Consider the following 71,184-nt stretch of genomic DNA (forward strand, 5'->3'; position numbering starts at 1 on the left):
TGAAGCATTTTCAAACTCCAAGAAGATATAATGCAAAGAAAATTTTATTTGTAGAAATACATTTTGACCATACAGACTCCATAATAGCACAGGGTTGGGCAGTTGAGTGGGGGTGGTCAGTAATTATAAAATAAGTCTCCAATTTCACATCAGAACTTTTTCCAGAACCCACACTTAATCGCCATTAGTTGTCTTTTAAATATCTCATAGAATCTTGGCAGTCGGTAAACAAGTCCTTAATCTAATAAAATAAATAACAACCCTAGCCACCCCTCTGGAATTTAGAGGGTTTGTTTACGAAAACCTGTAGTCAGGTTATAAATACAATCCTTGAAATTTTTTTATAAGTCTTATCTTCACATACAAAAAATAAATAAGTTAAATAGAAAAAAATAAATAAATATATTAACCAATAAATACACCCAATAGTAGAAAAGATATTATTAAAATCTTATAAAACTATTGGCTAAATTAAGGGTGGGAACACATGAGGATAGCCACAATAAGGAAGCAAATAATAAATAAATAAATAACACATGCGGTGACCCAGCACTAAATTATATAGCAGTGAGTTGGTAGTTTGCGATCCTGCTTCCAAGGACTGGAACTCTTGGCCAGCACTACTGCCAGTAGGGTCATCATTCTCTTCCCCTATTCCATCTCCTCCATCCATTGCAGGAGAATGTCCAGCTCTCCCAAAGCTTTCACCACTGCTGCTTGAGGTGTAAGCTGAAAGACACATGCTTCTGTGGTGAGCCTCTCATAAAAAGACAACATATGCTCCTAGGTTCATCCTCTCCTTTCATTGGTAGGTCTGCAGGGGATTGTAAGCACAATATTCTTTTCAAGATGGAGAGCCCAAAAGCAGTTATGGAATCTCAAGATCCCCAAGAGTCAGGGAGCTCATGGAGTCCATTACATAGAAAAAAGTGAAGCCTGGGGGGAGAATTCATACTACAACTCAAGCCTTTTGAATCACAGAGATAGAGTAATTAGGCTGTTGTTGTTGTTGTTAAAGGTGTGTGTGTGTGAGCGTGTGTGTGTGTGTGTAGGGGTTACTACTGTGCAACTTTAATTGAACAAATATTTATTGTGTTAAGCATTGGGCTGCCTAGGGATTCAGAGATGAGAGGCACAATCCCTACCTACCTCCCTCAGTCTAGTGAGGGAGACAGAAGCAGACAACTAAAATGTAGTGTGGTGGACAGAGGATGGAGTCCCCATGGGATGACAGGAGAGGCACCTCGCTTTGAGAGATGCAGTGATGCCAAGGATGAGTCTTAAAGGATGAATAGGGATTAGTCAGTGAGCAGAGGACTCCAGGCCTTCCTGGCAGATGTGCTGAGGCACTGAAATGAGAAACAGCATGGCACAGACATGTGTGAGACTGTGACTGAGTGCTTTTGAGGGCATGTGTAAGTAGGTGAATTTTGAAAAACAATTGCCTCTTGTTTGTACAGCTGGAAGATCCAGATGTCTCAAGTGCCTTGATGGAATTAGGGCCATTCCCTCTTGAACCCCAGAGTGTGTTCCAGGGACAGCAACACTTCTGGAGACTGGATGCATGTCCTCTGGGTTAAAGGAGAGGGGTGGTCCACATGACCTCAGAGGGCTATTGGGGACTACAGGGTTTCTACCAGTATGAATATCCATCCCACCCATCTGTGATCTCAGTTCTAAAAAACGCACCCATCCCAACCAAGGCCCAAATTCCTATACCTCTTCGAAGTGACTCAGAATCTGGCTGTATTTCTCCGTTGCTTCCTCTCCACAAGAGCATGTCATATGTGCATGCTGAAAGGAATGCCACAGAATAATAGATTTTTTATTAAAGATTCTGATTTTCTGCCCTTGCCACTGTCATAAAGTAAGGAGAACTCTTTCATCTGCATTCTTGTACATACTCCATTCCTATAGAAAGTCTTTTCAGACCTCATCATTTTAGATTATAAAACTAATGATCAACCAGATGAGGAGGCCAGCTTCGTAGGCTCAAATATGGGGCTCTTTGTTGGATCCCCAGGTCTTATTCAGACCTTATCTTGATATCGAGTCCAATGGCTTACTGCGAAGCTACCTGGACACAGGATACACTAATATGTGGTAGGATCCTTCACCTACAGAAAAGTGTAATTTCATGCATAATAGATAATTATCATAAACACCAAATAACATTTTGTAGTTATTTAGATTTTTTTTTTTTTTTTTTGCATGGAGCGTATACCCAAAACTCAGTAAAACTGAATTCTTATTAGCTAGTCACGCACTACAAGACAGATTATGAGAACTTTTGGACTCAGCTTTTTTATCCATTAAATGGAGGCAAGAAAGAGCTTGGTTGCTAAGTCACTGAAGTTATGGATGAAGCAGCAATGGATGCTTTTACCCTTTACTCACACAGAGCCGGAGGTCCTTCTTGATGGTAAGAAAAGAGTTGGCAAGACTGCTGGTCTTCCGGAGGATATGGTGGTCAGGAGTCTGATAGTTTTTGAATACCCTGTCCAGGTAGAGTCTCAGTACGTGGCGAAGGAGGCAGCACTGATCTGCAGGCTGCAAAGAAGACTAGTATGTTAGTGGGGGGAAGGTGTCCCGGGACAAGACCCAGGGTGATGGAGATGCCTCCAAACAGTATTTCCTCCCAGAACTTTTGGGACCAAACACATACCTTTGTGTCTTGCAAAGACTCAGTCTTCCTCAAGATTCTGATATCAATGACTTCATCTTTGGCTTGCTAAATGGAAGAAGGCAAGGCAACAAAGGACAGGTCAGTGATTGCTGCCAGGTCTTAGACATCAAGACCTCTCCTCTTTTCCCTGCCACATGGCCCAATGGACAGTATCCCTTTCCAAAACACTCTTAAATTATGAACTACAACTACTTCTTGGGGACACATCCTCCCCGATCAGGAGTCCCCAGCCTATCTCTTTTTGTGATCACACTGCCGGGCTGCCAGAGGACTGAGAAAGACAAGGAGAGAAGGAGAGAGACAGCCACAGGGGCAGGGAGGGGTTGCCTCCCTCACTCACCACACTGTCCCGTATCTCAGAAAATCCATTTCGCATTTCCTGAAGGTTTGTGGTGATCACACAGCTTCCCAAATGGAGTGTCTTCAGCCCAGCAGAAGGTGTCCAGAAGAGATAAAATGCAGCAGAGAGAAGGCAGATGGGAAGACCAGAGGCTTTCATCTTGTGCCAGAATCTGAAGACCAAAGGAGCTAGGAATTCAAAGGAAAAGTAATGACTTACTGATTTTCTCAACATCGTGTCTTAAGAAGCCAATCCAGTCACCAGGGACATGCCTTCCGCAGGTGTCCCCTGGTGAAACTTCATAGCTCTGTCTGGCTTTGGACAGTCTGGCCCATTCATCTAACTTACTAAGAAAAGCTGCTGAGTCTCCTGCGAGAAAAGACGGGTGTTTGTTCAGGGTCTGAGTGTGAGTTGGTGCTACAGGTCCTGACTCCTTTATTCTGTCCCCAACCCAGCTCCATCGTCATTGCCCAGCAGGTAAGCCCTGGAGCAGCAGGCACTTGCTGTGAGTAGACAGAGGATTACATTTCAGGGAAAATGTTAAAACTTGTTTTGGCGAATTGACGTATACAGTCTTCCCTTCCAGAATGCCAGTGTAGCTCGCTCTTCTGGTCCCCTTAGGCCTGCAGGGGAACTGCAGGAAAACAAAATCTCACAGGAGCTGCTGATGAGCCACCAAAAACACTTGGATAAAATTGTCTGTGGATTTTATGGCTACCCCCAGGGCAGAAGAGCTTAGCTGTTTGGTATTTGTCTGGAATTGGGTTGGTTATTTGGGGATAATAGATTTATTTCAGTCCCAAAGGCAAATAGAAAATCAATGATTTCATAATAATTCTCCTGCCAGGGAAAGTCAAGATCTGATGGGCAGTTAGCCCAGTTACACCTAACACTTCTCCCTCCTGAGGTGTCTGAGCTCCACAGCACCCTCTACAGGGAGACTATGGTCAGACATCTGAGAAGAATGACCAGGGTGCTCTCTCCTGGCTCTGCCCAGGCTCCCCCAAAGAGGAGAAGAAAGGCAGGAAGGGAACTCATTTCTTCTCGAGATAGGCTGCTCCAAATGGTGAAAAGTAACAAGGCAGGAAACAACAAATGCTGGAGATGATGTGGAGAAAGGGGAGTCCTCTTGCACTGTTGGGGGGAATGGGAACTGGTGCAGCCACTCTGGAGAACTGTGTGGAGGTTCCTCAGAGAGTTAAAAATAGATCAGCAGTTGCCCTGCTGGGGATTTACCCCAAAGATACAGATGCAGTGAAAAGCCGAGACACCTGCACCCCAATGTTCACAGCAGCAAAGTCCACAATAGTCAAACTGTGGGAGAAGCCTCAGTGCCCATCAACAGACGACTGGATCAAGAAGCTGTGGTCTATATATACAATGGGATATTCCTCAGCCATAAGAAAGGACAAAAACCCACTATTTGCTTCAACATGGATGGAACTGGAGGGTATTACGCTGAGTGAAGTTAGTCAATCGGAGAAGGACAATCATTATATGGTTTCACTCATAAGTGGAATATAAGAAATAGTGAAAGGGATTATAGGGGAAAGGAGAGAAAGTGAGTGGGAAAAATTAGAGAGAGCAACAAAACATGAGAGACTCCTAACTCTGGGAAACGAACAAGGAATAGTGGAAGGGGAAGTGGGCAGGGGCATAGAGTAAGTGGGTGATGGGCACTGAGGGGGCACCTGATGGGATGAGCACTGGGTGTTATACTATATGTCGGCAAATCAGACTCCAATTAAAAAAAAAAATATATATATATATATATATATATATATATATATATATATATATATATATAAAGAGATAGGCTGCTCCAGAGGAGGGCATTTTATAGTGTCTGCTGAGTTTTAAAATAAATTATAATGGGCTGGGCTGGGCTGGGATTAGGGTGAGGGAAGGGAAGCACTCATCCCAAGCACAAAATTGATGGGGGCACCCGAAGTCGCAAAAATCAAGATAAATAATATTTTAATGCAACATCAGAATTAATTTTTAAAAAATACATAATGAACAACATATCAGCATTGTAAATAAAGATGGAATCTGACAGGGCCATGCTGAGGCATACTGGCTATATGTTCCCATTGAAGTAGGTTGTCCCAGTTTGCTCAGGACTGGGGAGGGTCCTGGGACACAAGATTTTCTGTTCTAAAGCTGGAGAAGTCACAGGTAAACCTGAATGCTTTAGTCACCCTACATCTACGTGACCCTGGACAGGTAAATGCGCCTCTTTGAGTTTTGTTTCTTTAGCCCCCAAAATGGTGCTAATAACATTACCCCAGAAACTTGGTTTTAAATTTAAAGAAAATGATGCGTGATTTATACATCTAAAATATACTGAGTGACCAATTCATTTTTAAGAGAATGATGTTAGTTGCCCTGAGTGTAGGGGATGTATAGTAAATATAGTTTAAATCCAAAATTCGATTAGCATTTTTTTGAGCACCATCTTAAATATTGTGCTAGGTACTGGTGTGAGAAGATAAACATGACAATTCTCCACCTTAGGACATTTTGTTCTTCTGAAAAGTGCTCTGTTAGATGTAGCCCTGAACACACCTGGGTAAGTGATTGGGAGAACTAGCCCGATACCCAGAACTGTGTGAATAGTGTTGAGAAAGGGAGTTCTCTTACCGAGTTCAGGAAAGGCTGCTGCTTCTGGTCTCCTGCTGCTTCTGGTCTCAAATCAGAAGCTTCCAGTGGTTTATATATGTCACATAAAGGAAGTGAGCTCCTGCAGGTGAGTTCTGAAACTCCCCTGGAATTTCTCTGGTGGCATTGCACTTCCTCCCATCCTCAGGCAGACTAATTGCAGGCTGTGTTACCTCAACACCTTCCTCCTAAAGAAGGCTTCTTAGGAGACTCCTGGTTAGAGTTTTTAGGTAATGATGGTGCCTCTTTCTTCCCTGCTCCCTTCCAGAAGGAAAATGGTAATCAAAGCAGGAAAGATTACTGAATTACAGAAGAGAATTCTAAGAGGTGCTTTTGTCCCTTCCTTTTAACTTTTGTTTTTTAAGATTTTATTTTTAAGTAATCTGGACACCCATTGTGGTGCTGGAACTCACAGCCCCGAGATTAAGAGTTGAACGAACTACCAACTGAGCCTGCCAGGCTCCCCACCCCCTCCTTTAAATCCAGTTCTCCTTAATCAGGTTTCTCCCCAGCCCAGATACTGGGCTAGCTCCTTCTGTTTCTTCTTTGCATTTGTTATTTCCATAATTTCTCTCCAACAATGACCACCCTTCATTCCCTTCACTCATTATTAAAGAATGGACCCCAATTCTTTATTTTTGAACTATTTAGGGTCACATCAATCCAGCCCTTCTCTGACTTCTACTTGCAGATTTTTCTTTGGCAGGTGAAAGAGTCTAATGTTGCCATCTGTTTCATAAACCTTAGCCTTTTCTCCCTAATGACACTGAAAGATTTTCTCAGACAGGGATTAATCCATCAAGCAGAACAACGCTTCCAGGTAAGATTAAATCAAAGCACCTAGGATTAACTATACACGATGATTTGAAAACTATCAAGTTGGTAGAGATTATAAGATACCCTTATTCAGCTCGTTTCTTAATAACTAAGACTCTGGGGTCCTATATTTGAGCCATGGTTTATAGGATGACTTTCCCCATTATTTCATTTTTCTGGATTTCAGTTACATATCTGTAAAATAAGAGCAATAGAATAGGTAATGTATAAGATCTTTTCCAATTATTCTTCTCTTTTTTAAAATTTTATTCATGAGAGACACAGAGAGAGAGGCAGAGACACAGACACAGAGGGAGAAGCAGGCTCCATGCAGGAAGCCCGATGCGGGACTCGATCCTGGGACTCGATCCTGGGACTCGATCCTGAGACTCGATCCTGAGACTCGATCCTGAGACTCCAGGATCATACCCTGGGGCCGAAGGCAAGTGCTAAACCTGCTGACCCACCCAGGGATCCCTTCTAATTCTGATATTCAATTTCACTATGATTCTTTGCTGTTCTACCTTTTGGGTCAGAACATTCTTTTTAATGTCTTTTAATGTCTTCCTAAAGTTCCTTGAAAATGAAGGCTATAACTTTTCATTGTAACGCTTGAAAAGTGTTGAAAATATGTGTGAATATCTAATCTAAATACCTCTTGAGCTCATGCTTGTTTTTCATCATTGTTGCTAAGTAAATCATCTCCCATGATCATCCACAACCTTGATTAAAATAATGAGAAACATGGTTTGACACGAATACTTGAAGTCAAAACCTTCAGAAAATATAAGCTGTTCTCATGGTAATCATTTCCTTTCCTTTAAGCAAGAAGAACCCAATTGTTTTATTTGAAGTTACCTGTATAATCAACTTAACTTATTCATGTGCAATTCTGATTCTACTTTAATAATTGAGTCTCTCCTTTCCCTACATTGAAGTACTTTTTTCTCTTAAAATTCACCGAATAGGTCCCATTCCACTCTGTACACCAATTTGACTCTCCTCCTCTATAAAACTGTCTCTGCCTCACCCTAACCTCTCTCTCTCTCTCTCTCTCTCTCCACCCCCATTCCCCAGGAAAAATTGGTCCCTTTCACCTATGGGCCTTCACTCTGTCTTGCATATACTTCTTTTGTACTTATCACAGTTAACTGCAGGGTTTTTGTTGTTGTTGTTGTTCCATATCTAGATCTCTCACTAGCCTGACAGCTCTATGTTCATCTTTGAGGTCCCGACACTCAATGGCTCCTGGTAGATGCTCAGTTAATACCTGATAACTATTGAATGAACATACTGATTTAAAATCATGTCTTCTTCGTGTTATATCCCAAAGCCACAGGATCTCAGGCTTGGCTGAACCTAAAAATACAGACATACAAAGCAATCCATCATTACCAGACGGCCTGAAATCAAGAGAGAGACAGGAGGACAGGGAGATAAGGGTAAAAGATAAGCTGGTTTGAGGTCAGAAGTAATAGTGGTCACGTTAAGGAGTTTGGATTTAGCCGACAGCAAGGAGTTACGAAGGCTTCCAGCAAGGAGCAACATGATTGGATAAGCAAACTAGAAAATCCACTTGAAGCAGTAAAGATAGGGAAGAGTGGGGTCCAACAAAGGGCTTTCAGGACAGAAAGGACTAGGGTAGCGAAGCTCGCAGTGTAGTTGAGGACTAGCAAATGGCCTAGCTGACTGAAGCTGGATTTTGTGTAGAGGGGCAATAGGAGATCTGGTTGGAAATACGGCTTTATCATCAAGGACATCATGCCAAGGAACGTGAACTTGGACTGGGAATCTAAAAAGATACTTTCTAGCTCTAGCTTTACCTGTAGCCCGCTGTGTGGTCTTGGGGAAATCACTTCCTTTCTCTGGATCTCCATTTCCTCATCTGTACATTATGGGGAAATTAATTAAGTGATCTAAGTCCTTTTCATTTCTGCCTTTTGTTTCAGTGATTCTTTGTCCTCGCCGCCGCCAGCCACCACCTCCACACACACCCCTAGTGCCGCCACTGAAGCAATAAGGAGCAGTGAAAGGTCTTAGAGAGGGGGAAGAGGTGTGGAAGTAGCTGTACTAACCATGAGATCCTCAAGGGCAGCAGCGTGCTTGGTATATTTTAGTGATCAAATAACATGCTTGGCAGATGATGCAGCTGTGGTGAAGAAGTGGGGGGTACATTTCATGAGCCCGTCAAGATAACTCTAGGAAATAGGGTTTTAAGTCAGCATATAGTCGGTGCCAGTGTAATTATAAAGGTGAGCTGGGCAGAGAAGAGAAAAGAAGAACCCCTCCTTATGAAATAAATTCAGCTTCCTAACCAAGGCATTTTTGGGCAGGAAATAATTTTCTAGAAACCAAGAGTAAAACCCAGCCACTCCTTTTTTCCCAAGGCAAGTCCTGCGTTTGCAGCTCAGGGTTTTTCCTATCTACAACAACGTCACAGTTGCTAGTACGTGGGCTTCCTGCCCAGTTGCATCACCTTGGAGGGAAACACTTGGATGTTCAGGTTCTGCTGAAGGAAGAGCCTTGCTTCCCTGGGTAGGCAGGTAGACACCATTCTCACTCCCAGGCCTGCAGTGTGGGAGCTTTGCCCAGCCTGCGGCCTCTGGTACCTCCCCTGGGCCCCCCCCCACCCCGCGGGGTGGGGATGGGCGGAGCAGCAGACACCATCTGAAGCGTACATTTTCAGTTCCCTGTCCTCAGAGCCTACAAAATGGATGACGTCATTTCCTCTTCCTGCGTTTTTCCATCATGCTCTGTTTAATCAACTTGACTTGCTGCCACCCTTTCTCTTGAGATTTCCTCTGACATAGCTGGGTCCCCAGAGTTGGCCAACACCTCCGAGCCTCTACCTGCAAAGTGGGAACCCCTGGGAAACCCCACCCTGGACATAAAATCTGGGAACAAAAATCCAGACATGGCCTTGTATTAAGTTTCCTCATCTAGAGGAATAGGGATGAACTTAATTCTTTGCCTTTTAATTCCACAAACAAGCATGGAGACTTCCATGTGTGGGCATGAGCTGGATGGTCCTAGGGCACCCAAGGGAAAAGATTGGTCTCTTGAGACCTCTATGTGGGACTCTGAGCCTTGTAGAGGAACGGAGCCTTTACTGTGGGAGATCTTAACCTGGGAGAAGGTAGATGGGAAAAAAACACATCTTTTCTTTCCCTTAACCTCTGAGCAAAATTTAGCATTTTCTTTGATTATGGGGGTATGAAATGAATACAAAACACAATAGTATTAGCAGTATCTGTGACTTTGTCACTGAAAAAAATCATAAATATTTTTGCATAACATTACTGTTGTTTCAGACACTTCAAAATATCATTTATACTCATCACTACTTGGCAATGTCAATAGCTTGCAGGCCTGCCTGCTGCTGAGAGTCTTGTTAATGTATGAATAAAGAAGCACATTTATTATATATTACCTATGATCATTCTATATTTTGATAGTTGTATTTTAATACAATTGATTTCTTTTGTAAACCTATGTATTCTATGCATTTAGAAACATGATTCTGAGTAGGGTCCATAGGCTTTGCTATATACCAAATAGGTCCAGAGCACAAGATCCCTGGCTCTAATGGCAGCTGCAAAGACCCACAATTATGACACAAAGTGGGAGAAGAAGCAGGTTATTTATGGAGGTGATGGGAGAGATTGTTTGTTATCAGCATATTTCTAGAAAATTCAGAGTCTGCGCTCAGCAGAGGCACCCAGGGTTGGGGGTGGGCATGGAGATTACTTCTTTTTTTTTAAGCTTTTATTTATTTATTCATGAGAAACACAGAGGCAGAGACACAGACAGAGGGAGAAGCAGGCTCCATGCAGGGAGCACGACGTGGGACTCGATCCCGGATCTCCAGGATCATGCCCTGGAGCCAAAGGTGGCGCTAAACCACTGAGCCACCTGGGCTGCCCTGGAGATTACTTCTTATCTGAGTTGGTTTCTTAGACAGAGTCTGGTTTGAGAAAGGCTTTGAAGAACTAATGACTTTATGAGGTTTGGGGATGGAGAGCCTATGGCAGGAGCAGAAGGACCCTTGCTCCTTCCAGTGCTGTGGCTAGAACAAAGTTTCTGAAGTAGAGGGCACTCCTAGAAGTATGTGAGGGAGGGCTCCCCTCTGGGTGTTGGGTGGGGAAGGGGTGGCAGGTATTGAAGAAGGTTGAAAAGGGCCAATGCCATGAACGGTGAACATCAGTTTGAGGCCGTGGCACTCTGAAACCTTCCATTTCTAAGAACCAATGACCAGTGTCCTTTGGTGACGCTTGGGTCAACATTGCGCACGTCGCAGGAGCTCAGCCGACTTGCTTACTGATTCATTTCCCCAACTAGATTCAAAGCCCTTTTTCAGGCACTGGTTGCTCACAGAGACTAAGATCTCTGACATCCAGCAACTGTCCCATCGGACGTGGTTTCTGGCTCCCCGGGCATAAACCCAGTGCCTCGGCGCAGTCCTCCGGGGTTAACCGCCAGTGGCCGTGGTCTGCTCTCTGCCTCAGTTACACTGTACTTTTGGTGGGCTAGGTGTGGACGTGTTAGAGAGAAGACTGAGAAGGTGAGGAAAAGGTGAAGTCAGGAGTTCTTGGGTTCTTTCTTCCTGCTCACAGGGCTCCCGGCCCAAAACACCTGAGAACTCCCTGCCCCAGAGGGAAGGTGCTGCTGTTGGCCTTGTCAGAGCAGAGGACGTGCCGTAGCCTGCAGTCGGGACCATGCTGCTCCCAGGTGTGGAGGCACCTCGGTTAGCAAGATACCCAAAGGGCTGGCTGGCCCAGGAGAGGGATGGGAGGCGCTGACCTTCAGGCTTCAGGATGTGGAGTTAAAGACCTTAAGACAACAATCAGGGGCAAAATCAAAACCAAAGCCAGAGGGGTCAAGCAGAGGGGAAAACTGACTCCTTGCTCCAGGCTAGAAACAGGGTTACCAAGCAGATGCATTCAAAAAGCAAAGCCAAGGTTTCCTCCGAGAGAGCCACCTCGACAGCTGGGATTGGCTTTGCATCATGCACACACTAATTTATTCAAGGCCTATTTATATCCTGAGTGCGGCCACTCACGGTGTAGCTGCCCCCATACCAGCAAGTCTGGAAAAAAAGAGATGGACACTAGTGGATCTTGGACTTGTCCAAACCTGGAAAACCGCTGTGGGTCCCAGGGCCCACAGATGGGGATGGGGTAGGGGTGGAGACGAAGGAGCAAGAGGAAGATTGTTTTCTGTCCCAGGGGTGGAGCTAGGGTTCTTGGGAAGTTCAGCCTGGGTTGGGGCAGAGACAGGACAGCAGCAGAGCGTGACCGGAGGCTCTTCTGTTGCTTGTAGCACTTACTGAATGCCAGGCACTGAATACTTCATAAAATATGAGCTCATTTTACCCTCAGGCAACCGATGAGGTAGGTAGGACTATTCTTTTCATTTTCCAAATAAGGAAACTGAGGCACAGAATCTTCTTCATGTCTAGGAAAGTAACCGGATGGAGGCATCCAGACTAGAGGCATGCTGGGGCAAACGTCCCTCTCGTACAAGCTGGATTCTGAACCCTCTCGGGGCCCAGTACCTGACCAAGTCTTGTGCCTGCATGGAGGAGGCTTCTTATAGGACACTCTGACCTGCCGAGAGTGGCTCCATGGCCGAGGTCTGAGACTGGGCCAAGCAAGTGGCTCTCAGAAACAAAACTGAAAGGAGAGACTATTTCTAGAATGCTCTAGAGCTCATTCATAACAACTTTTTAAGATTTTATCCTCCCCCAAATCCGTGGGCCAAATTCGATATGCTGGTCCGTGAAGCCACCTCCAGGAAGGAGTTTGTTTCCCCCTCCCCGATCAAGCATTCGTTCTCTGCTGTCTGGGAGGTAGCCTGTGATTTGTCTGTGCGAGGGGTTGTGCCGGGCATGATTGAGGCAAGGTCGGGACAGACCCAGGGAGGGGTCCTGCACTGGGATGGGTCGGTGGCTGAGGAAGGACAAGTGCAAGAGGGTGTCTGAGCAGCAGAGAGATTCAGGAAGACAGGTGGAGCCTGGCTGGGGGCGCAGAAACTGCGAGTTCCCTTTGGGGGTGCTGAGCCGACAGCCTCCTGCAGTGCAGACCGAGGCCAGTGCCTTTTGTCTTGTCTCACTTGCTAGTTTAAAAAACGCAACAGTGTTTTATGGGAAATAAGATCAGAAAAGTTGAGAATCGTTAGTAGCAAGCGTCATTTCAAATGATCCATACTATGGATGATGTTCCGAGTCCTCACAGCGATTCCATGAGGCAGCTCTCTCCTGCATTTGTACCAAGGAGGAAACTGAGGCTCACATGGCCCAAGGTCCTATGGCAAGGGCAGGAGCTGGACTTCACACCAAAGCCTGTCCTCTTATCCTCTTGGCCGATCTTTTGGGCAAGATCACAGTTCTGAGACAGTTGCCTTAAGCAGGCATGGCTGTCAGCGATTTGCTCTGAGATGCAAGGAGAAGAGAGTGTCCTCCAGGGGTCGGAGGACTCATGTGACACATCAGGAGCTGGCCTCTGCTTCTTCGCCTTGTGTTGGCCCCTTGATGAGCGTGTAGCTTTACAAGATTGTTGCTAGTAAGTCCAGGCTCTTTGTCCTACATCTGGGTTTGATGATCTGCATTGCTCACATCCAGCGTAGTAATCCAGGCCCTGGATGATACAGTCTTGGCCAAAATAAAGTGCACCCCCCGCCCCCCGCCCTGCAGCAAGGGGAGAGAGCACAGGAGCCAGAAGATGCCTGGATCTACCGTCTACATCTGCATCTCCTGTCTCTCAGCCCCGCGATTTGAGGCAAGTCTCCCACCGCCCTGGGCCCCAGCTGCTTTCCCTGCTCACTTGCGGATGAGACCCCGATCTCCTGGGCTCCTCTGGGACCCGAGCGGAGCATACGTGTAAGGTGCCTGCCATGGTCCTGCACAGGCCGTGCAGTCCCTCCCTTTTGCACCTAAGCGGTGGAAGGCGAGCCCTAGTGCAAGGTGCAAGGGTGCCTGCGCGCCCGTAGAGGCCCCAGAAGGGATGCTCCGGGGGAGAATTCTAGACTTGGATGCTCAGCAGGCATTTATTAAGCACCAGCTCCATGACGGCGGGAAACCAAACAATGACACAATGCCAGAAACAAAATCGTCACCCTGTACCGGGCCACCCCCCCCCGCCGCCCCAATGGGCTGCAAAAGAGGCAGGGTACGTTCTAGTCTGGAAGGAAAGAAGGGACAGATGCACATGGGAAGAGGACAAAGCGAGACACGCAGACAAAAGATAAGAAGGAAAGAGAGGGTGAGATCTCCTCCTTCCACATTTCTCACCCCCCCCCACCCCCCCCCACCCCTGCCGGGGCCATCTCCTCCTCCTCCTGCTACTGCTTCTGCAACCAGGCAGGTGGAGCTCAGGAGGCCAGGAGATCTCCTTCCCTGCCGGCCCCCCTCCACCTCCACCTCCAGAGGGGGTGTAGGCTGTGCAGGTGTCCATGCAAAACGCATGGGCAGCATTCCAGCCAGACTGAGGGCCCGGGTGCTGGGGCTGGACGCCCCGAGTGTGAATCCCACTTCCACAGCCAGCTGCATGGGCCTAGTTGTGCGTGGAGCCTCGCCAAGCTTCAGATCGCTTCCTCTGTGGGATTCGGGGGGTCGATAACCTTTGCCTTACAGGAGCGTCGTGAGGACTAAGGAGAAAGGAGATGTAAAATCTCCCCCTGGGGGCCTGGCACAGAGTGAGCATGCAGGACGCTGCTGCTGGCCTGATAGTTCTTTCTGGAAACCAGGTTCCCGGCTCTGCTGCTTGTGAGCTGTGTGACTTCGGGTCAGTCACTTAACCTCTCTGGGTCCTGATTTCCTGCGTGGGTTTAAACATCTGTATTGCTAGGATTCAATGCAGTGGCTTTTTTTTTTTAATTTTATTTCATTCAATTAATCTTGCTAGAGGATTGTTGTGAGGATTAAATTATACATCTAGGTATATATTCGTATTATAATACATTATGAGTATTTCAGAGACTGTAGCTACCGTATAAAGCACTATTTAAATGCTTGCTATTATAATCGTTTAGGTTCATCCAGATGATTTATTCAAGAACAGTGAGTTTAACACCTAGTAGGTGGCAGGCAGTGGAGAAACCAAACTATCCTCGCCCTCGTGGAGCTTACATCTGACTCGGGAAATGTAATGTGGGATGCTAGGGAGGCCTGAAAGGGGTATAAGCTGTGTTAAAGGTGGAGATGAGGGTTTCTACTTACATAAGATGCCTTTTAATAAAGGCCTCCAGGAAGAGGGGGTGCAGGCTGTGCAGGTGTCTGGGGTCACCTGGGCCCCAGGGCAGGCATAACAGATCAGAATGCTGTAATGAAGCCGGTCCTGCCCTCATCCAGCTGGCTCAGGATGGCTGTTCCTCCAAGGTCACCTCGCAAAGGCAAAGGCCTCGGCAGACAGTCCCGCTTTCTCTGAATGGCCCATTAACCCCCTCAGGACACAAGGCTGGATTTTTTTTTAACCCTACCTCTGTGTTGGCATGTGTGTGCCCACGGAGTACAAAGGCCCTACGAGGAGAACATGTCTGGTGTGTTGGGGGAACACAGAGTAGGCCCGTGTGGCTGGGTCGGCGTGAGGCCCAGCAAGTGGTCGGGACACGGTTGGAGGGCACGGAGCTGGGGAGGCAGTGTCTGCAGGTCGTAGGGCGCTCTGGACCAGCTTAATGACTCTGGCTTTTAAATGAGCACCCACGGGAGATTGTATAGGGGTCGTTATGCACATTCCAGGCAGCTAAGGACCTAAAGAAATTTAGTGACCTGCCCCAGGCAGCTCACAGCAAGAGGAGCCTTGAGAGCACATCCCGGCCCCTTGGTCGGCACTCTATATCACACCGTGGAGCCCCCACCCTGCTGGGGCTCCTAGAGGGCCCTGCAGCACCCTTGAGGCTCACAGCAACACCCTGAGATGGTGCCACCTTGAGATGGTGCCACCTTGAGATGGTGCCTTCCTTTTACAGAAGAGGACACTGAGACAGACATGAGGAGTTAGTGCAAAGTCCCATGGGACTGGAGCCAGGTCTGTCCGACTGGAGATCTGCCCTGTCCACTAAAGCATGTTCTGTGGGATCTCTTCCTCAGGTAGGAGTGAAGAAAGTGTGCTTCAGCCAGCCAGTGACTGTATAAATGTTGACCCAGGGCAGCACATAGAACGTGCTTGTCTCAGCATCCGGCACGTGGCAGATGCTCCATAAGTGCCAGTTGTTATTGCCACTAACCATGTGAGGAGGGGCCTTCTAGAAGATGGTGCCCATTTGGCCTCTTTCCAGTGGAGCCTGGGCCCAGACCTCTTTACTCAACCTAGCCCATGCCGCGGGCCCTACTTGCTCAGCTCTGTCACCAGGACCATCATCCCACTGTCAGAAACATCCTCCCTCTAGCGCAACATATATACTCATGGAGGATGAATTTAGGGTCAGAGAAGATGTATCCAGGTTGGGGGCAGAAAGAAAATAATAACAGACAGAAACAGAGAAAGAAAGAAGTGGAGTGATGTCAAGGAGCCAGTGGTCAGAAGCCCTGCGTCCATCATCCATCTTCTTGATCATTAGCTGGAGGACAGGGTGCTGGGTGGAGGCTTTGGGGACCCGGTGTGCAGCGCTTCTCCGCACTGACTCGCTTTGGGACTCAGTGATTCTTATCCCTCACTAGCCTCGGTTTCCCTACCTATGTGCATTCCTTAAGGCCCCTTTCACTTCTACTTGTCACCAAGGTTCCTGGACTGACGCTTGCTGAATGAGAAGACACTTCCACTGGCTGGTAGAGAACGGAGTTTATTCAGGGAAGTCGGTCCGTACAATATGTACTACAGGGCACCGCTCCGCTCGCAGCATAAACACGTGCACAATAAATTAGGGGAAGCCCACCCGTGCCCGCCACGATGGCCCTCAGGACCTGTCGACAGATCGGTTTATTATAAATACGACAGGGGACTGTCTGGCTACCTTCGGGTGGGGTCGGGCAGCCTGGGCCCAGCGGTGGGCCTTGCAGCCCCATCCGGGACCTGTTCACACCGGGATCTCTCCCCGCAGTATCCCAGCCCCAGGGGAGAGGATTCTAACCCCGAGAGAGGTCTCTTCAAAAGACCCTCCTCTGCATGAAAAACGGGGCCTTCTCCATCTCCCTCCCTCCGGGGTGGTTCCTCCCTGGGGTGTTAGGCCCCTGTCCGTCAGGCAGCCAGAGTTCCTTGATGATTCTTGTCAATCCAGGCTAGCAAGACGTCAAGCTCTCCCAGGGACTTAATGGCAGCAGACCGGACCTCCAGCTGAAACCAGGCAAATCATCGTAAGAGCCCACCTTTCTAGACTATGTAAATCATTTTCAAATCTTGCCCCGTATTCCAGTCCTCGTGAGCTTTTCCTTTAATCCATCAAGTATATTGGCAGAGCATCCCAAGTTATCTAACAGGCCACCCAAATTGCCTTCCCCATATGAGCAGTTAAATCAAGTTAGCGACTTAGAAACAAAATTAAAAATTCTTCATTCTTTGCCTCTGGTTTTCTTTTCCATGGGTTTTTTGTTTTTTGGTTTTTTATTTTTTTTTTTTTCCGTATGAAAAGAAAAAAAAAAGAACCACACACTGGTCTTACTGGCCAAGCCCTTTGCTTGTTTTCCTTTTCCCATCAGCTGGCTTTACTTGTGCTTTCCGAGAAAGCCTCAACTCCAGTGGGTTGAGGAGCATGCTGGGTAGGAGCACATTGTCCCCATGTGACATGGGCAAGCACTGAGGCCCTAAAGACAAATGTCCTCCCCCACAGTGTCACACAGACAGTTGGAAGCGGAGCTGGAACTAGAACCCAGGTCTCCTGACTTATTCCACCCCCTTGCGGCGGAATAAAGGGAGAAGGTGAGATCCAGGTGTATATCCTGGGGAGCCAGACAGCAGGGAGTCGAGTCCCACCTCCGCTACGTTGCAGTAGTTAAATTGTTTAACCTGTTTGTGCCTCAGGCTCCTGATTTATCAAATGCAGATAATGGTTCGTAGCATCGTAATGAGGAACACGCGTGTTGGTATTTGCAGTGTGTTTGGAAACACAGCGGGTTCATGGCAAGAGCGATACAAGGCTTAGCCATTGTTCTAGTATTAGCCTCCCGACTAGTCAAAGTGCTGGCATCGCTTGGGAACGTGGTTGAAATGCAGAATCACAGGCCTCCCTCCACACCTACCAAGCCACAAGCTGCATTTTCTGTTGGCAGAGTCTCCAAAGGACGCATGGGAGAAGCAGGCTCCTACTCTACCTCTATGAGATGTGCACTCTACAGCCACACATACATGAGCAGCCCTGTTCTGCGTCACCCCGCAGGATGCCGGTGGCAGCTACGGACCACAGTGACACCTGGCAGGCAGCATGTTTGGTGTCCAACAGCTTACAGTTCACCGAGGATCCTTGCTCCCTCTGTAGCACGCCCACCCAAAAGAGTGTGTGCTTTCCCCCCACAACTTAACAGATTAGCTCTGATCCGTGAGGGCAGGAGAAAACCGTGGAGGCGTGATGGAGAAGGGGAGCCCAGGAGGCTAGCAAAGGGGCTAAAACCAACACACTCTTTGCGGACACATAGAACTGGGGAGATGGGCAATAGATACTATGGAGTGAGTGGGCGACTCAGTGAGCAGACAGAAGGGTTGGCCCCGTCTCAGTCATCCACGCCCCATCTCCATCTTGCACATCTCCCCCTGCCTTCTCTTACCTGATCGTAGTTGTCGTGGATGATTCTGGTGGCGTTGGTGGCTGCCTCCCTGCAGTGACACTGCCTCTGCGCCTGCTGTGATCAAGTGGAAGAAGCACTCGTCAGAGGGCCTTTCCACCCAGCCCACTTCTTCCGCCCAAAGAGAGGCACCCTTGTTCCCAACGTGGGTCAGGTGGACAAACTCAGGTTGGAGCTGCAAGGGGCAAGTCACAAGTCACCTTGTGTGTGACCAGGGCTTTTGCTATGTCTGGGTTTATGGCTCACCCGACTGGAAGGGCCAGGAAAGGAGAGACCAAGCGTCTGTCTCGTCACCAATCAGTGAAGGCCGCACCCCACAAAGGTAGGCACGAAATATTTATTGGACTAGTTAATTAATTGATTGATTAAATGAATCTTAATGTAAGTATGGCAGGGATCATGGCTTCTTCTAACAATTTTAGAATCCGAGGCACAGAAAGGAGAGATAATTTGCCACAAGGTCACATGCGTACCCATTGGCAGGGATGGGGCTAGAACCTAGGCTTTCTCCTGGTCCAAGTTTGTGTTGGTTTGTTTGAGTTTGGTTTTATTCCTGCTGTTTGCTTTTAATAGAGCACAATGAATTTATAAGCAACCCGCAGGGATAGACCATGGGATGCAACAACCCAGCTCAGAAGTTAATGGGTTTGGAAACCCCGAAGGACCACAAACAAAGAAACTAAAGAGATGCATATGATTAGCCTGGACTCCTGGGCATGCCTGTCTCCCAGGCCAGCCCTGACATCCCTGAAGGAACACTTTGATATAAGGCCGCTCCAGGAGGATTCTCCATGAGGAAGTGGGGTCTGATGAGGTATCAGCCAGGAGGAAGCCCTGAGGAATAGGTTCTGGACAGTCTGGCCCTCATGGATGACAGGGCAGGGGATTTCCTGGGAGGCCAGGAACCACTTCAGAAAGCCTGAGTGGAACCAGCATGTCCTGGGCTCGCCCTGGGGCTGTCAGGGAACACAGAGTCCTGATGTGACCACTCACGCATCGTTGCAGAGCCTTGTGCATGTAGAGGAAAGAGTTGGCAATGCTGCTGATTTTCCTCAAGATTTGGGGGTTCAGCTCCTGATGGTCCTTGAATACTCTGTCCACGTAGAATGCCAGGAGGTTCTTGGTCATGCAGCATACGTCTGAGGGCTACAGATACAAATTAGAGAAAACCCCCGGGGGCCCTCTTTTACTGTCTTAGAGACCAAAGCAAGTCTTTGTAGGGGCATCAAGGAACAAAATAGCTAAATCAATTTTTTTTATAAAAATTCATATTGGTCTCAGAGTATCCATGTCCTCTCAGCACATCAAAGATGCTTATGACGACGGCACTGGAGAGAGATGGCAGCTCCTCCTTCTTTATGGCCAGGAAATAAAATAGCAAGCGATGGAGCCCAGGCACAGTCTCGAACTCTCTCTACTGCATCCCAGCACATCATCACTAACTTCAGCTCAAACCCTTCCAGGAATTCAGTGTCTTCTCTTTGAAAGGACCCATGTCTGAGCAGCCTTCTGGAAAAGGACTTCCTTATGCTCTGCCGCCGTCCACCCCCGGCACTCTCTCACCCCTCAACATGCACATTAAGACATGCGTGTGAGTATCCGTCTCTGTGTGCACGGGGCACGCACTGGCCACGATTCCTTCCGTGGCAATGACATCGTGTTGGTCCTGACCGCCCTGCTCCCCTCACCATCCCAGTCTGTCCTTTTGAACCTGGCGGGGATCATTTGAACGGAGCTAAGATTGGCAAGAGTGGAAACTGTTCACAGCTGCAGCAGTGGGCGAGTGTGCAGCTGGCAGTGTGCACATCTCTCCAGGGGGAGGGGGGAGCCTTAAATTCCCAGTACACAGCTCAGAGCAGTTGGCCAGGCTGAGTTTCCTTCTAGCAAATTACAGCCTGCCCCAAGCGCCAGGGAGCTGCTCTGCAGATTTAGGGTTCCGTCTGAGAAGGGAGGGGTGTGAAGCGGGATGGTGCATCCATCTCCGTCAGCATTAAAGCAGCAGAGGCTCCTTGGCCCCTCAAGCAGCCTCTCCTAGATGGCAAACTACTTGTAATGCAGAACCCTCCTCCTCCTCTCCTGCCGGTTCCCTTGACCAAGGCAGCAAAAAGTTGCACACCTTTGTTTTATCAGGGAGGGAGGGAGGGAATATGATAAAGACTTGCACCCTCATTGATGCTTAGGCCACATCAGCCATTTCTAGACCTAGAGAGGAGAAAGCATCTGGGGACAGAGAGGGCTTAGGGGTTCAACCACTGGCTCAACCACAGACTAGACATTTTCTCGCCCAAGCTGTCAATTTGCTTATTTGAAAACGGTGGTTTCAGGAGTACCTGGGTGGCTCAGGGGTACCTGGGTGGCTCAGTCAGCTAAGCATCTGATTAAGCGTCTGCCTTGGGTTGAGGTCATGATCCCAGGGTCCTCCCTCTCCCTCTGCCGCTCCCTACCTTGTGCCCTCTCTCTCTCTCTCTCTCAAATAAATTATTATTATTTTTTTAAATAAAATGATGATTCTGGAATAGGTGGCCTTCCAGGTCCCTTCCAGCTGCACTCTCCTATGAGTCTGTCATGTGGTTGGCTGGACTAGTACTTAGTAAGTAGCAACATCTACTTACAACAAATAGATCAAGCCCAACACTGCCTAGAGGAATTATCTTGCTCAGAGAAGCCAAAAGAAAAGAGAAAATAAAAAAGTAACTCGTTGCAACTCTCCTTTGCGCTCTGGCAGATAAATAACTGAAAAAAAAAAAAAGGATTTTTCTAGAATGCTTACAAGCACTAGGAGGAGCTCATTTTTAAGGGCACTTTTCAGTGGCCCCTTTTGTAAATTCTTACCTCGTAAGTCAACTATTTTGTAACACACTCAACATCTCTGGAGGGTTGGACTCATCTCTTTAGCGGCTTTCCTGCCTCGCATTTTTTATTGTAAAGAACATCACGAGACAATCTTTCAGAAAGATCCTGTGGTCATGGAGTCTTTGGCTCAAAAATCTACAGTGATTCCTTATTGCCATATCACAAGGTCAAGGCTCCGCCTGACTTTGAAGGTTCTTGGTAAGATGACTCCAGTGTATTTCTCCGCTTCATCCTCTTCCGCTCACCTGACTCACTTGCACACCCCTCACACCACAAGCCTGGCTGCCTCGCTGTCTCCTGACACACCGTCATTGATCTCACATGTAATTTCCCTGATCTCCAAACTCCTTCCTCCTTGAACCACTGACCCACAGCCAACTCAGCTTTTAAGTCACTGCTCATTTTCTCAGCTCCCCCGTGAAAACCTTCCAGAATCACCCTAAGCCACAGAGAACCTTCCTCGGTTTGAGCGTGTGGCACCCCCAATCCCTCTCTAGGTAGGTGGTGCTTCTTCGATTCCTCCTAGGGGTCTCCAAGTCCCTGAGACACCAGTGTGCCCTTGCACATCAGCTGGCAAATGAGAAACCAGGAATATTCAGAGAGCACGCGGGAGATGGGGAAGGAAAAGAAGACAGGGTGGGGATTTCTTTCTCAGACCAGGGCTGCTTCACCATAAAAATAATAACACAAAAAGAGCAGATGCGGGCCGATACCTTAATGCTATGCAGGGTCTCCGATATGGACAGGATGGTGACATTTTGGAAGGTGTCCTTAGCTTGCTATGGAGGGAAACACAAGGACAGACAGACACAGGCAATGAGTACTCCATGTCCCCCCTGAAGACACAGAGGATGATGAAGAGGAGCTTACTCTTCAAGTTAAGACGGAAGGTGAGACACGTCCCCTTGCCCACACCGTCACCCTCAACCCATACTCACGATGGTTTTTTTGATTTCTTGGAAAGTCTCTTCTACTGGGTGGATGTCCATGGAAATCAGACACCTCCTCAGACCTCGGGCACGCACTGACCACAGAAAGACCATAGCAGCCACGAGCCAGAGGGAAACTCGCTGTGCCTTCATGTCCTGCAGGAAGGGGTGGGAGTCAGCTGCCCAGCTTAGAGGGGAAAGCAGCGGAGACCCCAGACCAAGATCCCCTTTGGACCGCGCAAGGCAAGCCAGACAGCCACCAATAAAACAAGACCGAGCCTTGTGGAGTTCATGGTCATGTGTCTCCTCCTCTGGTTTTCTTGAATCAATTGAATGAGACCTCTCCCTCCCCCTGGTGCCCCCACCTTCGCCCCAGAAAGCACAATACAGTGCTCTCTCAAGTCCCAGGGAGTCTATTTGTGTGGATATCACTCCATTATGACTCAACATGGCTCATTTTTGTCAACAGTGGTGAAAAGCATTGTTTTTAATAAATTAAATAGGAAAAACAGTGTTGGTAATACGCCCTAGGAATTAGGCAACAGATCTAAAAAACCCTAAAAGCACATTTGGTTTTTTATGTTTGCTCCTGAAATAGGAGACACTCTTTTATTATAAACCCCTGATGTGTATCTGCTTAAAATCGTTTGTCTGAAGCCAACTCTGAAGATGTTACCTTCTGGAGAAATAGGCGAGGGAGGCGCAGGTCACCCCCAGACAACTCATTAGCCATGGCGATGTGAGAGAGGGGCAAGTTGGTGGCTTCCCCTCTGTCACCCACTGAGCGAGGGGCCATTGGGAACATGTTTGCAGCTCACTAGTCCTAGACAGGACCAGACTCTTCTGATCCCATCACCGCCCCCCGCCCCCGCCGTCCTCTCTGCCTCTTTCGTGTACCCACTCTCTGGTGTCATGTAGACACGTTGGGGAAAGTACACATGATATGGTTGTACAGCTTGTTGGGTCTCTTCCCCTGACTCTCCCCAGCACTAGCCCGGGCCTTAGCCTTAAAGAGGAGTCTTAGGACAGCGCGTGTGATGAGACCAGCCCTCTGCCCAGCGTGGTCTGCGGTGCCCACCCAGAGCCCTCACTTCCATCATGGGTGTGCTGGGTGCCTGTGGCATTCCCTCGGGCGCTCAACTGGATATCCCAGCAGATCTCCTCACGCCACACAGATAGCAGCACCTTTCTGATCAGGTCCCACTGAGCGAGTGGTGCTCCTTACATTTAAAGAGCTATTTACACTTAAAAAATAAATAAATAAATAAATAAATAAATAAATAAATAAATAAATAAATAAAATAAAAATAAAGAGCAATGTAGGGGCTTTACTGGATGGCTCAGTGGTGAAGTATCTATCTGCCTTTCAGCTCAGGGTCCTGGGCTCGGGCTCTCTGCTCAGCGGGGAGTCTGCTTCTCCCTCTCCCTCTGCCCCTCCCCTTGCTTGTGCTCTCTCTGTCTCTGTCTCAAAAAAATAAATAAAATCCTTTTTAAAAAAAGTGCTATTTAATACTGCAAAGCCTAAAAAAAAAAAAAAAAAAAAAAAGATATTAAGTGCCCAGCACAGCTCCTAGAACAAAAAGATCTTTCCTCTTCCCTTCCTTTCTGCCCTCCTTTTCCCCCCACTCTCCATCTTTTCTTATTGAGAACAAAGTCCTAGAAGGTTCATCCTCAATAGGGAGTACCCTTCCCTGTCCTACAAAATACCCAGGCCATACACAATGATGACAGGTCACCTCTCTGCAGCAGTGAGAGACCAGGGCCAGGATGACGTGCCCGAAAGCCTCCAGCAAAGGCCCTGCAGGAGTCTTACCTCTTACCCGGTACTTCCAGGCTGCTCCCGTGTCTTCTCTCTCTGTGCTCCTTGCCACTTGGAAAGGGCTGGTCACTTTTATGCAGGTGGATAAGAGGAAATGCTGTCAAGGTTTACTGGGTGGGTCCACCTTTGGGAGATTATTTTTCTCCTTGTTTCCTTAGCATCTCATTTCCTTAATTGTTCTCTTTTCTTGCTTCTTTAAGATACAGCTGATTAATCATGATTAAGAAATGCCTCTTTCTTCTGGGTTTTGACATGTAGCTTCTAGGAAGAATAAACTCCCCATCTCCATGCAAATGAGAATTTCTTGCAATTCTGTGTCCATATAGAAAAATCCAAGTTAGGTCACTTTCCTGAGAGCTATGGCATACCACCAAGTGTACCCTGCAGGCAAACTCAGGAAAGTACTCTCCTGATGGCCACACCCTGACAGCATCAACCCCATTAGACGCCACAGGTGTCCCTGGTCCCGGCACACTCCATCTGCCCAATGCCTCATACAGCTGTTGAACACCTTTTAGTGCAAGGCACTAGTTAAATGCTCTACATGAAATATTTTGTTTGACTTTATGAGAAGCATCTTTCCCCCCTCCAGAAATGTATCTATTTGGACATCATCTCTTTCCTCTTTCTCATATCCCTTGGGAGGCCCTTTCATCTCAATTAAAGCAGGGAGTGAAAATGAGAAGAAGAAAGTGAGAAAATGAGGAACTAGAGGGGCTTAGCAGCCAGTGGCAGACTCAGAACAGAGCCTAGAGTCAAGTCCTTGCCTTGCTCTTGGAACAGAAGACCCTCCATCTAAATTACCTTTTTTTTTTTTTAAATACAAACTCTACATTATGACTTCTCTAAGCATCAGGGTTTGGGGTGATGGTGAGGGAGATATAGGTTGTAAAAAGTTTCCTCTCCAAACATGAAATCCCCAAATAAGCAGAGCTTGTTTTTACCAAATGAAGCACTCTCTATGAAGATGGGATGCAATTACAAGAGACCCACTGGGCCCTTTGGACAGGGCTGGAGCAGACCTTGCATGTAACTAGACCAGAGCTTGATGGGCAGGACACTGGCAGAGAAGAAAGAGCAACAAGGAAATCTGGGGACTTTTTATTGGGGTAAGTATGAGGGAAAGAAGCTACGTGGGCTAAAAACATTGTCTAGGATCTTGGACTTAATGATACATGTTCTAAGAAGCAGTAGATTAGAATGGCCCCAGTATAGCTCTAGATTTATACACTTCCTTTCCCTCTTTTCTGTGAGACACTAGACAAGCTGTTTATGACTTTTCTGAAGCTTGATAAAATAAGTAAAATAAACTATGAGGATCTGAATGAGCTAATGGACTCAATCCATTAGTAAGTACTCAATAAATATTATTTATTCCCACCTTGTGTGTGTGCCAGGCACCTGGAAAAGTAGACACCTTACTTAGGAGTTACAGGTGTCTCTCTGTTCCTTCCGTCAGAGAGAAAGGAGATCTCTTGAGTCCAGAGATCTCCCATGCCCCCACCCCTGCTTTCCCACAGAGGGGCTGGGCAGGAAGGTGGGTGCTGTGTTCCCAGCATGGCCTGAGCCTCCTGGCTTGTAGTTCATAGATGGCGGCAGCCCAGCCCCACATGCTACATGATTGCAAAACTATCCCTGCTGGCTCTCACCCTGTATTCAACCCCCTGTGCTCAGACTGTATGTTCTGACCCAGCTTTCATTTCAGGGCAGAGATGTCATATCAGGAAATTTGCAGAGGAAGGACAAATATGTGATGTGTTTATAGTTCCTCTCCAGCATGTGGTGTATCATAGCGGCTGGGACTATAGCTCCGGTGGCAGCCTGGGTTAGGGTGCCTGCCTCTGCTCCCTGTGGCTGGTAGACTGAAACCAAGCTGGTTCATCTCTGCGCCTCTGTTTATTCATCTGCAGAATGGTGCTAACTGTGCCTACTGAATACTCATCTTATGAGCAAGGCATGTAGATTTAAATAACCTGGTGAATAATAGGAGGTTAAAAAATGATAACCTTTGGGGCACTTGGGTGGCTCAGTTGCTTAAGTGTCTGGCTCTTGATCTCAGCTCAGGTCATGATCTCAGAGTTCAAGTCCCTCACTGAGCTTCATGCTGGCTGTGAAGTCTATATAATTTTTTTAAAAATGGTAACCTCTGTTATTAATTTTACAGTCCCATTTTGAGGCCCTAAATTGGGAGAGAGGAAAGACAATAAGAAATTACTTCCCTCCATCCTAAGCCTTGCTGTGTAATATAATACTTAAAGTAAGAATATAGATTGAGATGGAATGGCATCCCTTCCAGGATTGCAGTAAATCTATGGATTTGATCCGTAAATGTAGGGCTGTGTCTAACCTCAGAATTGGGCCTTCTACAATCAGTTGACCCACCACTGAAATACCAGAGCTCAATTTTCCATCTGGTACGTGGGGGAAGCAGAAAGAATGTGAAGGAAGACTTTCAAGCCAGAATGGAGAATGCTCTGAGCTTGATGTGTGCTGGACACAGCTCCCTCACGTCTTCCAGTCCCCTATCCCCACCCACTATCCACTCTGACTTCATGAACTGTTCATGGTGGTGCCAGGATAATTTTCTCTCTATAAAAGAGTGCAGCTGGCCCACTCCTCTAAGTGCTAAATCCTGGAGGTCAGGCAAAAAGTGAACCAAGCATTGCACAACTCCAAAGGGCACCGTGCCCATTGCCTTTTATGGGAATGAGGCTCCATTGAGTTGAGTGGTGTGGCCCTACTGAGTGATCTGGACAAAATGGATATGGTCTGTGTGAATGATTCTGTGCATATCATGGTGAGGACTGTACCACACTAGAAAGAATGAGAGAGAAGAAACACCTGGATGGCTCAGTGGTTGAGCAACTGCCTTCAGCTCAGGGTGTGATCCCAGGGTCCTAAGATGAGTCCCACATCGGGTTCCCCACCGGGAACCTGCTTCTCCCTCTGCCTGTGTCTCTGCCTCTCTCTGTGTGTCTCTCATGAATAAATAAATAGAATCTTTAAAAAAAAAAAAAAAGGAAGAAATAATGATAGAGAAAGGATCTGTAAAAGAAAGAAATGTTGATAGTGATGAATGGATATTCCATCTGGGAAGTAAATAGGAACTTGAAAAGAATATAAATGTTTAAATGTCTTGATGAATACATTTGGATTGTAAAGATATGTATGAAATTTGTATGTATCTTTGAAAATAGAGCAAAAAAGGATAAATTTCCCAGTCCTTGGGGACTTTAAACCTAAAAAGTTTCTCCTTTGTTTGGGATTTAGAAATGAGGGTCAAAAATGATAGCAGAGAGCTCCCCGTTCAGCATTCCCATTATAGCAATGAACAAATGGAAGCATGAACCAGCCCTCCTCCACACAGTGAGGAAGGGGCACCCTGCTCTCAAAGCTCCATCTTGACTTCTAGCTTAGTGCCCTTCCTAACCCCATGCTGCCTTCTTATCTTAGGATCAGATGGAATGGAGTGGAACACAAAGCTATGGGGAACCTCAAGCCTGTTTAGCAGAGAAGATAATGTAACTCTCCCAAGCAAAGCTGTTCTGACTTGCCTTCACCCAGGAAGTCCATAACCTAAGGAAATCTGAACTGGCTGATCCTGCCTAGTGGGGGAGGGAAGGATAAATTGGGCACCTATGCTTCTTTTCACCCACAGGGCTCTCAGTCAAGTCCTGCTGATCTAGAGCCTCAGGTCCCATTTGACATGTTACGCCAAGGATTCTACAGGTCAAATGGCATGAAATAACTTATATGAAGACTGGGGAGGAGAAGCCAGGGATAGGTAGCAGAAAGAGTCTAAGCATTGTATCCCATTCCCTTCCTGGATCATTGATCCGGTCTCATTCCCAACAACCCATCTTCTCTTAGGCAGCCAGACTTTCTAACATGTAAACCCAGTCTTGGTGCTCCCCAGCCTAAAACTCCCAGCATGGCTCCCAGGGGCCACTAGGATAAAGAGCCAGCTTCTCCCCCATAGACTTCAGAACCTTCACAATCCAGACCTTGCCCACATCTCCAACTTCCTCTCTCTTGATGAACCCCAAACACATCACTGCCCCTTCTCACCTAGAAAGCTCCCCCCTTGCATTTCTGCTTTGCAAATGCTATCCAGTCCTCAAAAGTTAGCTGTAGTGTGACTTCTTGTGTGAAATCTCTCCCCTCTACCTTTCCCTCTGCCCCCTCCTTCCTCCTCCCTACCTCCACCGTGGTTGAGTTGAGTGGTTGAGTTGACTCTTCTTTCTTTCATATTCCCACTGGATGGATACAAGATGCCCAGTTTCAGTGCTTATCTATCTAAAACTCACAGTTAACTGGAATCCTGTATTTTCATTGGTCAAATCTGGCAACTTTACACCGAACCTCTATAGATTTCAGCCTCAGCCAGGGCCCGACCCAGCTTCTGTGAGGCTTGTACCCCATATAATCAGGGAGGGAGGGTACATTTTAAGAAAAGAAATTTTAAAATAAGAGTACAAAATTAGAGACCAAAGTGAATCTTGATTTAGAATGATACAAGAAATCATAACAAATTACAAATTTTGAAAGCTGACAAATATCACGCACCACAAAACCCAGGGAGATAAATGAACACATTTATGAATTAACTACACAACATCCCTTTGTTTCTACTTCTTTGACAATAATTTTTTAATGTTATTTTCTACAAAGAGCATAAAAAGATAAGTTTGTCTTTCCTCTGGTGTGGTTGCCCAAAGTTGGGTTTTTGTTGCTGATAATTGGAATGCATGATGTATATAACAGGTTTGCACCCTACAAACATGGAAATTCTGATAATTTCTGCCTCACAAGGTGCCCATCAGAAGAGAAAAAAAGTATCTGATTCATTTCTAATCATATATGTTGCATTATTGAATAAATATTTCTATATTGACTAGACTTTAATGAAAACCAGATCTTTGGCTTACAATTTTACATGCCTGGAAGAATTTTCAACACACTTCCTTCTGTCTCCATACATCTCCAACCTTGCTTCTCTTCTATCACTCGCACACCTCCAGTAACAAGAATCAGCATCGTGGGTGGAAGGAGCATTCCGGGTGCTTTTCTCACACCAGAATGGCTAACAATATCTTAGCCATACACAGATGTGATTATAAGCCATGGAAATACATCTTGATAAAGGCAAATGCATCCAAGTCAACCGCTCCTTAGCCAGATCCCCCAGGTATTGTGGCTTCTCTCATGTCACCTGCCATGAGGAGAAGTCAGAGTGAAAAAGGACACTGATCTTAACTCATGGAGGCTAACATATCTTCCTCTTGTGAATTTTACAAGAAAGATGTGTGACCATTGCTAAGACCCTTCCAGGGACTTGAAAGGAGCCCATGCAAGTGAGGGACCCAAAGCTTAAACTTCCTTAGCTAAACAGTAATTCCCACTGACCACATACTCTAGGGTAATACATTGCATTTATTTGGATTTTGTACTTAATGTTTATTCTTAATCAAAGATGACCACGTACATATTTTTAGAAGGCATACATATGATGAAAACTGCAGCCAGTTGCCCCAGCACCCCCAGCCCCTATTCCTATGCCCTGTAGGCAATCTAACGACATTCAGGTTCCTCTTCTGTTACCTAGCTCCATAATTCTAAAAAAACATGGATTTATTTGCTACTTCATACTCTTTGTTTTAGAAACGATCTATCAGCTTGGAAGATAAAAATTTAGTTCTTGTGTAACACCGCATGCCAACATGCTCACTTCCCTCCCCTTCCAATCCTGCCAGTACAGACATATCACAGTTGCACTTCTCTCGAGGCAACATATCACAGAAGTCCACCCAAGAAGGCATGAGCCACTGGGAGAAGGTGAAGTTCTGTTCTCCGGCCCTTGTGTCTTGACTTGCTCCAAGGAGAACCAGAAGACTCATATCAAGTCCAAATGTCCCATGTGCTTTCCATTCCATATGAGCTTACATTTCTCATGGTCACGAACTCAGAGTTCACAGACTGAAGAGGCTAGATTAACAGGGATAGCTAACAACTGTTAAGCATATTTATTAGCCCAGGCACAGTATTAAGCATCTCTATGCATTATCTCTTTTGATCTTCCTATCTGCTGCATGCTACGCTTCACCGTGGGGCATTGGGGAGCAGATGGCAGAGCTAAAAGCAATGTAGGCAGCCTGACTCCGGCACCATCAGTTTTAACCCTTCCATTCTACCAGACATGAAGAAGCACCTGGCCCAGTCTTCTTTTATGGATGCGGAAACACTGAAGTTCTGATAAGGGTGAAGTTCTTGTCCAAAGCCACACAGCTGAATAGTGGTGGACTGGGGACCCACATCTCTGAACTCTCAATCCAGTATCTTTCCATTCACTTGACCTTTGTCACTCCTTCTGGCTTCTTCCTGCAAATACAGAAACCTCCCTACAATTAAAAAAAAAAAAAAAAAAAGACACGTCTTCCCTCCAAGCAAAGAAAAAACAGGGCAGCAAATTGTATAGATATGGCTTGAGTGCACCCTTCCCAACAAACAAGTTCAAACATGTCAGCAGAAACTGATTCTGTAGAAATCAGATGTGGTTTTTTTCCTTATTGGAAAAATGAACCATGTCAGTTAAAGAGAGCTGTTCCCACAGGCACTGAGAGCCAGGGAGTTCCTGGCAGGGAGCTTCATCTCAAGAGACCTAGGGAGAGGAAGAGGTTGAGCTGGATGCTGTTGACTTGCTGCATGTAACCATGCAAAGTGGGCAGCAAAGCAAGGGCTCGCAGATCTGAAATACTTGAGGTAGGAGAGCAGGAAGGAGGGAAGACTACATCTTGGTTCATATTGTCTCCTGGAGGAAACCCCGACCAGCAGCGCTCTATCACCATACTATCCCAACTCTTAGGATCCTGTCTTTCCGGAAAGCCAGAGGTTTTGCTTAGACTTCCTTTCCTAGCAGATTGTCTCCACTGGTTGGGTTAAACCTCCACCATATTCTAGGTACAGATTCATCCCATCCGGCATACTGAGCAGGAGCCAGCTGTCAGCATCTCTTAGAAGTGAGCAAGGAGGGGCACCTGGGTGGCTCAGTTGGTTAAGGGTAGGACTCTTGATTTTGGCTCATGATTGTAGGGTCGTGAGATTGAGCTCCGAGTTGGACTCCACACTCAGCATGGAGTCTGTTTGAGTTTCTCACCCTTTGCCCCTCCCCACGCTCAGGTGCTCTCTCTCTCTCTCTCTCTCTCATAAATAAATAAATCTTTAAAAAAAAAAGTGACCTAGGATTTTCAGCTTAAAGGCTCAAATTTAAAGCATGTTGCAATTTCTCCAGGAATCTTCTTGCTCCTCTCCATTCTTTTCCGCTTAGTCTCCTCTCGGCACTTGTGAACTTACTCTGTGCTCTGGTCATTTTCACTTTGAGTTATTTGAGCCATTCTGAAATCTCCTTCCTGTCAGGCTTGAAGCTTGAGGGGGACTGCGACTGTGTCTCCTCCAGCAGACAGTGCGTTCCAGCTAGCAACTGGAGGGCTCCTTTCCTAAATTAACCTTTTAGTTGGAGAACATACAGTTAAGCTCTTGCCTGGATATAAACTCCATGATGGCAGGGATCTTGTCTGTTTTGCTCATTATTTTGCCTCCAAAATGTAGCACATAGTAGATCCTCCGTAAATGTTTGTGGAGTGAATGAAAGAATAAATGGTAGATAGTGGAAACTTCCAAAAGTGTAGACAATTGCAGAGTTTTCTGGTGTTTCATCACAGCCTCCTGTAAGTTCTGATGGGTTCAACATGAAGAACTTGCCCCCTAAGCTGGTTGCCCAGTAGGTAAGGGCCCCTGGATTTGTACCATAGAAACACTTTTCTTCTGTTCCCTTTAGGTGCAGCCCTGCCATAGAAAAAGCAGAGAGGTCAAGCCCAAAGATTTTCATGCTTCTCTCTCAGCATCCACAACAAGTAGCCCCTAGGAAGAAGTGGAGGCAGGCAACCCTAGCTGTTGAAGAGTCAAATTGTATAGGTCTTATTCTTTCAGTATATGCACCTATGCTAGAGATTAAACAAAATGTGGTACCAGAAGGAAAAATGTTGTATGTGACATTCTCTAGATATTAAAGAATTATCAAACAAGAAGAGAAAAAATTTCAATTTAGTCTTTTATATCAAAGTAAAATGAACTGTTTTACCTAATGCACTCGAAGCACAATAATACTTAACCACATTTCAAGTGCCAGAGGAGCTTGCCATTCATAAAGCTTTTCTTGTAGCATAATCATGGTTTGAACACAGAAAAAAATTCATGCCCAGACTACAGATCCAAGATGTCTGCTTTGTTCTTTTGAGAAATTTGTGAAATATATGGAATGCCCCTCCCCCAAAATGCACAGAATGTATGAACTTTCTCTCTGATGTCCATCTATAAATACTCAGGAGTTCATAGACTCTAAATTTAAAACCTTAGAAGACTTGGCTTTGGGTATAATTTTGACACTTGTTAGCTGTATAACTTTGGACAAGTGAACCTTTGTGACTCAGTTTCTTCGTTGGCAGATGTGGGGTCGATAATTCCTGCACTGCCCTCCTATGTTACAAATCACGTGCTGCATCTATGTGTAAGGAAGGATAAGGAGCACAGCAAGGGACATTCAACTGGAAAGGAAGAATTGCCTTTTCTCTCTACCTATTTACCTAAGAGTAGTCACAACATGCTCAGTGATTGAAGTCACAGAAAGAGATGCAAATCTGATGCTGAAAGGGAGCTGCCACTTGGCCACTTGGTTGAGTTTTTTCATGTTAATCCTACCTAGAGAAGGGTCTTTCCAGGGCAGGAGGCCCCACCATCTCTCCCATAGTGGAAAGCAGGAGAATAATTTGGGGGCCTTCACTGATCTATAGCCCCCACTGAGATTGGGAAAGCCAAATGCTGCTGACTTACAAAATAAGCCCAGCCTTAGGGTGACCAACCATCCCAGGTTGCCCAGGACTGAGGGGTTTCCTGGGACATAGAACTTTCTATCTTTCTTAAAGATGAGTCCTGGGCAAACCAAGACAAGCTGGTCACTACAAGTTGGGTTGAGAAAGAAGAGCCAGATTTGAGATCTGCTGATTACTTGCTGTGCAACCTTGGGTAAGTCCCATAAGGCTAACCTCTTTTAACCTCAGTGTCCTCCTCTAGATCATGGGGCAAATGAGGACAAAACAATATAACATATAGAGCCACTACTAGCTAAAGGGGGGAACTCAGTAAGTGTCTTTTTTGTTTTTTGTTTGTTTTAGGAGGCTCCATACCCACTGTGGAGCCCAACACGGGGATTAAACACATGACCTTGAGATCAAGACCCAAGCTGACATCAAGAGTTGGATGCCTAACTTATTGAAACACTCAGGCACCCTAGTAAATGTATTGTCACTTGAAAATGCAAGCAACAGGATGTAACTCACTGAGGGGAGTCTGTGCCTTCCACTTCTCCACCAAAACTCTTTCCGTTCCTATATAGCATTTGTCATCATTTCATACTCTCCAAAGCATTCCCACAGATGGTCTTGCTTTATATTCAAAATTCCTTGTAGGTAGGGAAGATGTTCCTATTGTCTTTTCCAGAAGGGAAACCGAGGCTCAGTGACTGGAGCATCATGCAGCCAGGTAGAGCTAGCACACCAACCTGAGCACCTCAATGCCTGATCCAGTCGCCTTCCCTCCAGACCACTCTCCTTTCCTTTCCCATGGGCAGCTGCTAGTGTCCCCCAACCTGAGACGGGCCTCTGGAGACTAGTACTCCACTGTTACCAAGAGCAGCAGGGCCATAGTGGGCACCACGAGACGTTTCACCCCTCACCACATGGGCTCATGATCATTACTGGGCACCACAAGATTTAGGGCTGAAAATGTTCTTTCCCTCTGAACACGCTTTTAGAGCTCAAATGTACTTCAGTAAGATCCTTCATCAGATCAGAAAAGCAGAAGCCTCATCTTCATGGCTTTGTGCTTTGAGAATTCCCCTGGCAGGAAGCATCCAGTAAGACCTCCAAGGGGCACTGGAAAGCTGAGAGGGTGATGGGCAGGCGAGGAGAAGCAGAAGCCATCCCCTGCATTACCTACTCATGCTCATCCTTCAGTCATGGCTCCTCCCTTCCAGTCCTTGCATAGTGTTAGGTTTGTTTAACAGCATTCTCTCTCTCTCTCTCTCTCTCTCCAATCTCTCTCTCTCTCTCTCTCTCTCTCTCTCTCTTCCAGCTTCTAGGATTTTATTTACCTGAGTTTTTAAAAACAAGCGCCCCTACCAGTGTGGTGATGAGGACTGGGGAAGAGGGGAGGGGAGAAGAGGAGAGGAGTAGAGCACCTGCTCTACTGGTAACAAAGCTGTATCAGCATGTTCTCTTTTAAACCATTAGGAAAGTAATCCTGGGGGAAGCTTCAGTTAGTTGAACATCAGACTTCTGATTTCAGCTCAGGTTAGGTTCTCAGGTTCCTGAGATCGAGCCCCCAGTCGCCCATGCTCAGTGGGGAGTCTGCTGGGGATTCTCTCTCTCCTCCCCCTCCGTTCCCCACCTCTGCTTGCACACACTCTCTCAAAAATAAAAATACAAATAAATTATCCTTGTTTTGCTAGGGAAACTTTGTGGAGACTACAGAAAAAAAAAAAGAAGGAAATAAAAGTGATCATCTCTAGGAATAACCTTGCTGTCTTTTTTTTTTTTTAAACTTGGATCACTGAGAGAAAAATGTTTAGAGGGTGCCCATAGTGATCCAAATCCCTATGCCCCCATCCCTACAAAGCCCCTAACATAAGTCCACCTTAGTCGATTCAACATTCATTCAACAAACACCCAGTGGGCCCTTGGGATTCGCCAGGTACTGAGCTAGGTTCTGAGGATACAGTGGCAAACAGCACCAACAGCCCTGGCCCCCCACAGACCTCTCAGTGGTAGAAGAGACAAGTCATTAGCCAGTCACGGCCATCACATCGCCCTTACCACTCAAGAGCTGACCTCTATGCTAACTTTTTTTTTTTTTCAGGGATTTAGTTATTGGTTTGAGAGAGAGGGAATGGGGGGAGGGGCAGAGGGAGACACTCCTCAAGCAGACCCCTGGCTGAGCATGGAGCCCCACTGGGGGCTCAATCCCACAACTCTGAGATCCTGACCTGAACCGAAACCAAGAGTTAGGCACTTAACCTGCTGAGCCACCTGCGCACCCCTGTGCTAAGCACTTTTGCTGTATTATTTTATTTGCTCTTTATAACCCTGTGAGGAGGTGTTCTTCTCAACCACATCATGCAGATTAAGGGAACTCAGGTAAAAAGAGCTTAAATATTTGGACAAGGACCACAGAGTTAGTGAGGGAGAAGCTGGGGTCTGCACCCACAGAATCTGGCTCCAGAGTGGGGTGAGGATTAGCTCAATGCTGCCCTGGGAGACACTGTATGGTCAAAGAAGAGAGCCTGAGGAAGTGAGGTCTACCTGGAAATACAAGACAGAAGCACCGAATTCCATTCTTTCCCTCAGATCATCCACCAGACTCCAGCGTCCCTCCTTCAGGATTCTCACCCTATTTTTGCCCCTAATGTGGTTCTTCAAGACCCTACATCCGCCATTCCCACATGCCTTTACTTTTCAGTGCTTCTCAGACTCCCTTGGCACTTGAGCTCCTTCTCCAAGACCCTACCCTGTCTTGTTCTCTCAGGGCCATCTTGGAAAGTCCCCTTTCCCCCTCACCCCCAAAATTTTCATGCTTAGCCCAGAACTCTGGTTTTCCCAGCACCAAATATTAATCACAGTTCAGGTCAAACCTGCCATCCTCAGGTTTCCCCAAATTCCTGGGAGGGTGAGGCAGGGACGTGATGAGGAGGAGTCTGGGACTTTTGGCTCCCGGCCACCCCAGAAAGGCAGGGCAAGAGCCAGGCTTGAGGAAACTTGAAGAACTTGGCACCTTTTCCAAATTAAGGTTCAGACCAAGCCTTCTCCCCAGGTGTGACTGGCTTTCATTCCAGAGGGTCTGCTTAGCCTCCAATCCAAATGACCCTGGGCTCAAAGGGCAAAGGGAAGGTGGATGCTGATCCCAGGGTGGCAGATACCAGAGAAGTCTGTCACTGCTCATGCCTGCCTCTCCTTAGCTCTGCCAGGCCCGGGGAAGCTCAGAAACACCTGGCAGGTGGCAATGCTTGCATCCACCTGCTGCAATGGAAGCCAGTAGGAGAGAGAAGCTGATGGCAACCGACCTTTTGCCAAGAGACAGACACACCCAGGCTGGTAGCCTTGAACACTTCCTCTTCCAGAGGATTCCTCTTTCGGGAATTCTAACCTCAGGGAACTCTCCTGAGGAAGAGGAGGAGGAGCATGTGGGAAGGTGGTGATATCACTCAAGGTCTCTTTCTAGGGAAAACTATAATGAGGGAGGCAGAAAGAATTTTTTAACAAGGTCAGCTCTTCCTCTGAAAGTTGCAGAAGTCATCACAGTAGTGGCAGCAAACGCTTACACAGTGCTTACTAGTGCTTGAGGCCCTAGTCAAGAATGCTTGCTATACTCGAACTCATTTCATCTTGGGTCCGGGAGAACTTGCTCGACTGAGGCCTTTTTCAGGTGCTGGGTCCTGCTGCTAGTCTGGTATTTTGATAGCATTTTAGTTTACAAGATCTGTTTTATCATCGCATCATTCATTGATTCAGCCTACTGAGCATCTACTATTTCCCCCACACTGAGAACACAAGTTTTTTTCTCTTAAAGAGTGAAGAGTCTAGAACAACCCATTATAGAGGGATAAGTGCTTTTCCGAAGGGCAACACATGCTGTGGGAAGATGGTGGAGAGTTACCTAATGTGAACTGAATTGTGTGGGGGTAGGGATTATCGGAGGAGGCTTCCAGGTGGTTGTGACACCTTGACTGAGTATTCAAGGAGGCATAGGAGTTGGTCAAGGAAAGGGAAGAAAAGCCATGCTAGACAGAAGCCTGGAGATGCCTGAGGAGGGCAAGTCTGGGAAACACATGTTGGTCGACATGGGCAGAGTTTGGAAGTGAGGGGGAGGCGGGTGGCAGGAGAGCATGAGGCAGGATCACAGGATCCTCAGAGTTGATATACTTCATGAGCTTGTGTCAGAGGAGCCTCATCATGCCAGTCCCCAGCTGTCCTTCCAGCCACCCTAGCTGATGCCATGTGGAGTAAAAGCAAAGTGCTCTTGCCAAGCCATGCCCAAAATTGCCACAAGCAAATAAATGATTATTGTTGTTTGAAGCCATTGTTTTTGAGTTAGTTTGGTTTTGGGGGGCAACAGACCTAAAACAATCACTTCAGAGTTGGGGCAGCTGAGGAGGAAGAGGACAGCTATGTGGGAAATGACAGACACCAATACTAGGGTCTGATACCTATTTTTTAAAGATTTATTTATTTAATTGAGAGAGAGAGAGAGAAAGTGTTCATGTGAGCAGGGTGAGGGGCAGAGAGATAGATAGAGAGAGAGATAATGCAAGAGAGAGAGAGAGGATCTCAAGCAGACTCCCAGCTGAGCAGGGAGCCCGACAAGGGGCTCAATCTCACAACCCTCAGATCACAACTTGAGTTGAAATCAAGAGGTAGATGCTTAACCCACTGAGTGACCCATATGGCCCCTATGGCCCATGGTCCCTAACTCCCAAGGTGTTAAGGCCCATATCTTGATCCCCCCAGGTACCATGTTTGTTTAGAAGCAGATATTGTTTGATGACATCTGTAAGCTAGTCAGATCAGCTAATTAATATTAGTATATGATTCCAGATGATGCTAAAGGGGTATTAGGCTCGAACTACAGAATCTTGATATAAGAACAGGGATGGTACATGATGCTAGTACCTCAATGAGTATAGACTGGTGAACTGATGTTGGCCTAAAGGGGGATTTCTAATAGCTGCCCACAGTATTCCACCCAGTCCCTTGACCTATTGATTTTAATCACCACTTGGATGGAGTTTAGGAAGCCATGCTTATCAAAGTTGCTAAAGACATGGACCTTGGGAAGTTCATGGGCATATGGAATGACAGGATGAGGATTCTGAAATATTTTGACAATCTGGAGCAGTAAATTTAATCCAGCAAGATAAAATTTAGGAGGGATAAATGTAAGACTTCATGGTTGAAGCTAAAAAGAAAATCTTCACACGTATAAAATGAAAAAGGTGTGGTCTAGCCACAGGATATATGAGAATAGCCTAAGAGTTCAGGCTTTGGGGTTAGATAGTTGTACGGTTACATTTTAGCCTCACCACTTAGTAGCGATGAGCTTTAGGAAATTAGTTAATCCTCTCGGACCCTTAGTCTTTCCTTGTAAGAATTAGAGGTAATTCATGTAAAGGGTGGTTTCTGGCACAAAGTAACTTCTCAATAGACGGCCAGCAAAAGATCTCAGTTGTTTGTAAAGGTATTGATGAGACTATGACAATCCCCAGTTCTCTATAGAATCTAGGAAAGACCTGTCCAAGAGAACTTTTCTCTGATGAAAGAAATATTCTATAATCTGTGCCATCCAATAGGATGGCCACTAGCCACATATGGCTCCTGAGCCCTTTAATGTGCCTATTGCAACTAAGAAATGAAATTTTTCATTATAGTTGTAATTAATTTAAATTCAAATGGTCACATGAAGCTAGTGGTTACCATATTGGACAGCCCTGGGCTAGATGACGTTAAGACATGCTCATCTCTAAACCTAACTAGGATCTAGAAGGAAGGAACAATTTTCACTTGATTTCTTTCTGAAATTATAACTAAAGTGTGCAATTTAATAAGCTGTATACCTATGCCATAGGTATACAGCCATCAAACCATCACCTCAGTCAAATTGTGAACATATGCAGCACCTCCAACAGTTTTCTCTTGCTCCATTGTAATCCTTCTCTCCTGTCCCTCTCACTCATGACCCCACTCCCCCTGCTGCCCAGGCAACTACTAACCTACTTTCTGACAGTATGGATTAGTTTGGGTTTGCTAGTATATAAGTAACATCACATAGTATATAGCCTTTTCTGTCTGGCTTCTTTAATTTAATATAATTCATCCATGAGAGTCATTCACAGTGTTACATGTATGAATAGTTCATTTCTTGTTATTGTTGAGTATCCATTATACAGATATATCACAATTTCTTTATTTGTTCACCTTCTAATGGACATTTGGCTGTTTCTAGTTTCAAACTATTGCAAATAAAGCTGCTATGAACATTTTGTGATGTTTTTGTATGGACATATACTTTGTTTTCTCTACGGTAAATGCCTTATAGTGAAATGGTTGGATCATATTATAAACGTCAGTTTCGTTTTATTTTATTTAATTTAAAGATTTTATTTATTTATTCATGAAAGATAGAGAGAGAGGCAGAGACATAGGCAGAGGGAGAAGCTGGCCCCTTGCAGGAAGCCTGATGTGGGATTTGATCCCAGGACCCCAAGATTACTACCTGTGCTGAAGGCAGACGCTCAACCACTGAGCCACCCAGGGGTCCCGTCAGTTTGGTTTTTTAAAGTATTTTTGGTGAAGTATCTATTCAAATCTTATGCTGTTTTTAGATTGAATTGTTTGTTTCTGTTCTGTTGTTGTTGTTTTTATAATGTGAATCTTTTACTGGCCTGTAGGCCACGACATAAAAAAATTATGGAACACTTCACAAATGTGCATGTCATCCTTGCACAAGGGCCATGCTAATCTTTTCTGTATCATTCCAATTTTAGTGTAAATGCTGCCAAAGCAAGCGCAAATTGTTTGCTTCTTAATACAAAGTTTGTATTTTCTGGATACAAGTCTTTTATTAGATATATGCTTTGCAAATATCTTATTCCAGTCTGTGCCTGGTCTTTACATTCTCTTATTAACAGTGCCGTCTGAAAAGCAGAAGCTTTTAATTTTGGCAGTCGTATTTATCAACTTGTTCTTTTGTGGATTGTGCTCTTGTCATCGTATCTTTGGAATCTTTGCTTAAGATATGATCACCAAGACTTTCTCTCATGTTTTCTTCTGGAAGTTTCATAACTTTGAGTCGTATACTTAAATCTATGATCCAGTTTTGTGTGTGATGTGTGGTAAGGATCAAAATTTATTTTTTAAAAACCGGGATATTCAACAGTTACAGCACCATTTGCTGAAAAGACCATCCCTTCTTCACCAAATGCCTTTACGTCTTTGTCAAAAATCAGTTATCCATATGCGTGCAGGTCTATTTCTAGACTCCCTATTCTGTTTCCTTGGTCTATTTATCTTTACACACTGTCTTGATTACTATAGCCTGTGATATGTCTTGAAATCAGAACACATGAGCCCTCCAAATTTATTCTTTTTCAAAGCTGTTTCATCTATTCTCAGTCCCTTGAATTTCTTCAGAAATTTTAGAATAAGCTTGTCAAGTTCTACAAAAAATGTCTATTGGAATTTTGATTAATATTTATTGAATTTATAGATAGATTTGGGGGGAATTGCTGTATTGGTAACACTGAGTCTTCTGATCCACAAACAAAGTACCTCTCTCCATTTCCTTGGATCTTCTTTAACCTCTGTCAGCAATGTTTCCTCATTTTCACTGCACAGTTTTTCATAACCTTTATCAAAGTTAAACTTACGTATTTCACATTTTTTATGCTACTGTAAATTGTAATTTTCAACTTCAATTCCTGATCGTTCATTGCTGGTATACAGAAACACGGAAGATTTTTGTACATTTAGAAAGACAATGTTTTGTGTTCTTAGTCTTGTATTCTACAGTCTTGCTTGACTCCCTTACTAGTTCCAGGAGCCTTTTTGTAGACTCTACAGAATTGTCTATGTGGACTATGAATAAGGATAGTTTTACTTCTCCCTTTCCAAACTGGATGCCTTTTATTTTATTTATTTATGTTTTTGTCTTATTGCAGTGCCTAGAATCTCAAATACAATTATAAATACAGGTGGTGAGAATGAATATCCTTTGTATTGTTTCTGATATTAGGGAGAAAGAATTCAGTCTTTTTTCATTAAGTATGATGTTAGCTATAGGTTTTTCATAGATGCCCTTTAGCAAATTGAGGACATTCTTTTCTAATATAGGCATTTGGTGTTATAAATTTCAGCCTAAGTATTGCTTTAGTAGCATTCTGCAAATTCCAACATGTGGTGTTTCTGTTTTCATTCAGTTCCAAATAGTTTCTAATTTCTCTTTTGATTTCTTCTTTGATCTAAGGGGTTTTTTTAGAAGTAGATTACTTAGTTTCCAAATATTTGGAGATTCTTCAGATATCTTTTTCCAACTGAATTCTAACTTAATTCCATTGTGGTCAGACAACATGACCACAATGTGTGTGTCTGTGTGTAATTGTCAGTTTACTTTTGACTAGTGTTAGCCTGGTATATCTGTAGGCATCTTCTGTGTTTTGTTTTGTTTTTTACATTTAACTTATTTGTGTATTTAAAGTGTGTTCCTTGTGGACAGCATATACTTGGGTGTCATTTTTTTTTTTTTTTTTGGTCCACGCTGATGAGTTCTGCCTTTTAATTGGGATGATCTACATTTCATGTGATTTTTTTTTGGTTCATTTTATTTTTATTTTTATTTTTTTAATAATAAATTTATTTTTTATTGGTGTTCAATTTGCCAACATACAGAATAGCACCCAGTGCTCATCCCGTCAAGTGCCCCCCTCAGTGCCCGCCACCCAGTAACCCCCACCCCCTGCCCTCTTCCCCTTCCACCACCCCTAGTTCGTTTCCCAGAGTTAGGAGTCTTTATGTTCTGTCTCCCTTTCTGATATTTCCTACCCATTTCTTCTCCCTTCCCTTCTATTCCCTTTCACTATTATTTATATTCCCCAAACGAATGAGGACATATAATGTTTGTCCTTCTCCGATTGACTTATTTCACTCAGCATAATACCCTCCAGTTCCATCCACGTTGAAGCAAATGGTGGGTATTTGTCGTTTCTAATGGCTGAGTAATATTCCATTGTATACATAAACCACATCTTCTTTATCCATTCATCTTTCAATGGACACCAGGGCTCCTTCCACAGTTTGGCTATTGTGGACATTGCTGCTATAAACATTGGGGTGCAGGTGTCCCAGCGTTTCATTGCATCTGTATCTTTGGGGTAAATCCCCAACAGTGCAATTGCTGGGTTGTAGGGCAGCTCTATTTTTAACTCTTTGAGGAACCTCCACACAGTTTTCCAGAGTGGCTGCACTATTTCACATTCCCATCAACAGTGTAAGAGGGTTCCCTTTTCTCCGCATCCTCTCCAACATTTGTGGTTTCCTGCCTTGTTAATTTTCCCCATTCTCACTGGTGTGAGGTGGTATCTCATTGTGGTTTTGATGTGTATTTCCCTGATGGCAAGTGATGCGGAGCATTTTCTCATGTGTGTGTTGGCCATGTCTATGTCTTCCTCTGTGAGATTTCTGTTCATGCCTTTTGCCCATTTCATGATCGGATTGTTTGTTTCTTTGGTGTTGAGTTTAATAAGTTCTTTCAAGACAGTGTGGTGCTGGCACAAAAACAGACACATAGATCAATGGAACAGAATAGAGAATCCAGAAGTGGACCCTCAACTTTATGGTCAACTAATATTCGATAAAGGAGGAAAGACTATCCACTGGAAGAAAGACAGTCTCTTCAATAAATGGTGCTGGGAAAATCGGACATCCACATGCAGAAGAATGAGACTAGATCACTCTCTTTCACCATACTCAAAATGAATGAAAGATCTAAATGTGAGACAAGATTCCATCAAAATCCTAGAGGAGAACACAGGCAACACCCTTTTTGAACTCGGCCACAGTAACTTCTTGTAAGATACATCCACGAAGGCAAAAGAAACAAAAGCAAAAATGAACTATTGGGAATTCATCAAGATAAGAAGCTTTTGCACAGCAAAGGATACAGTCAACAAAACTAAAAGACAACCTACAGAATGGGAGAAGATATTTGCAAATGACATATCAGATAAAGGGCTAGGTTCCAAGATCTACATTTCATGTGATTATTGATATGGTTAGGTGTAAGTCCATCCTCAAGCTATTTTCTACTTGTATGATATGTTTATTAATGCTTTTTCTGCCTTCTTTTGATTTCATTGATTTTATTATTATGATTCCATTTTATCTTCTTTGTTGACTTACTACATGTAACTCTTTGTTTTGTTGTGTTAGTGGTTACCTTGAAGTTTAGTATACATCTTTCAGTCATTACAGTCTTCCTTCAAATCTGGTATCTGGTATCAGATACCACTTCATGTAAAATATAGAATTGTATAATAGCATACTTCCATTTCTCCCCTGTCAGTCTTTATGCTATTATTGCCATATTTTATCTGCACTAATGTTATGAACTCCCAAATACATTATTTTTTAAAGATTTATTTATTTATTTATGATAGACGTTGAGAGAGAGAGAGAGAGAGAGAGAGAGGCAGAGACACAGGAAGAGGGAGAAGCAGGCTCCATGCCAGGAGCCCGACGTGGGGCTCGATCCCGGGACTCCAGGATTGCGCCCCGGGCCAAAGGCAGGCGCTAAACTGCTGAGCCACCCAGGGATCCCCCCCAAATACATTATTGCAATTTTTTGAAAGATTTCATTTATTTATTTGAGAGAGAGCATGAGCAAAGGGAGAGGCAGAGAGAGAAGCAGACCCCCAGCTAAGCAAGGAACCCAAGGTGGGGCTTGATCCCAGGACCCCAGAATCATGCCCTGAGCCAAAGGCAGACACCTAACCGACTGAGCCACCTAGGTGCCTCACATTATTGCTGTGTTTAAATGGTTAGTGTTTAAAGAGATTCTTAAAAGAAATAATATAATCAGATACATTTATTTATGTAGTGACATTTCTAGTTCTCTTTGTTTATGGACATTCAGATTTCTACCTGGGATCATTTTTCTCCTGCCTAAAGGACTTTAGCAGTTCTTATACTGCAGGTTGTCAAGCAATGAATTCTTCGAACTTTTGTATTTCTGGAAAAGACTTTTATTTTACCTTCATTTTTGTAAGATATCTTTAGTGAGTATAGAATTCTAGATTGACACTTTTTTCCTTTTCAGTACTTTAAAGATAGTGCTCCACTATCTTCTCACTTGCATTCTTTCCAAAGAGGGATTTGTTATCATTTTTGTTGTTGTTGTGGTTGTTATCATCTTTATATTTGTTCCTCTGTACATTTTTTTTACCTGACTGCTTCTAAGATAATGTTTTGTGGGTTTTTAAAAAAAATTTATTTATTTATTCATGAGAGACATAGAGAGAGAGGAAAAGACATAGGCAGAAGGAGAAGCAGACTCCCTGTGGGGAGCCCAATGTGGGACTCGATCCCAGGATCCCAGGGTCATGCCCTGAGCCCAAGGCAGACACTCAACCACTGAGCCACCCAGGCATCCCCAAGATAATGTTTGATTATGGTTTGCCCTTGTGTAATTTTCTTGCTAAGACTATGTGTTCCATAGGTTTATGCTATTTCCATTTTGCCATCTAATCTCCCAAATCATGTTGGTAATTAGGTAGAACTGACTTAACCAAGAAAGCCATGTAGATAACAACAAAAAGCAGGGTATATTTTAACTCAGGATTTCAAAAGGACTCATGTGACTGAACCACCTAGTGGAAAGAGAACTCTATGCACTTTACTAGTTCACTTGGCCAGGTAAGCATTCTCAGTAGTCAAATTTTGATTGCTAATTTTCTCGTGACCGTTTTAAAACATGCTCCTGCCCCAGGTTTTTTGACATTCTTCCCACTGAGAAGTGAAATCTACATCTCCTATCCTTGAATCTGGATTCTGTGACCACTTGACTAGGGGATTGCAGCAGAAGCAACACTGTGCCAATTTCTGGCCTCAGACTTTAAGACCTTGTCAGGTTTTCTTTCTTTCTTAGGATGCTTGTTTTTAGATCCCAGCCACTCTGCCATAAGTAACCCCACACTGCCTGGAGAGGGGCCCACATGGAGAGAAGGCTCACAGCCCACCACCTTGGCTGAGCTCCCAGAGAGCCAGTACCAGCCATATGAGTAACACATTTCAAAGGTTGGTGTGCCAGCCTAGTCTAGCTGTTACAGCTAGTATGGTGAGGAACAGAAGTGATCCCTGCCCTGAACTGCAGATTTGTGAGCAAAATGAATGCTTGTTGTTTTAAGCTTCTATGTTCTTACATGATTTGTTATACAGGAATAGATCAACAGAATTTCCTCCCTAAAGAACTGAATTCTTAAACCTGTGTCTCAGACAAGTAACTTCTGCTCTAATTTACTGTGGTTTCCTCTTTTCCAACTTCTAATCTTGTATATGACCCAGGGTGTTCTGCTCTCTTTTCCTTCTGTGTCAGGATAATCCCGTTCTTCTGGAGAATTTATACAGCTATTTGTAGAAAGCACTTGTTCTTCAGATTTGTATGTGTTCAAAGTGTATTCTAATTACAGCTCTATTAACTGGATTCTTATGAAGCTCCAATTCCCTCTGATACACTCCACAGGATGTATGTGCTAATCATTATCACTTGCCAGTCTTCTAACCACACACTCTGCTTTGGCATCTATTTTCTCTGCCTAAGCAATGTTCTCTTTATGGCCGCAATGTCTACCCACGTTAGCTTTTTAAGCTCACTTTTAGTATAGGAGTCTTTATTAAAAGCTTCCACTATTTCTGCATCATTGAATCAGTTAGGATTCACTCACAAGATAAAAACCACACTGGTTGGAACGCCTGGGTGGCTCAGCGGTTGAGCGTCTGCCTTTGGCTCAGGACGTGATTCTGGAGTTCCGGGATTGAGTCCCACATTGGGCTTCCTGCAGGGAGCCTGCTTATCCTTCTCCCTGTGTCTCTGCCTCTCTCTGTATGTGTCTTTCATAAATAAATAAACAAAATCTTTATATAAAACCTCAGTTATTTGAATAGAGAGAGTTTAATACATGTTAATACATACAAAGATCCTAGCTAGGTACCCATCAGTTGGGTCTGTCCATGGAAACAGAACTTAAATATCTCAACATACATAAATAGATTTATTTCAAGGAACTGATTTACACACTTGTGGGGGCTAGCAGATCTGAAATCTGTAGAGCAGGCTGGAAATTCTTCAACAAGAGCTATTGTTGCAGTCTTGAAGCAGAGTTTCTTCTTTCTCCAGGAAACCTCAGTTTTTGCTCCTACAGTCTTTCACCTCAGTGGTATCCTAACAGCAACACCTGGATTAGTGTACATTAAGTAACTGGGTACTATAGACTAGCCCAGCTGACACATAAAACTAACCGTCACAGTAACCAAAGAGTTAAAAGAGAATTGTAAAATATCATGGAAGTTGCAACTGCTGAAATCTGAGGAAGCAAAACAAAGATTGAACTTATTAAAACTTAGAAACTTGGTAGATCAACCACGAGGAACTGAAACTCAGACCTCTGAGTAGGAGATATTTCTTAGCCAATGTTAATTGTCTGAGTCCAGAAGAGGAGACTAGGGGATTGGGATCTGATCTTTGAGGAAGGGCACTGGCTGGCTGTTGTTAGTGTCCCCAAGGAGACATGATGAAGCTGATTCTGCAGGTGTTAGAAAAACTGCAAACCGGATCCAGCTGCTGCTACAACATGAAAACGCTTTTGCTATGATGAGGTTTGGCTGGGGTAATACTCATAGGAACCACAAGCAGACAAAAAACCCTCAGGAAATACACAGCAAGGAGCAAACCTCATGTTCCTCTTCCAGTCTTTCTGTCTCCATCTAGTGACCCAAATGGCAGAGCCAACTGGAAAAGCAACATTGTGGCTTTCCACAATGTTCCATAAGTTCCAGCTCTAGGATCCTTGGTTCCAGCTCTAGGATCCTTGGTGCTCAAGGTCACCAAGGCTACCAGCACCAAGAAGTAATCCCAGAAGTTCTGGACTAGATGCCTGCCCACTCCTCCAGAAAAAGTAATTTTCCCATTAAAAGAAAATAGTGAGTTTGAAAGTGAGAGGCATTAAAGTAATAACTGATAGAGTCCTCTCCTTTGGCTAGTTAGCATCCATAAAGCTATGCTACAAAATTTGAACTTTGCTATTACCACAAAAACCTTTGTTTTCTCCCCCAAATGCAACTTTTCTGCATAGAAACCAAGACAGTGTTGCCTTCTTCCCAAACTCTGATCTGCAGAGTCTCAGCTTTCATTGTACCCATCTCTGAGTGGCATTGGTTATTTCTCAAATGCAATTTCATCTGAACGTATGTTTCCTAAAAACCAAATTATAAAGTTAACTTCCAATAAAATTTGTAAAAATAAGAAGGATGAGAAGGAAAGAATAATAAGATAATTAATATATACAATTATATATCTATATACATATACATAATAAGCATGTAACTAGGCATGAGGCCATTATTGATGTTTACAACTTCCTTCTTTTGCTACCCATTTCATATTTCCTTTGTCTTCATCCAGCAACTCAGATGGTTGGGATTTTTTTTTATATGCTGGGGTAATCCATCTTGCCTAAAGGGTCTGAATCATCACTGGATATGCTTTGGCAGGGGTGAGTGGAAAAACTGTCATCTTCTATTGACTTCTACCATCGGCATGAAAATTCACCCTAGAGAACAACACCTTGGGTTCCAAATACAGTCCTCCCCATTGAGTCATTAATCAATATCAATCACCCCAGGAACAGAATAACTCTCTTCTTTGCCTGTTGGCTTAGTAGCATGAGGAACACAAAATGATCAGATGACAGTCTTGTCTTCTAAATCAATGAAACATTGGTGTAGGCTCTGGAAGAAGCATTTGCTTTTTGGGAATCAGGACTCCAAATGAGCAGAGCTCAAAGTCACAGGGATCAGAAGCAAAATGTCTGTGGGCTGGCGATGAGATTTATTAAAGAGAGGAGCTAGTCTACTTCTACCTATGATTCCCAGGCCCATGTAGACAGGCTTTGGGAAATACAAAGGGAGATATAGGTATAGATGATATAGATATAGATAGATATAGATATTTCCCTATGATTCCAAGTATAATCTACACCTATTGAAGAAGAACTCTCCTTTTAAGATGTAATCGCTCAACTAGTACCATACCTTCAGTAGCCCAGAAAGCCCTAAATCTTTCTACTAGGCCAGCTGCTTCTGAAGGGTAGGGTATAGGCCATACCAGTTAATCCCATGGGCATGAATCCATTGCTACACTGTTTTTGAAATGACTGCCTTGATCAGAATCAATGTTGTATACAGTATGCCATATTTTATAATCACAGATGATGCTGGCAGAAGGTTCTGGGCAGAAAAGGCACAATCCTTGTCTTCTCCAAGGGGGACAATAGTTTTCTCTTCTCCACGATACAAGGGAATAATTGAATCAAGTCACCCCAGAGGGCTGGCTGGACCCATTAGGGAATGGTGCCATATCAGGGGCTTTTTGTCGTTGGCAAGTTAGGCATTCAGCAGCATTGCTGGTCAGAAAAACCTTGATTAGGGCAAGTCCCTGTTGTTGAGTGCACACATACCCCTATCCCTGCCATTATGGCTACTTCAGACACAGGTGCATTAAGCAAGCACTGGAATAGCTGGGGAAAGATGCTAATTGAAGTCCACAAGATGGGTCATTTTGTCGCCCCTCCAATCAACAGACTCTGAGTCTGTAACTGACTTGGGTCTAGAAACTGGATGGGAGGCCACTCAAGTCAAATTTTTGGTCACCATACTTTTTATAAGTCAAACAACATTCTAGTGGTCTATCAATTTTTTTCATTCCTACATTCACCATGATCAATTGTCCAACTAAAGATCTTAGTCTCAAAACAGTTTGATTACCACAATGTTCATGCAGCCTTTTATTGTAAATGTCCCCTTGTCTTTGGTGGTTAAGTTCTGTCATTTGGCCTCTGCTATATGGGAATTCCGTCCTTCCCCCTTGACATCTGTGAGCCCAACTCAATGAAAGTGTCTCCACTACTATCTCTGGCTTACAGAAAACAGCCACTATTACAGAGTTTTTCAGAGATGCAAGTGCTCACATCAGTGATGTATTTCTCAATGTTTTGTCCTCTGTGGCCTCTGGTTGATGTATTTAGAGAGTAGGGGTAGGTGTGCAGATCTCATGTGATAAAGTGATTTTATCATTCCTTTCTCTCTGTCTTGAATGCCTCTCCTATATCCTGTCAGGGAAGTTCTAGCATTCCAACCTTATTAAACACATACCAATACTGAGTCCAAAGTTCAGTAAGCCAACCAAGAAAGTTTTAGAGCCACTTACAGTTGCAAAAACTAACACATTAAACCCAAAATATCTAATAAATGTGCCAAATAAATTTGATCTGATCCAGTGCTATCTTCCATCATCCCGAGTTTAGCACCCGTAGAACATGCTTCTACGCATGTCCCAGATTTGTGTCAATGTGTATTATACAATCTTGCAATTCTTTTAGCATATAAATGACTTCTTCTGAGTCAGATGTTGTACTAGTCTTCCCTGAAGAAAGCTGATATTTGACTCTACTTAGAGGTCTAGTGGCAACAAAGGATGCTTGTGATGGGTCTTGAGAACACTGTGCATTCCCTTGAAGGAACTGCCCCTGGCTGAAGCTGCTATAAGGTTTTCAGAACTATAGATGGGATGGTTGATTCCATCCCTGGAAATTGCTGAGCTGGAACCTATCATCCACTGATCGATCTGAGGAAGTTTTTCAATATCATTAGAAATGAAGGAAAGTATCTTGCAAGTCATCTAAGGGAAATATATCCTTTCACCAACCCATGCCTAGAGTTACCATATTTTTAAAATTAAAGTATAATTGGTACATAAGTTACATTAGTTTCAGGTGTACAAGGTAGTGACTCAACTATGCATTATGCTGTGCACACAAGTGTAGCTACCCTCTGTCACTATATAATGCTGTGACAATACCATTGAGTATATTCTCTATGCTTTTAGCACTGTGACTTACTTGTTTCATAACTAGAAGCCTATACCTCCCACTCCCCTTCACCCATTTTACCACCCCCCACCTCTCTTCTCTCTGGCAACCATACGTTTGTTCTCTTTTTTTATAAGTCTGTTCCTGCTTTTTATTTGTTTATTCGTTTGTCTTTTTTTTTAAGATTCCACATATAAATGAAATCATATGGTATTTGTCTTTCCCTTTCCAGCTTATTTTATTTAGCATAATACCCTCAAGTTCCATCCATGTTGTTACAAATGGCAAGATCTCATCCCTTTCTATGGCTGAGTAATATTCCATTGTGTATATATATATACCACAACTTCTTTATCCACTCATCTATGGATGGACACTTGGGTTGCTTCCACGAGGCCACCATATTTTTTGTCTGAAGCAGCTCTCCTGTGGTGCACCGAGGCTACTATGATGCCACCTAGTGGCAGTTGCTCATTGAACCTTATTTTTCCACAGGCTACTTTTAACAGGTGGTAAAGAAAGCACAAATTTACATTTTCTAGTGAGTCTCCTAAACTAGATAGATGCTCAGAGGTTGGCATCGGTATGTTGCAGACTTTCTCGGAGACAAGGTGAAGAATAATACCATCTCTTAAAGTCCCTACCACTGGAGGACTGAACAGAAGAACGTTCTACTCAGCTGACCAATAGTCTTTCTTTGAGGGTGAGCAACAGTGAAGACGTGGCAGGACAAGCCAATGGAGATCAGGCCACAGACAGCATTTCCAGAGGCTCACACCCTCTGCACCATGCCCACATTCTCCAGGACCAAGGATAGCTGGCATTACAGATCACAAAGCCTGTGGGGATCACACATAAGGATGCAGGGATCATTCATCAACCCTTTCTTTCAACGAAAGCAGTCTTCAGATACTGAGCTAGCACGAGGTTAAATAAACACAAAATGGCAGGGACAGTTAAACCAGCCCAGATCCCCTGCCTCAGAATGCTACATCTGCCCCTCTTCATTGTTGCTTAAGGTACCCCAACCTGCATGCAGCAACAGCCATGGGGCCACCTTGAGGGACGTTTGTATCAACATACATAAAGATTGGGCGGCTCTTGATCTTGGGGTCATGAGTGCAAGCCCCACACTGAGGGTAGACTTTACTTTTTAAAAGAAAACATACATAAAGATTGTTTTCCAGGAATGGAGAACAACATTGCTTGCTTCCCCTAAATAAGACCTACTATGGGGTTCATGGGGAGTTATGCAAGTTTGTTTCCAGAACATTTTGTCTTCCTTTTCTACCATCCAGGATCTTCCTGCACCTCTTCACTTATGATACCCACACACACCCCTGGCCTTCCTTTTTTGAGCAGTACCTCTAGCACCTATAGTCTCTTTGTTATATATTTCTCGCCCCTTCCTTATTGTGCCACAAGGTGTCCTTGTAGTCCACAGATCAAAAGTCTAGGGACCACATAGGTATACATACAGAACACCAATCCCCTCCAAGGAGAAAGCTTTAGCCTTGTGGCAGCAATTTCTGGATTTCCTCTGAATTTTAACCTATGGTGAGTCCTGTGGTACATGCCAGCCTTGCTGTGCTCCTCATAACCTTACCTCACTACACTTAATCCGTCTCGGTCCTAGACCTCTGCATATTAGTCTTTTCCTACCTTTCCCTGCACCAACACCAACACACACACACACACACACACACACACATACACACACACACATGCATGCATGCATGTGCACACACGAAATGCCCTCTTACTTCTTCTCCCTAATTCACTGAATTGTTCCTTCCTTCAAGGTCACAGTCACTCTGCATGCATTGTTATGTCTGCTTTAATTCTGCTTTCAGAGATTCCACATCATATCAGTTTATATCAATCCTTATGGGACTAAAGTAGGAACCAAAAGAACTATATTCTGGATTTGTGCATTTAATCTAGAACTTTAAAATCTGCCCTCTACACCATTGCTTTAACACTGTAGGTCAGTGCCCACACCTGGGAATTCAGTGGTGAACAGAACATATATGGTTCCTGCCTTCATAGGGTTCACACTCTAGGGTAAGACAGACACAATACAAGTGAACACAAGTAAATATATAATTACAGGCTGTGATGGTGGTTTGAGATAAAGGTGCCAAGAAAAATTGAAGGAAGTCTATTTTTAGATTGTGAAATCAGAGACCATCTAAGGAAGTGGTGTAAACAAACAAATGTAATAAAAGAGAAGGAATCAGACAAAGAAAGAATCAAGAGAAGACAGTTCCAAGTAGAGGGAACAGCATAGCATGTGTGAAAGCCCCGAAAGAGGAAGAAGCTTGGCACACTCACAGAAAGAACTGATAGGTAACTACATGACTGCACTCCAGTGAGCAAAGGACACTGTAGTTGGGAATAATGGGCAGAGGCTGAATCATGCAAAGTCTCAAAAGCTATGGTAAGGAGCTTGAATTTTTTCTACATGCCGTACAAAGCCATCAATTACTTCAGGCAAAGAATTGACAGGATTTGGTTTATTAGGAGACCATTGGATGATATGTGGGGATGGCTTAGAAGAGTTGAGAGTTAGAAGGGAAAGGCAAGTTAGGAGGCTGTGACAATGGTCCACATGAACAATGATGGTGACAGTAAAAGAGGTGACAGAAAGGAACCAGTTTCAGAGGTGGAATCATGGGAATTGGTGATGCTTTATACCTACTTTTTTATCCCTATTTTCTGGAACATGTTTTTTACTAGTTCATTCAAGGAGAGCGCTGGGAATTATATTTTCTGAGTGTATATATTATGAGGGACAATTTGCCTGCGTCAAGAATTCTTAGGTCACAGAACTTGTTTCCTTTGCGATGCAAAAGACTTTGTACCTTTGTCTTCCAAGCATGTAGAGTTCTGGAGGAGAAATCTTAGGTACATGTGACTTTTTTCTTCTTGCTGCATATTTCTTTATAGGGTTTGGTAACCTCTTAGAGTTAAAAATTCAGCATGAATAGGTCTGGGGGTGGCTCTTTTATTAATCTGCCCAACATGGTGTTATTTAGCCTAGCCACATTCACTCCCCTTTCTTCTGGGGCCAGCAGCCTCATCATCCTCTGGGAAACATTGTCTCCCTTACAGTCCATGTGGACACTAAATGAAGCAAACAGCCACTCATTCCAAGAGTAAGAGAGTGCTGCCAATGAGACCAATGCTCCCACCCTTTTTAGCTGCCTAACCTGATTCAATGGTGAGCATTTGACCCAAGCCCAACCAATCGGAGTCTGAGGATTAACCCAAGTTAATGCCACACAAGTATTATTAGAAAGGAAGAACTCTTTACTCCCGTTGGGCTTGAAAGCTAGAAGAATATTAGCCCGGAGTGACTGGGTATCATCCCATGGGAACAACCTGCCTAAGAATGAAGCCAACCCAGAAGAAAGCCAGAGCTGAAGAGATGGAATCCAAGTGAACCTTTGAGCCAATCATGAGCCAATAAAATCCCTCTTTTGCTTAAGCCAGTTTGAGCTGGGACCCTGACACGCCCCGAAGATCCCTGATTAATACAGGAACTATATTTCATTTTTAAAATAGAATTTTACTTAAAGCCAACAAATGCTCTATCTATGGCATCTTCTACAAATGATTTTGTTAATTATTTTAAGAACTCTTGTTATTTGTGGGTCGGCTCTTTGATAACCGTCTTTCACAATTATTCTATTCTTTCGTTTTCATTTCTTTGTCTTTTGCTTTTGTGTTCTAGGAAATTTATCTTTATCTTATCAGTTACTAATGACATGCAAATTTCCCTACAGTGTCCATTTGCATGTCATGGCTTCCATTTTAGAGTTTAATTCAATAACTATATTTTCCAGTCAAATAGCATTTTTCTTCCTCTTGGACTATTTCCTTTTTATAATGGCTTTTTCTAATCACAAAGGTGTAATTTTTTTTTAACATATGGCGTTCTTTGATAAACAGAAAAAAATGAATGGAACTGTCATTCATTTTCTTGGTCAATGATTTCTCATATTTTATTACTTAACTCCCTTACTCTACTTTGTCTTTACAGCATTACTACCTGAGATAGATGGTAGATGGGAGAGATAGAGAAAGAGAGAGAGAGAGAGAAAATCTCCCAGGACCTTGAACAGTGCCTGACACAAGTTGGCACTCAAGAACGATTTGCCAGATCAAAAAAAAAAAAAAAAAAAAAAAAAAGAACAATTTGAAAAACACGTAAACGAATAATGTAAATGCATTAATTTGCTCATAGAATCCTTGAGAAAGTAAACTAGCACAAAAAGATAAATAACAATCCAGGGCAACTAATGGAGAGTTTTAGAAATACACACATGATTAAAAGCCAAAAAAATTATACAGATATAGGTATACTCTGGAATGAGAGCCAGGTGTGGGCAGAGAACATCATTTAGTGCTTTGAATGATCAGAAGAGTGTCCACAGAGAAGCCAAAGATTCAGTGGAACTTTGAAGAAGGGGTATGATCTGGTGACATTTTCTTCCAAAAAGTATTCCTCTGAGATTCATACCAGTCTGTCCACTGTAGTCAGCAGCCAATCAGTCCTTCAAACTCATAACTACTTTTCCTATAATGGGATGGAATTTCAGGACTCCAACAAATACAGAATTTTAGACTGAAAAATCCCAGTCCCTCTTCTATTTCACTCCTAAATGAAGGTGCAGTCAAGGAGACTAGTTGAGGGAGGTTGGTTTGGTAGGTCTTTTCTCTCTTTTGTCTTTGATTCTTGCATCATTATGGCAGGTATCTCTGATCAGGAGCACTTTTTGGCACCAAATGTTCTTATTGGGCTGTACTGTGCCTGGAAAGATACTGACATCAATAAAAGGTTACTGAGAGTAAGGATGCAGCCTCTGACTCAAATAATGCATACTTGTAGTAATAAATGTGCCTATCATCACTACCTACAATTTGAATGGGGCCCCTAGAATTGTGCAGTGTACAACTGAACAGCTGCCCTGGGCATTTCTGTTATGACTAAAACGTGCCCTAATTCCTCCTCTCTCTAGTCACTTTCAGCTTCTCACTACCTATATGATTCAAGATACTCAAACTGGCAGGGACTCTAAGGAGGTATAGCAAACAGATGCAAATCAAAAAAAGAACAAGTTGAAATGGTTAACACCGATGCCAGGGAATGTCTGTGTTGAGAAGGACTTCAGAGTGCATTGGTCTCACCTCTCCCAGCAGAGCCATTTTCTATTGCCATGACTTGGACAGATGTCACCTAACTCACCTTCATGACTTCCGTGGTCTGGGAGCCTACATCCTGCAATTGCCATTTGCAAACTCAATAGGCAGGTGTAAATGGCAAGCAACTCCTATTTAAATATAATGAAAATAAATGTATGTGATATAGTTAAATTTATAAAGCTTTTTTGAATTCCTTACAGCTAGACAAATCCCTGTGTTGCTCTGCAAGAGAGATGAGAGGTAAATCTTTCCAAGCCTCCTGCCATGTTGTGGTGGGAAGGGAAGGGAATGGCAGGGGAGACAAAGATGGAGCAAGGAGAGAAAAGATGACTTATAGTGCTCAGCTGAAGTGATTTTCCCTCTCACCTTAGTGGAGTGGCTTCCAAATGCTAATCCCTGGAGCAACACCAGACTGGCTGCTCCAGAACCCCCAAGGAGCTTTATACTTGGAGATTTCCAAGTCCAACAACTAAAAGCCTAAATTTAGTAGTTTGGGGGTGAGGCCTGGGCATCTCTCTTTTTTAAGGCTTCAGATTATTTTGAAGTACATCTAGGTTGAAATTCACTTCCTTAGAGAGTCCGGGTCATCCCATTCCTGGTGATAAAAAACAAAAACAAAAAATGCTATAATTCCTTTTTTTTTAAACATTTTATTTATTTATTCACAAGACACACAAAGAGAGGCAGAGGCATAGGCAGAGGGAAGAGAAGCAGGCTTCATGCAGGGAACCTGATGCCGGACTCCATCCCGGGACACCAGGATCATGTCCTGAGCCGAAGGCAGACGCTCAACCACTGGGCCACTCAGGCATCCCAAATGCTGTAATTCCTAAAACTCTTGCAAGCAAATAGCTCTTATATCCTCCGGCAGTGTTTGTTAAAATCATATTTTTTTACTACTGAAGGCAGTTTGAGTAATGTTTTCCTGCTCTCCCCAATGCAGTCATTCTCCAAAGCATCACCTGAGGCCTGTGACTGGGCTTCTCCATCTCAGCTTGCCCTCTTTGTTTCGGGCCAACCAAGATGCTGACAGGAACAAAAATGACTTGTTTTTGAGAATAAAGATACAAGCGATGACTGAGATGACGCACACATGTTCATGGAGGGAGACTCTCACATCCGACCTACCTTCCGTCCACAGAGAGTCACGTTGCTACTCTAACCACATCACTAATTCCGAAAGATGGGGACTCCTACACACGGTCTCCAGGTCAATGCTCCTGATTGGGGCAGGCACCTGAAAGGCATCCAGTCCCAAGTTCCTGGCATCTCAAGTTCTCTTGGCACTAATAGTTAAAGCCTATGATTGTAACTGCAGAAAGCCAGTATTCTCAAGTTGTAGAATCTCTGGGGTGCTTGTTGAAAAAAGGTGATTCTCAGGCCCCACAAAAAACCTTCTGAATATCTGAGGTGGGGCCAGGAAATCCTCCTTCTGAACAAGCAAGCCCAGGTAAATCTGACCAAGGCTGATTTTGAACTTCATCCGTTCAGTATGAATTAGGGAGAAATGAAAGGAAAAGTATATAGAAAAAGAGAGCAATTTCTTTCCCTCTGAGGGCCATTGTTGCGTCTCTCTTGAGATCTTGACCAGACATTCCCCTCATCTTCCTATCCATTCTCTTCCTTAAGAAAAGTTCTTATCTATCAAAAGATTCATCTTTTCTTTTTTTAAGGTTAGCAGTTAACTATGCATGCGGTCCTGTTCTATCCATTTGAGCAGAGGGGACAGAAGAAGGAGACAGGACAGTGGGCAGAAATGTACAGGCAGTGAAGGACAGTGCTGGAAGAAAAGCCCAGGCTTGGGACTTGCCTATGTCAAAATTAAAAAAAAAAAATGAGGAAGAGGAGGAAGAGAAGGGGGAAGAGGGAGGAGGGGAGGAGGAAGAGGAGAAGGAGGAGGAGGAAGAGAGGGAGAAGAAGAAGGAGAAGCAGAAGAAGAAGAGAAAGAGAAAGAAGAAGAAAGAAGAAGAAGAAGAAGAAGAAGAAGAAGAAGAAGAAGAAGAAGAAGAAGAAGAAGAAGGAGAAGAAAGAAATCCATACCCCTATTATGTTACTTAGAATCAAATTATTGAGTGATGATTCATCTATTAAGTTCTTTCCCAATAAGCCTGGGTTGTGGAAAATCAAAAGTCAAAAGTCATGGCTCCATCACTTATTGACTAGGTGACCTTGGGCAGATTATTGAACCTCTCTGAGATTTAGTTCCCTTATCTGTAAAGTGGGGGTAATCCCCTAATAGGGCTGCCATTCATTTTCATGAGGTGACATATTTAAAGTTCCTAGCACAGGTTTTGGCCCATGATAGGCATTCAAAAGGCCCTAGATATTATTTAAAAATATAATTCTGTACTGTACATCCCTCTGCACTTCCCTCCCCTTATTTCTTTCCACTTACTCTAGGCTCCAAGTTGAACTACTCACTGTTCTCTAGAGCCATGATAAGCCATGAGCCTTAGAGTCTAACAGATTGCTCCAATACTGTCTCCATCACCAAATCCAGCTGTATGACCTTCATGGAAAGAGTAGTCACCTCACCATGTTTCTGTAAAGGCCTAGTGCAGCAAGGCATATATGGATCCCAGCTCCATGCCTAGCACTTACTGTACTCTATCCTTCCTTCCTTCTCTCCTTGCCTCCAGGGTCCCATATTGGTCCATGCTCTCCACCCCCGTGTCTTTGCTCAAACTATTTCTTCCATCTAGAGTGCCCCTTCCCCATTTTCTGCTTGTTGGAATTCTTCCCAAAGCCATCTTCCTACTACTGAATCCCAACAGACAAGATGCCCAGATAAGCCACTCTATATTAACAAATAGAGTACTCACTGAGAATCTGTTACAGGCCAGGCACTGTTGCAAGCGCCTAGGGGTGCAGAGATGACTGAGGTCTAGTCCCTAAACTCAACAAATTCAGTTGACTTAACATAAGAACAAATAGCTGTAATATTATGAGGTGAAGGTAGTGATGGAAGTTAAGTCTAAGGTGCTGGGAGAACACAGAAGAGGGGGCTCCTGGATCAAATGGATTGGGGATGTCTTTGCAGACATAGGACCTTTGGGTTTGACCAGGAGGATGAGTGGTGTTTAACAGGCACAGAAGAGGGAAAAGGTTGTCTAAGACTATCCTGCACACCTGAACATCTGAGAGAGGGAGGAGGGCCAGCATGGCGAGAGGCTCATCGAGAGTGGGGAGAGGATGGACACAGAGCTAGGGAAGTAGGATGAGGACCAGGGTATGAACAGTGTTGACTTTGACCTGGGAAAGCTCCCAAGAAGTTGGCTCCATTCTACCCCCGCTTGGCATAACAGGACAAGAGAAAAGACCTGCAGTCCCCTAAGGAACAGCCTCCCAGGCCAGGAGCAGTCTCTGGAAATCACTTCTCTCCGCCCATCATCATATCATTGGCTAAGAGGCCATGGGCAATAAGACTGGAACTCAAAAGACATGTGGGTATAGAGGCCCCTTTCTGCTGGCCTTTTGTTTTTCTTTTTAGCTACAAACAGATTTTCTTTTGATTTCTTAAATTCAATTGCAAAATTTAGAAAATCCCACTCTACTCACGAGGGAGTAAAAGTTGGACGATTCGGTGCTTTCTGAGGAAGATTGCAATTTGGGAGTGAAAATTTCAACTCACCATTCAACCATCTCTCTCTATGAGCCAGAGGTCAATGACCACAGCACTGGTGCAATGCCTCATCTTAGGGCCTTCTAGAATATGTTCTTGGCCAGGTATTTTTGTTGGTTTCCAGGCTCTGCCTGGCTCCATGCCTGCAGCGGCAATCATTGCCCTCCAGATGCTGGCTGCTGATACTTAACTTATCGCCTCCTGGGCTTAGCACACAAGGCCAGGCAAGGTCCCTGGCCAACTTTACCATTCTTTTCCCCCACATTTCCTGAGCTCCAGACACATTAAATGTCTCGCTATGCTCCAGACACAGTAGCCCTTTCACAGTGCTTGGAATCTGCTTTGCATGTGCCTGTCTGAAAGGCTCTGACCATCATCACTCCCAGCAACTCTCCCCTGCCCCCCAATCCCCAAACATACATACCTAACTCACATTCTCTTTAACAGACTCATATTCACCCTTCAAGTTTAGTCATGTGTCACTGATCTCAGTGAAATCTCCCTCAGGCCCCTCCTTCTCCCCTAGTGGTAGGTCACTTTCTCTTGGATCTCTTACAGCTCTTCTCTCCAAACTTAAACAGCACTACCCTGTCATGCAGCAACAGATCTGATGAGATCGGATGAGGAATCTGTGATTCCTAGGGAAAGTGGGCTCCCTCAGGGCAGTGCTGGGGACTACCCATCTCTAGCCTAGCACCCAACATAAAGTCTAGTCCATAGTAAACACTGTTTGTCGATGGTCCCCACTACTAACTTGGAACCTCAGTGGGGCAAGGACTCCCTTTGCCTTGTGTAGTGCTGTAGCTTCTACACAGCCAAGACAGTGCCTGGTATATAGAAGGTCCTCAATTAAAATTGGTTCAATTAACTAATCGGTTGAATTGATTATATTTAATCAACTCAAGACAGTAGATGACATGAAAGACTTGACCGAATTAAATTTCCTGAGTATTTGTTTGGAGAGGATCATGATTTCAAATATTTATTGAGGAACAAAATGGCAGCCCCCACACCGCGGGGTTTGTATTGTTTATCCAAAGCCTTAGGATGGTGGTCTCGGCAGCCTGTCCTGGTGACTCAGTCCACAGTTGTAGTTCCAGTGAGAACTAAAAAACGTTTCACACCTCCTACTTATGAACCCAAATACAAATCAGAAATGGAGTTCATGGAATATGCCCGGAAAGCAGGACTGGTCATTCCTCCAGAACGTTTGGAGTGTCCACTACATCTGGCCTGTACAGCTGGTATCTTTGATGCCTATGTTCCTCCAGAGGGTGATGCTCGCTTGTCATCTCTTGCAAAGGAAGGACTGGCACAGAGAAGTGAACAACTGAAGAAGAAGGTGGCATCACAATTGTCAATCCGGAAGATAAGAGAACATGATCCTAATTTTAAAATAAAGGACTTCCCCGAAAAAAAAAATAAAAAAGGACTTCCCCGAAAAAGCTAAGGATATTTTTATTGAAGCTCACCTTTGTCTAAACAACTCAGACCATGACCGGCTTCATACCTTGGTAACTGAAAACTGTTTTCCGGACATGGTCTGGGACATCAAGTATAAGACGGTCCGCTGGAGCTTCGTAGAATCTTTAGAGCCACCCCAGGTGGTTCAGGTTCGCTGTTTGAATCTGCTGAACCAGGGCAACATATACGGCCAGGTCACTGTCCCCATGTACATCCGACAGACTCTGGCCATCTATGACCGGTTTGGCCGGCTAATGTATGGACAGGAAGATGTGCCCAGGGATGTCCTGGAGTATGTTGTGTTTGAAAAGCACCTGGTAAATCCCTATGGGAGCTGGAGAATGCATGGCAAGATCACCCCTCCATGGGCACCCCATAAGCAGCCCATCCTTAAGACGGTGATGATCCCTGGGCCCCAGCTGAAACCCTGGGAAGACTATGAAGAGCCACAAGGAGAGGCCCATAAACTTTAGCTATCCTGGTGGCATAAATGACTCCTTGGATGTGAAGCATGGTGATGAGGTGGCTGGATGCTGTGGAGTCTGGAAGCTGTGAAGTCAGTCATCTCTCCATCATGCTGTAGAAGCATCTATGTTTGACCTTTCCTCTCCTGCTTGGGTGTTTCCAGCTGTCTCCTCCGCAACCATGGCTGATGGCTGGGTCCAGGTGGGTGGCTGGCTAATACATACAGCCATAAGCCCACTTCTTCCTATTTAAATTGTATATCTAGCTTTTGAGTCTCAACAAAAGTATGTTTCAGATACCTATTTTTCCTGTAGCAGAGACCGTCAGGAGCAAACTGGCAGAATTTTCTTTTTAATTATAGGCAGGGATCAGAGTTTGAAATAAAACACTGTCAGGGTATTGGACACACTGTGGTGGGTTATGTACTTCTCCCCAGCTTAGGCTAGAAGTAGACCAGCCTTCAGAGAGCAGAATTGGAAGATGGGCTGAACTGTGAATTATGTGGCTTCCAATAAATCCAGACTTAGGAAAAAAAAATATTTATTGAGCGCATGTCCAAATTTTTGTTCACACAAACTGTGTAAGATATTTAAAGATAAATGAACAAGAAGCTCATGGATATGTAGGATGGTGGATAGGTTTTTTATAACAGGAATATTAACACACCGTAAGAAGCAATAAGTACCATGGAAGAGGGGCAGATAAAGTGCTATGAGAACCCAGGGGAGAGGGGACTTCTACAGGATAAGTTGGAGGTCTTCACGGAAGACAATCAATTTGACTTGGGACCCCATTTATGATGTTCTTCCAGTGTGACCCTGGTCTACTGGATGTGGCTGATTGGAAGCGGACACCTGACCCGGGCTGGAGCCATTAGTCTCTGTCCCAGGAACTGGGATTAGAGGCTTTAGAACACTAATCAATTTTTGTTGGTCCTTCAATTTAAAGACAAGTAGCCCCTGGAGCTGTGTAGTTGCAGTCTTTTACAAACTGCTCAGAGATGAAGAAAAATCAGGCCTGGGGAGAGAGCAGAATGCAGGGGAATGGAGGAAAGCAGAAAGGAGTGGCTGCGTGGCCTGGCTTTCTGATGACTCCTGCTCCTAGTTCCAGCACCTCAGTGACCTGCAGCATCTCAGTCCATGGATATTCTAGAACACTCCAAGATCCTTGTAGTAAATACCCCCTTTCTGCTTCACTTAGCTGGACTATATCACTACAGCCAGCAAACCTTCATGAAACCTGGGTAGGTGTGAAGAAATGGGCCAGGTCCAGAATGGGGGCTAATGGGGAAGAGACATGAAGGTGTAGTTTATTGGTCTTCATTTCCATTTCACATTCCCTCCTTCCCCTTCAGCATCTCAGTCCGTAGGCCCTTCCATCTCCTCTCTACCTGTCCTGCGACGTAGTAGTGAAGGTCCTACGTGGCTCAGGCTAAAGCAGTCCTGGCTATTCCCAGTTGTCTTATAGACCCCTGGAATAAACTGGGCAGCCTCGGTCCCAGGGAAGGACTCTACATCCAAGTTCCCTGTCGCAAAAGTAACTCACTCGATGGAACAGACCTAAGAAGAGTGCACACATGCATGCTTACATACGTCCACACACGTGGGTGGTGAGGAACACATGGATTCATATGTAAAAGATCCCTCTGTGTATCTTTGTGGAATCATATCAGTGCATACTTGTTTCTATCTATGGAGAAAAATCATAAAGTCATCATTACGAAGAAAGTACACTAAGCTCCTACATTCTGGTGGCTTTGAGGTCTACTAAAGTGCACACATGGCAACCTCTTTACAAAAACTTAACCCAGCTACTCTGAGCTGAATCACACCTTCAATCAAGGCTCAAACTGTGTGGGAGGGCTTCAGAAGGAGAGGGGCATCACTGGTGTTTCTCAAGGGGTTGTGGGATTCTGACATTTAGCTGATCAGGTCGGGAGGGGCACAGTGAGGTTTGATGGAGCCCTGAGTCATATACAGTTGGAAGGAGTGCTCTCTAAGAAAAAAATATATATAAGTGTGAGTGAGTGTGTGTGTGTGTGTGTGTGTGTGTGTAATTACTGATGTAATACTAGGTCCAGGGCTTTGGGAAAGGCTGGTGCAAGTGGGAGACTGAAGCTTTAGTTTTATTAGCTTCATAGGAAATTGACTTGGGAGTGGGGCAATGGGATCTTGGACTTAAACTTCACTTTCCTTCTTCTGTCCTTATCATTTTCATACAGATTGAAGCTCCTAGAGGACTGTAGTTCCACCAGAGTGCCACCTCGCTCATAGAGGTGATGCCAGGGCTGTCATGTGGGCTTGTGCAAGTCTCCTGCAGGCCAGAGAGGGAAAACCTGGATGCAACACTTGGCCAGGTGAAGAACGGGAGCTGGGCAGCTCAAGAGGGAGAGAAATGAGCAGCTGCCACTCCTCTTGGCTGGCAGTTCCTAAACACTTTCATCTTGATTCCTTTTCTTAACCCTCTCACAGATCTTCTCTCTTCCTCAACCTCTGGGTCACGCCATCCCTTCCTTTGGGGAATGGGGAAGACTCAACATTCATCTCATGACGTCACTTCAAGCCAGGCTCTAGGGAAGCAACATAGCTAAGAACGTGAACTTGGAGTCATGTTGCCTGGGCTCGAAGCCCAGTTCCACTCCTTCTTAGCTGAGTGACCTTGGGCAAGTTATTTCAGCTTTCCTTATGACTTCCAGTTTCTTCTCAGTAAAACTGAGATAAAATTGAACCCCACCTCATCAGGTTATTGTGCAAAGAACTTGAGAGAAATATCTGACGCAGTGAATGCTCGGAAGGTTGACTCCCTTGTATTCTAACTGACCAGTACTACAATCCAACTCTTGGATTTTAACACTCTGGTCTCCCTTCAGAAGAATCATGCCTTCTCGTTAGAGCAGTCTCTTCCCTCACCCCTCTCTCTAAGAACTCAAAGCATTTCTCAAATGTACTGCCATGGAGCAGTAGACGAGGAACTTGGGCTGATACTCCGTATTTTATAGCTGACCAAGGTAAGGCCAAGGGCTGGTAAGGGCAGGGTCAAAGCTTCCGAAAAAGCAAAGGCACATCTACTAGTGAAATCAGAGCCTCACCTTAATACAGGACTCTGGATTGGGAACCAAGGTAGGACTCTGCCTAGGGAATGACGCTGCCCGGGACCTTCCTGGGAAGAAAGTTGTAGGCAGCAAGTGATCCAGGGGAGGTCGGCTGTCCCCACAACTTACAACAGGTGTGTTCTGCTTCCTCCTTCAATTCCAACTCAGCACAACTGAACATAGAAAGTTCTGGGTTCCTGAGCAGTCAAGAGGTCTGTGGCCCTGATCAGTCCTTAGCTCTGCCACCTGCTAGCTCTGAGGTTCGGTTCTTTCATTTCGAAAATCAGAGATCGGGCACAATGGCAATTACCTTGGCACTTATCTTAAACCTCTTCAGAAATTGCTTTATCTTAAAGTCACTTGGAAAAAGACCCAGAGCCACTATCCCAGAATGTTGTTCTTCCTACAAATCACTACATCTTCTCTGGGCTTCCATCATGTCCCAGAACGCCCTGGTCCTTGAAAGGCCATGGCCCCCAGTGGCCAGCCGTCGTCATCCTTTGGGTGTGGAACCACTAGTGTTTGTGAGTGATAGGACTATATGGGTCTGGACGTGGCAGCAGGAAGCTTGGCTGGGCCTTGAGCAAGGAAAAAACAGTCAAGAAATCATGGTGCTTCCATTTGGAGAGACATTTTCCAGGAATATTTTTTTTAGGCAAGAGAGCATAGACACCTGCCCATTCCCATATGGACAGGGAAAACAGAGGAAGGGGCTCAGAAACAAATAACAGTGGTGGAAATTTAGACATTTCCAAGAATAGCTGAAGTGTCCGAGGTACGGAATGCTGAAATGCATGACCACAGGTAAATGTGCAAACTCTTCGGTGTCTCTGATTTCCATGTGTTCTGCTTAGGAGAATGTATAACATGACCACTGTCCCACCCACCCACTACCATGGATCCCCTCTCTGCCTGAGAATTCTAGAATTCTGCATGGGTTGAGCAAGAAAGCACATAGGAGGATTGACTTGGCAAAAAGAACAGGTTTGGCAATGAATGTGTCACAGTGTGACCCCAGACAAGTTACTTAATTTGACCATGCAAAGATCAAGGATGCTCATATCCTGTCCAGAAACAAAGCCTCTGAACTGCAAGGGGTGAGCCCTGACCCTTAGAAACCGATCCCAACATAGGAGTCACAGAAAGTTCTTCTTCCTCGAAGTCTTACCCAGCCACACCCTCAGCACAAAAAGACTTTGTAACCTAGGTCATCGGGCAATGCTACCCACCTCCTGCATTAAGCATCCTTGCGTCTATAGCCCTGAGCTGGACAAAGGATGATGATCCAGAAGAAAAAGATGATGGCCTTCAAGTACCCCTAGAAAGGACTCAACCCCCAGGAGTTGCCAGACTAATGGGGATGACAATGAACATATTGAAATAATCCCAAAGGAACCTGTGGAGAAAAAAATACCAAGTGAAAATTAACATAGCCCAAACCACCCACTACTAAAGGATGAACAGCGAGCTGAATTAATCAAGAGAAGGCTTCATGGGGAAGATGATCTTTAAGACTGGTAGTAGAAGGAATAAGAAGGGAGTCACTGATTCAAACAGAACAAATAGAAGAGTGGGTTATGGGGGGAAACTCTGAGGGTAGGCTCTGATCCTGGGGTAGGCAAGCACACAGTCATTCATATGCAGAGGCCATATGAGCACACAGCAAGTTGCCCCCAAGCCCTGAGTCTATCTCCCCATCCCTAGAGAGAGAAACAAGGTAAATTAGGTAGTCCTTCCAGCTCCTTCCAACTCTAACATTCTACACTTTACAGTCCTGAAGTATAGGGAAGAGTTCAAGAGTGAGTTGGCCTGGGTAGAGTAGAAAATAGGTGGTAGAAAATAGAGTAAGAAGAGATAGGCCAGGCTACTCTGAGCTTAATGCAGTTATATCAGCGTGGACTGAGCAAACTCAGAGCCTACCCCTGACCAAGCATCATCCAGGACTGGTCCTTGAAAAGCAGCCCCAGAGTAGAAGCAAGCTGTTTCAGCGACAGAATAAACCCAGATGGATGAAAAGAAAGTAAGATGTGTCAAGAAAATGGGGCTGGGTCTAGAAAGGTTCTAAAACCTTAGGATGACTCACCTGTCCCCTCTAACAACAGACCACTGCTCACAGGCTGTTGCTGGCTGACTGAACAGTCCCAGCCTCGGCTGCCAGGTGTTCTCAGATCCTTCAGCTGGCCCATGTGCCTGGATCTAGACTGGCCCCTATGCCTGAGCTATTTGCAGAGAGAAAAGAGACCTCTTCTCCACATCCCTGCCCCCTGCAAGAGAGGGGCCTTGCCTAGCCAAGAGCAGGACCACTGAGACATAGGGGTAGGGTTTGGGAGGCCTTGAGTGATCTGCAGAGCACAAGGTCTTAGGGCCCGTCATCCTGTCCTAAGGGATGTACTCACTGGCCTATGCCTTGAGATCCCCAACATTCTCCATCCCACAGCACCTTTGCCGATTCAAATAGGTGCCATGGGAAGTAATAGGTATAGAAAACAAAGGGTATGGCAGGATTACAAAGCAAGGGGCTTGGTACAGGTCATGGTCCAGGGAAATCCCCGAACAGAAGTGCCCCAGCTGGTTTCCCCATCACTTTGGGTAACTTTCCATTGCCACACACCCACCCGCACCCCCAGATCTCTTCTAAAAAATCTATTGCTCACTTAGTAACCTGTTGGGTATGGGAATTAAATGAAGCAATGAGCCCAGTTACTGAACTTGAGAAACTACAGCCTACATGAAACTCGTATCCACATCCCAAGTAGGGAGGATCCAAAAGGGTCTACAGTTATCACGGGGCAAACTGAAGTGCTACAGCTCAGAGAAGAAGCTCAATATCAGTGAGAATCGAAGCAGTGGGAGGAGGCTTCCCCGGGGGAGGCACTTCTAGGGTACAATCACAGGACAATCAGTGACCGTGTGGGAGACAGGAGGCAGGAGGAGTGGTCTAGAGAGCAGGGAACAGAACATTGGCACATTTGAGGGGAAAGCCCATTGAGAGAAACTGGAGTGAAATAAACACCGTTTGCTGAGTGCCTACTGTATGCCACTTGCTGTGCCAGGCACTTTCATCTGTTATTTCATTTTATCTTCCCAACAAAAGTGGTAGTGTCTTTACTTCCGTTTTGCAGATGGGGAAACTGAGGCGCTGATATGAATTTAGCCTTGACCTTGACCTGGTGGTCCATGAGGAGTCTCTGCCAGTGGCCAGACTGGGGAGTAGCTTGGTGGTAATGATGACAGAGTAAGACCGGCCCAGCCATGGCCCTTAGGGTGTGGAAAACATTGTCTATCTGTCACCTGAAGGGTCAAGAAGAGACATGACCCTGAAGTCCTCTAGATGGCTATGGGCCCTTGAGTGATGATCTCACACCTGAGGAGTCACCCTCATGACTCAGGTGCACTAACATTAGCCTCTGCCCCAAGTGCCTTTCTCCACACGTGTGTCAGCTATGTCCACTCTCCTTCCCCTGATGCTCGGCTTCTCCATCTTGTCAACAAGCACACTCCTCCCCGGCCCGGCAATTGGATGAGGTAATTAATCATCACTAACTGTTAATGAGGCCAACGAGGTGTTATCATCACAGCCACCAACCTGCGGCTATGACTAACTGACTAGTGTCAGAGATTCAGAAGGCATTGATAACTATTATAATTATTTTTCCAGTCTTCATATTTTTCCGATTTTTGAGGTTCCAGGTGTGAGCTGGAGAGTGAAAGGAAGACCCAACCTTTCCCAGAACTGAAAAGATGCACCATTTGGTTCAGCCTCCCACCTGGCCCGCAGTGGGTGAGGGGAATGCCTGCCGGGGTCTTATTTGACTCTCCCAGCGGCACCTTGATGAAGGCCAGCGTCGCTGAGCAATCTGGGGGCTGGGGTGAGTCAGGCCAGAAGGGGGAATCAGAAGCTTGGTACCCGAGCGTGGCCGCCCAGGCATTCAGTAGTCGGGGAATCCCTCAAGGGAACCGTGGACCCGTGCTGACCAAATCCAGCCTGAAGGAAAACCCTGTCTTGCTACATGAGTCCTGATTCATGGAACTTGGCTCACGTGCTGCCCCTAACGCTCCCGTCACTTTAAAAATAGCCACTGCCACCCCATACGCCCCCCACCTGCTCCCCTAAATTCCTCAGACACATACTCCACCTGAAATGGAGACACCCAAGTATCAGCGACTCTAAGAGTTCTCCGTGGGAGGCAACCCCAGGACCACCCCTGGGTGGTCACAGTCAGTGGCCCGTTTGGGGATCTTAGAGACACTGCCCATGAATGCTTCCAGTCTGCCATCGGCGACTGGTCCTGAACATCACTCACTTCGCTGTTCATAAAGTGCAAACCATCTTCTATGGAGGGACAGAAAAAGCAACGAGAGAACTAACATTTTTGGGGGACTTTCTACGGGCTGGGCACCATCTGGTGAACCTGAAATACTTGGTTTCAGCGCCTCTTCACACAGCCCTGTGGAATGGATAATCATGACTCCTTGATTGGAAAGAGGCTCAGTGGCTCCAGCTTGCCCAAGGCCACTCCGCAGAAGTTGGCAGGGCTGGAAACATCTTCAATTCCAAAGCCCGAGTGGTTTTCCTGACACGCCGCTGGCAGCTCTGTCCTGGGGAGGACGCCAGAGTGTGTGGCCTCTGGGGCCACAAGGCTTGGGTTCAGATCCTGCTTCTGATTCTTAGCAGCCGCGTGAGGTTGGAGTGGGCACCTGAGCTCTCTGACACTCAGTCCCCCCAGCTGTAGGATGGGCCGGTGGGGGCACCAGCATCAATTCCACAGATCTGTGATAGGATTGCTATAAACATTAAAGCAGTTACTACCTGCACACCACTTACAACAGTGCCTGATACGTTCCAACGGGTAGCTCTCGTTCTGTTTCTATTATTTCAAGAATATGTAATACTCCTATCAGGATCTGTCCTCAAAACAGCTCTTAAAAAGGGAAGGAACATGAATATGCTGAACCCCAGAGGGGCAAACAAGGCAATCGTGTTTTGTCATTGCTCAATTTTTCCTCGGGTGACCCTGCCTGAGGGGCATAAACCACCGCTAACTAAATCCAACCCTTAATGGGATGGGGGGTGGGGGGGTGGAGACCATGCCCAAGTCGGGATTGGGGAAGGAGGAGATGGCGTGAGGAATTCAGGCCTTCCCCCGGCCTCAGGAATACCCAGCCATGGTTATTCAGGAAGTGGGTAGGCGGTTGGTATGTTTATATATTATTTCCAGGGTGGATTTTTTTCTGCTCTTCCCCGGGCTCCTAGGTAACCTAGGACAAAGAGAAGATATTTCAAACTCAGCACTTAGCAGTCACAGATATTGCCAGGATAGGGTAATTCCAGAGAAGTGGGCATCTGCCTATGACTGGCACTATTTATCTTTCATCTTGGGAAGGCCAAGTGAGACAATAAATCCAACCAGTCTGGGGAGGCCCAGGGCCTGCCCCGACCCTGCCCTCGAGTGCACGCATGTACGCGCATGCAGGCAGGAGGGGAAGCAGCAATGCTCTGGTTTATGGAGACACCCTATCTGCAGCATTACCAGTGAAAACTCGAGACGCTTTCTTGAGAGGGTGGGAAATTGCAGTTATGACCTACTTTTGAGTATTCAGTTGGCCAATTGCCTTTAAGAAAGTGGTGTTTTCCAGGGGGTGGGGAAGAGAGCACCTGGTAAGGGTGAAGCTGTTGGTGAAGGAAACCACACTGAAGCTTTAAGAGCCAAACAGCTGATAACGGGGCCCTGGAGGATGGATCAACGGGTACAGGAAGAGATGGGGCTGGGCACGGTGTGCAGAGAGCCAGACTCAAATCCTTGGGGTCCCTCTGGGCTCAGCCAGGAGCAAGGCCTCTGGAACCTGTCCCAGCCTCATAATGTATGGATTGTGTTCACCGACTAGTTCTCTCTATCCAGTCCTACAGCCATCCCTGGAAACAACGTCCTTCCCGAAGAGGTCACCCTGGCCCTCTGATTGGAATCTGATTATTAGCGGATATGACAGGCAGGCATCGTTCGTAGATGAGACCGTAGGTCCGACCAGCCCTGGGAAAGCCCTGCTGTCCACAAAACTCTCACCCACACATGAGCTGTATGAGAGAGAGCAGTTTAACAAGAAGGAATGAAGGAAGAACATATCAAATGTCATCTAGCAAGTCATCCTAAACTTTCTGGAATTTGTTCTGAGAAAAACCCCTATAAAATCCAAGTGCTTGCCTTGTGTCCTGCCTGCTTTCCCTTCAGGCTGCAGCGTGTGCTAAGGGGATTCTGAGGAGGGCAAACCCTAACTCCCTACCCACTCCTCCAACTGCTTCTGCCCGAGTTGGTCTGGTCATCTCAGGAGGGGAAGGGAGGGATGGGGGGTGAGGAGATGAGGTGTCAGAGGCCAGCGATGGGCTCGTAAACCCCCAGACACCTGCCAGAGCCATCAACCTGCGTCAGAGTCTGCACAATCAAAAGGAAAGAAAGCAAGTGTGCCACAACCAAATCATAGTAGCCAGAGTGGAAAATATAGCTCTGACACAGGCTCTGGGGAAATTTTTGCCAATGAACCATATTGAGAGTCAATATTGTTTATCTTCTATGATTTCCAGGCTTGGGGGGGGGTGGTTCTCCTCTTTTTTTATCTGGGAAGTGACAGTATTTTCCTCTCTTTGCACGCCCTTGGGAAGGCTACAGGCAGGAAAAGGGGCTCAGTGTCTGCAATGATGGCATCTCAGGGGCCTCGGGTTTTCTTCTGGGACACTAAGAGGATGAGGGGAGGACCACAGCCTTGCAGTGCCTTTCTTTAAAATTGAGCTATAATTGACATATCACATTATAATTGACATGTTACATTTGATTGAGATACCATTGAGGTGTAATGCCACGTTTTGACGTCTTAAAAATTATCGAAGTCCCGTCGTTCGTCTTGGTATGGTGATACAGGTAAAGCGATGAACTGATTAGCGGGAGACCGAAGTTCTAACTCCTACTCTGCCGCTCAGGCAAGTTCTTGAAAGGCTCAGGACTTTAGTCTCCTCGTGGGAAAAAAGGGAGGGTTAATATGGAAATTACCTGGGGAAAAAAATCCCTCCCAAATCCCTCCCAGCTCCAATGGCTGTAAGCACTTGGGGTTCACGTCTCACCCCACGCATCGCGGCTACTTGACTTTGGGCAGGTTGGCTAACCTCTCTCAGTTCCGTTTCTTCATCTGCAAAACCACAGTGAGGTGGACCCTGCTTACCTCCCAGGATGACTGGGAGAAGAACGACATGGTGTGCATCAGGGCTCCGGGTAAACCTTGACACGCCAGACACGCGGAAACTATTTGTATAATTTCCCTTTACTGCCAAATGGTAATGGAAGAAGGTTTTGACCATCTGGAACTCTGGGTGCTCCCCGGAGCCAATAGAAGAATTAGAATAAAGCAGGACGGGGCTTTTGTTGAAGAAAACTTTGTGACCTGCCAAATCATTAGACGTCAGGGCCTTTTCCGAAAAGGCTTCAGGACAAAGCTTGGCGCCAGATGGTGTGGTCATGTCTGGAAAGCAAGGACCGGAACCACGTTACTCCAACTTCTCTTCTAGGTTAGAAAGAAGTCTTTTAGGTCTCCCATGGAAGAGCTAGACTGGCAAGATGATCTGCATGGACGACAGCCCTTTGGATTTAGACTGGACCATTTCTGATCTCTAAGGCTTTCTGGAACCTGAGGGTGGCTTCTTGGAAGATGCTTGTAGAGGGTGAGTGCATGGCTCTGTGC

General features: G+C 45.1%; 2 protein-coding genes, 1 non-coding gene and 1 pseudogene across 4 annotated transcripts; 1 reads left to right on the forward strand and 3 right to left on the reverse strand.

Annotated features, from left to right (window-relative positions):
• Nucleotides 1-471: 471 nt before the first annotated feature.
• On the reverse strand, nucleotides 472-3,185 carry IL20 (interleukin 20). 2 transcript variants are annotated; one of them, XM_077899731.1, is made up of 5 exons: nucleotides 3,027-3,185; nucleotides 2,666-2,731; nucleotides 2,398-2,550; nucleotides 1,720-1,794; nucleotides 472-729 (listed from the first exon to the last, which is right to left on the reverse strand). In XM_077899731.1, the coding sequence occupies exons 1-5, from the start codon at nucleotides 3,183-3,185 to the stop codon at nucleotides 652-654; spliced, it is 531 nt and encodes a 176-aa protein (XP_077755857.1). In that variant the 3' UTR covers nucleotides 472-651. The 2 variants fall into 2 exon arrangements, with proteins under 2 accessions (XP_077755857.1, XP_077755858.1); XM_077899732.1 differs by lacking the exon at nucleotides 1,720-1,794.
• Nucleotides 3,186-16,293: 13,108 nt separating this feature from the next.
• On the reverse strand, nucleotides 16,294-22,271 carry IL19 (interleukin 19). Its single transcript, XM_077899733.1, has 5 exons — nucleotides 22,005-22,271; nucleotides 21,780-21,845; nucleotides 19,207-19,359; nucleotides 18,196-18,270; nucleotides 16,294-16,771 (listed from the first exon to the last, which is right to left on the reverse strand). The coding sequence occupies exons 1-5, from the start codon at nucleotides 22,146-22,148 to the stop codon at nucleotides 16,676-16,678; spliced, it is 534 nt and encodes a 177-aa protein (XP_077755859.1). The 5' UTR covers nucleotides 22,149-22,271; the 3' UTR covers nucleotides 16,294-16,675.
• A 17,106-nt stretch (nucleotides 22,272-39,377) lies between these two features.
• LOC144316652 (U6 spliceosomal RNA) lies at nucleotides 39,378-39,480 on the reverse strand. The gene has a single exon (XR_013382577.1). It is a non-coding gene; the product is annotated as a U6 spliceosomal RNA (small nuclear RNA).
• Nucleotides 39,481-59,434: 19,954 nt separating this feature from the next.
• LOC144315281 (large ribosomal subunit protein mL45 pseudogene) lies at nucleotides 59,435-60,621 on the forward strand (annotated as a pseudogene).
• Nucleotides 60,622-71,184: the final 10,563 nt, after the last annotated feature.

Source organism: Canis aureus, chromosome 6, assembly GCF_053574225.1.
Source record: "Canis aureus isolate CA01 chromosome 6, VMU_Caureus_v.1.0, whole genome shotgun sequence".
NCBI classification, from domain to species: Eukaryota; Metazoa; Chordata; class Mammalia; order Carnivora; family Canidae; genus Canis; species Canis aureus.

Bases quoted from the DNA above. Each gene is read 5' to 3' on its own strand.
- IL20 (XM_077899731.1), bottom strand. From the start codon at position 3,185: ATGAAAGCCTCTGGTCTTCCCATCTGCCTTCTCTCTGCTGCATTTTAT. The intron at 2,732-3,026 runs GTGAGTGAGGGA...TCTTCCATTTAG, and splicing joins CTGAGATACGGGACAGTGTG to CAAGCCAAAGATGAAGTCAT. The intron at 2,551-2,665 runs GTATGTGTTTGG...TCTTCTTTGCAG, and splicing joins AGTCTTTGCAAGACACAAAG to CCTGCAGATCAGTGCTGCCT.
- IL19 (XM_077899733.1), bottom strand. From the start codon at position 22,148: ATGAAGGCACAGCGAGTTTCCCTCTGGCTCGTGGCTGCTATGGTCTTT. The intron at 19,360-21,779 runs GTATCGGCCCGC...TTGTATCTGTAG, and splicing joins AGACCCTGCATAGCATTAAG to CCCTCAGACGTATGCTGCAT. The intron at 16,772-18,195 runs GTAAGAGAAGGC...GCCTGGTTTCAG, and splicing joins TCCACGACAACTACGATCAG to CTGGAGGTCCGGTCTGCTGC.